The 72089-nt window shown below is 41.6% G+C and overlaps 1 protein-coding gene across 1 annotated transcript; it reads right to left on the reverse strand.

Annotated features, from left to right (window-relative positions):
• Positions 1–4920: 4920 nt before the first annotated feature.
• Positions 4921–24994, reverse strand: ADRA1A (adrenoceptor alpha 1A). Its single transcript, XM_075043615.1, has 3 exons — positions 23535–24994; positions 7850–8587; positions 4921–4982 (listed from the first exon to the last, which is right to left on the reverse strand). The coding sequence occupies exons 1-2, from the start codon at positions 24415–24417 to the stop codon at positions 8076–8078; spliced, it is 1395 nt and encodes a 464-aa protein (XP_074899716.1). The 5' UTR covers positions 24418–24994; the 3' UTR covers positions 4921–4982; positions 7850–8075.
• Positions 24995–72089: the final 47095 nt, after the last annotated feature.

The following is a 72089-nucleotide window of genomic DNA, read 5'->3' on the forward strand; positions in this document are numbered from 1 at the left end:
TGGCATCTGTAACACTGTATCTTGTAATGGTAAGAAAACCCAGAGCAACTCTGGGATTTGTTGGTGGATCACATATAAAACAAAGAATTGTTTTACATTATTTGTTTCAACCTTATTTGTAGTGCAGAACACAGACATTATTGTTGAAATTTATGTGTGGAACAGAGCTGGGGAAAGTGGAAATGTTGCTTTTCCTCTGGATTATGTAGTTTTGGAGGAAATCGAGGACCTTCTGAAGCCTCCTGCATGTGTTATTTCACCCTGATGGCTCAAGACAGAGAAATAATCCGCAGTAGCCTCAGAATTAGCCTCTTGGCAGTGAAGTGTTTAGCTATGCTGGCCCATGGTCAGTGCAGGAGTGAAAGTTGCACCTTTTTGCCGTCACATTTACGACAGGCAGAGGTAGCAACCTGGTGGCTCTTCTTTACTGTGCCATTAGCAGAGCAGCAAGAACTCTGTCCTACCTTGGCCATTAAAAAAACGGATGCAACGGAGACTGTTTATTGATGAGACTGAGTGGACAGAAGCGGCTGAGAAACTAGCAAAGACATCTGAGGAACCGGAAAGCGGTAGTAAGTTTATCCCCCAAAAAGCACAAGCAGAATTTGCCGAATTCATGTGCTTGCAATGAAATGAAACAAATGCACCGACAGGTTTTAATTTTTTCCTGTCATATGCAAGCTTTTCAAAATTATTGGTGGTATTTTTTGAGGCTTAACATTCCTGGGACAGTTGGGATATATCACATCCGTTGTGCAGAGGGGAGTTTAGACACAGTGTAAATGCATTGACTTGCCTAAGGTCAGAAAATCCTGATCCGGTTAGGAAAATACAATTTTCATCCAATGTAACTCCTTCCTCTCCTCACCTGCCATGTTCACAGCAAGGGAGTGTGTCCTGTAACAGAGGAAGGACCTAGAGCCCCATTACTAAGACAGTCTGACGTAGTCCTACATAACCTTAACTGAACTGGATTTATAACATAAAGCCAAGCAAAAATGGAGATTTCCTACCATTGATTAAAAATAACTCTACTTCTTTTATCTGATAGTAAATCTAGTGATCACAAAGGCATTCTGACAGTCTAAGTTATTACTTAGCGTTGCAACATTTTTCATGTCCATCTATAAGTTTAGAAGGGTATTCTTTACAGCAAGGTGTGTATCAGTTAAGGACCAGATCTCAGTCCTTAGCTGAAGCTCCCAGGCTCTACTGCAATACAAAGTAAGACAGGGTAAATGCATGTTGTAAGCCGGAGGACGAACAGACCTGTAAAACAAGCAGGAGGGCAACTGGTTTTCTTCACTTACAGTTTTTCTCCAGTTTCCCTGAGACCTAGGACGAAATCTTCAAGGGTTTCACCAGTGACAGCTACAGCCAGGGCTTTCTAGGTTCCTAGTGTATCAGCTGTTTTGGAAATCTGTCTTTCCTTCTCTGTGTCTCAGTTCTCCCTTTGTAAATAATGGAAAATAATCATTCAGCACTGTCTTTCCCAAAGAGGATTTACATTCTTGGGTTGATAGGGATTGTTCTCTTAGTGTTTGTTTATAAGGAATACAGCAAAATGGGCTGGATCTCCTCTGGGACAAGATGTTTTACTGTAAGCAGACTGAATAAGCATGGTAAGGATCTGGGGCCCAAATGAACTTTTCAATCTCCCTTCAAAAATTTTTAAGAACTTAACTTTTGACAGTATAAATACAAGTTTGATTCCTTTATTCCCCTTGTACCTTACTCCCACTAAAACCCAATGAGACCAGTCCTGTTGGTAGTAATCTCTACCTGATCCTGAAATGTTTGTTGAAAGGGAGAAGTCACGTTCGTGTAAATACTTTTGGGGAAAAAAAACAAACAAGCAAACAGACCTGTAGCTCACATTTCACAAAGTGCACATTTCCCTCAATAATTTATTTGTTCACCTAGCAATATTTCATATACATTCAGTTTTGTTCAAGAAAATGACCAGCATGACTGTTCAAATATGTCGCATGACAAACAATGGGCCTTTTAAAACAGCACGTAGAAAATTCAATGACATCGGAATACCATGTTCAGAAAATGCAGTGCCTGTTTCAAGAAACATCTTTAAAAACCACTGGCAGCCAAACTTGTACAACATGCAGGCAAAATGCTGCAGCAGACAGAAGAAAAAGAAAACATTTTTGCAACCAAAGGCTGGCAAAGCAAAAAAAGCCCAAACCAGCTTGCGTACAATTCCCACAGTCGTAACGTCAGTAAGTAGAACTGAGTATTCAGCGATATTCAGCAAAGGTTTTGTATCACATAACAATGATGCTGTGATCATTAGCTGAGTGGAATTGCTTTTTAAGTAGAAAACTGCTGAAATGCTGGCTAGAGTTGTGTATTCTTACTTCAGAAAAAGGTTTACAAGGACCGAGTTTTTGCAGATCACAGAAGAAATACAGGTCGATGCAAGGAGGTCTTGTCATTCAGTCCGAGACAATGAGTAGTGGAAAATCATTTTTGCTTTTCAGTATTAACTCTTGGGCGTTTTTGACTCTGAAAAAGATCTTAATGTTATTGTGATGGTAAAGGAGAGGATATTTCTCAGCCTGGGTTTGAGCTCAGTATAACAGACAGTAATCTGCATTAACTAGATCTTTGAGTGTGTTGTGGAACTAAAAGATGCATTATTTCTTACGTGATAGTTGCTTGCAATACATAGCTCTCCTCTTAGCAATTCATTTCCCCTTAGCTCATGCTTGCTATTTTTCTCCTTCTCTGTCAGTATGAGAAATATGCAGCACGCTCTGTGTAGAAGGCATGACATTTTACTTGAATCCCTAATACAAATGCTTAATCTCCTCCTGGGAAATAAGTGATTCAATTACATTTATCAAGCTGGGTGGAAGATCTTTATTTTAATGCACCACAAGCTATCTCTGTAGCGCCTTGGATTTTCATAATACTGTCATATATTAAACAATCTGCTTGGGAATACCTTCAAAAAGTAGTTGATTATGGATTAGCTCCCTTTTACAGATGGAGAAGGTTTAGTTTACTTGTGTGCACTGACAGGAAAAGACCGGATTAGTCTGTCCAGACAGTCTAACCTTCTCCCTGTGAGTCTCATTATAATTAGACAAGAAACAGAATAAATATTGGATAAATTCATTCATAGAAAGTGCTACTTGACTCTTGGGCTTCTTGGGAAACAACTGAAAGGCTGATACACTAGCGAGACTTAAAGGCTCTGCGCAGAAGGGGCGTACGAGGACTGCAGGGACACGAAGCTGCCTCGTTACAACAGTTCTCTCATGAGCTATTAGATACCTTTTCCTTTCGGCAAATGATGACACTGCGTGGGGCAGGTCCCAAATATGCCTCGAGCTTAGTGCAATGTCTCAAAGACCAACTGGCTTATTCTCCTTGGCGCTGTTGCCCGAAGCAATCATCCAGAAATAATTGGTGTCAACAGCGTGTCCCATTGAGTTGGTTTTCAGCATTGTCTTGCTTATCCAAACAATATTCAGAGAGGAAAGAGGATAAAGGTATCTCTGAGTAGGACACAGAGTTAATTACCAAGCATGGATTCAACATGGGACAGCTGAAATCTTCCTTGAGCAAATCACTGAGTCACTCTGTGCCTCAGTAGCTTTATCTTAAAATGGAGTTCCTAATAAAAACCCAATCAAACATGAACGTTACTTAACACGTGGCCAACAGTCATACCTAGAACTGAGCAACTTCCACTTCAGTAAAGCAGTAAGATCTTTTTAAACTGACTTCAATCGGTATACGATGCTCCAGTCTGTAACTGTTACCTTTCAGAAAATTGAAGAAGTCAGGCAGGGAAATTTTGCAACTAAGACTGAAGAAGCTTTGTGAAACCCATTTGCTCACTCTGATAAGTAGAAAAGCAAGAAATATTCCCAGCTTAATCTTTCCTCTTTTCAATGCCATGGATTTTCAAGACATTAAAGCCTGGCAAAGGAAAATGTTCTTTTACACAGTACATAATTTATCCTTGGACTTGGCGGAGGAAAATTAAAAAAAAAAAAAAGACGACACATTTATTCAAATAGTGGGCAGATCTTAAGTATCTGGGATTTGAATAATCTTGCAGAGTACGTGAAGCCCCCAAACCATAAGACGATAAATCTGAATGAACATTAACTGTGGAAACTGGAATATTGAACTTTCCCTGCCCTGTGAGGAAGAGAGATTGGTTATCTGCCTAGCCTCAACCTGTGTAAATTAAAAGCCATCTATATGATGCTCCAGCTCTCAGTTCTTTGCAGCAGAGACTATATGCTCCACTAAAGATGGAAGTCTTGGCTGTCATTTTCAACAGAAAATACTGAACAGAGAGGACGGTGGGTTGTCATATGCGTCCCTCAAAGATTTCAGTCAGGACATATCAATTGACAGGTCAGTGTGGTCCATTGGATGTGGCTTTGAGGAGAAAAACCATGGCACTCCACTGCATCCTTACTTCCCATCTGACCACATTCTGCTCTCTGCTCTGTGCTCTTACGGTATTTCACACAACAGAGTCCTGATCGTAGAAAGATTTTATATGTGATGATGATCGATGGCAAGCCACTGGGAAATCGCTTGTTCTGCTAGTGCTTTTTAGATAGACAGATACATTCAGCCTCTGTGGCTGCAGCTGTTGTACCACTGCCAAGTTCACTTTAAATAACAGAAAAATGTGGGCTGCTTAAATCTGCACTCCTTTTTTTTTTTTTTTTTAATTCTTTTTCCTAGAGCTCCTTCTATGGTTTTTGGGACTTGTCAGTCCAAATGTCCATCAAGATGCCAAGTGCCTATGACCCTGCTTGCAACAAGGGAACAGGGCATTTTTCATGCAGAAATTCTCCGAGTAAGCCAAACAAATTATATATTTGTTTTTGCTGGCAAACGTGACAGCAGCAGAGGTGTGGCTGGGACCAAGCTCGCCTGATGCTGAGGTCCAAGTGCTTTTCAGAGTCACTGGACAGAGAGAGGTCCTTTAGCATCTGTTTGATGACAGAAAAAAAGGGTGAAGATGAGACCACAAGACTTCATTATTCTAACTTTTCTCTCTCACAAGCAGGAGCACTGTGCCACAAAGGTGACTATCCGTGCTTGTCTATCCAGACGTTGCCACCAGCACGGTGACTTATTTATCCTCATTTTACAGATTCAGATTATATTGCTACTTCAGAACTGCTCTGGAATGAAACGACTAATTCATTTGTGTCAGCCTACGTGTAGCTCCACAACAACCCCTTGCCTGACACCATGAAACCTCAACAAATCTAAAATTACCAGAGAGACCCTGTGTAAATGTCCCAGCTCCAAAGGAGAGATGGCACAAATGCCCTTATTGGTTCAGGTTATAAAATAAGTATATAGATAGAGTTGGGCAGCAAGTCTGTGTAGTGAAGATTTCAAATCTTGCTAGTCTTGTTCAATTTAATGGGTGTTTTTCAAAATGGTTCAGACTTCTGGTTTTGTTCAAGTAAGCGTCCCACGTATTTGAACCCTGTGAGACTGAAAACCTCGGCCACAAGTCTCATGTGACTTTCTTATGAGATTTCCAGCTTTTCTGCTTCTGCTCTTGGCTTGAAGTACCATGAGAATATTTTTTTCATAGTATTTCAACAGGTCTAGTTTCAAATTCTAGACTTTATTAAAAAAAACCTAAGAAAAGCTTTAAGGGTGGGGTGGCTTTCCTATTTAAACTAAAAATGGGATAATGCTACAGATTTGCTGTCCATGAGTGCATGTTTTTGGAAAAAATAAGGGTTTGGGTCCAGCGATTTGATTTGAGCTCTTCTCTAATTTTAACCTGTTTGGAACGTTCTGTATCTTTCTTATGCAGCATTCATGTGGGAGAACAAATAACTGTTTCCTTCAGCTAATCAGCTAAGTTAGATATTTCACTTTCCAAATATAAGAAGAGGTAGACAGTGCCATTCACTGGCCCACCAAACACAATAAAACCTTAATGGTCTTGAAAAACACTGTACTTCCAAATTCACAGACTCATAGAATGGTTTGGGTTGGAAGGGACCTTAAAGGCCATCTAGTTCCAGCCCCCTGCCGTGGGCAGGGACCCCTTCCACCAGCCCAGGTTGCTCCAAGCCCCATCCAACCTGGCCTTGGACGCTGCCAGGGATGGGGCAGCCACAACCTCCCTGAGCAACCTGTTCTGGGGCCTCACCGCCCTCACCGGGAAGAACTTCTTCCTTACATCTAACCTAAATCTCCCCTCTTTCAGTTTAAAGCCATAATCTCATTGGTGCATAAATGAAAGACTCCAAAGACTGAAATTCTCTTGGCATTGGGGACTTAATACTGAATGAGAGATGAATAAACAAGATTCCTCATCAATAATATCAAGGTGTCCTTTCAAGGTCCTATCCTGTAAAAGCTAACCTTATCTTAAGCCCTTTCCCTTTTCAAGCCAGTAGATACTCAGCACGGGAGCTGACATTGAGCTATGAGTAAAGGCTTATGTGTTGTTTCAAGAAGCTGCATTCTTACTTGGCAGGCTCAGGAGGAGTTATGTCAAAAGCTGCTTATTTCTAATATTGTACAGAGAATTCCTCCCACTATTTCTTCCAGATGCTGAACAGCTCATTTATTTATTTATTTGGATTAGCTGTATTAAAATATAACATGCTTCCAAATGCTTTTCTCCCAAATTCCCAAAGGATGGCCCTTTCTCATGGGGATGTACGTCCTTAAGCCATTTAACATGCTAAACTCCCACTGCTCAGAACGAGGGTAAAGTTCCTGACTCCAGGGTACCCAGGATCTCATAGAAAGCTTAGAGCACTTGGTTTTGAAGGAGTTAGAAAAGGAATGTAGCATAACACCAGGCAGGGAGACAGCAAAATGTCTGCAGCGTTTCCAGTGACTGTGGCACTGATCTGACCAGCAAGCACCTGAGCAAGGAGTTACTGAGTCTTTAAGCAGATCCCTGCTGGACTCAGAACAAGGAAAACAAATGGATGGGTGAAAATGACCTCTCTGAGCCTTATTTGATGACTTACCTAGTTTTGAATTTTACTAGACCTGCATCAAAGCACAGAGACCTTCCAAACAAACCTAGGATGCATGCAAATTGTCATTCGGTTTTGTTTGGAGATTTGCGAGGTTGTTTGTACAAAAAAGAAGAGTTCTGGTTGGTCTCTGAAGCTAGGTGGAGTGCAGCCGCTTGGATCAAGTTTCCCTTGGCAATGGAGTTTACTGAAATCCACAGCACAAAGGGAAACTTAGAGCGACTCCAAGCAGGGCAAGAGCCAAGAGAGTGATTTTGCTGTGCCCTGTGAGCTGAAGTGACTGCTTTTCCAGACAGGTTGAGGACCAGAAGCTTTGTGGGTATTAGAGAAGACCAATTCCCCATCTGGTGCAGCCCAGGGATGAGGACCAATGAGGCTGCCCAGCTGGAGATGCAAATCCAAAGAGCTGCCTGGTCTCTTCAACAAGGCGTGCAGGACCTCACCAAGCCAGGACCTGGACATGAACAAAAGAGGCAAGACATGGTAGGAAAACATTCTTGTCCGCAGTCCCTTAATGAAAAGTAAGTAGAGATCTGTAAACACTGTCCCAAGACCTAAGCCTCCCAACCTCAGCTCTCCTGGTTGTTGAATTGAGGTTTAGCTTTTTTTTGGGGGGGGCAGAATCACAAAATGGCTCTAAATGTGGAGCTGTCTGAAAGTATCCATGCTGAAATCAGCACGGGGTCTTTGTAGTTTGCTCTTTCTCCCCCATTGCACCTAAATCAGAGCAGCAGGAAATTTGAAACAGGGGAATACAGTGAAAAAGAAAGCCTTTAAATGTCAGGCAAATGACTCGCAGAGGCCAGTTGCTCGGAAGACCGTAGGGTGCTCACCATCCACTGAAGCCGTTCACTGTCTTTAAGGGGCTTTGTTCAGGCTACCAGCACTCAAAGACATCACTCCTCAAAAGATTTGGCCCGGATTTACAGTATGCTGTTTGTTTCACCTGGATCCTTCCAACTGTTGGAGCATCTACTTCTACTTCCTGATAAAAAGAGCAACATCCCATTAGCAGAGCCACGAGTTTGCCAGCCTGTGCTGCCAGGCACATTCAGTCCTTTAGACGTCCTCCCCGTTTTCACTGAGGGAGATGGTGTGTATTTTGATGGTTGGCACTTTACAGTTTTCATGGGCGAGGTTCCCCGAAGTGCCTGCACAGCAGCATTCCTGGAGGAAACCTTTACTTTTCGCTTTGGCAGCAGTACAGTCTTTAGAAACTGCATTTTTTGCAGGCATGCTTTGCACAGCGGAGAATATCTTCCATTCACAGACCCCATCCGACTTGGAAATCTTATAAAAGGTTTCTCCCGAACCGACAGGGATACGGACCACACCTTTGCCGCTCTCCATGCTTTGGCTAGTGGGATGGTTGAGGTTGAAACTTGGGGACTGCTTCTTTGCTGCTTGCTTCCTTGGGAGGCACTGGACTCTCAGGACGTTTTGGAATGCTTTCTTAAACTCTTGACTTGAGCACGGATAGATTATGGGGTTGATGCAGCTGTTTAAATACCCAAGCCAAAACGTTATTTTAAAAAGTGTGTCCGGGGGTTTGATTGCAGGAAAGAAAGAGCCTAAAATAGAAAATACACAGAGTGTTAAGGCAGAGGCAGTGAGAAATTACAGGTAACCAAAGAAACTGAAACACTGGAAAAAATAAATAAGATTCTGTTCTGTCTTGGAAAATTTATGACTCGAAGCCCAATTCCTGCAGGAACAAGTCTTTCAGAATATATGGTGTCATACAATTACATGGATGTTCTATCAGAAATCAATTCAAGACATCTGCTTTATTATACAAGCGTTGTATTCCCATTTACAGCCAGAGAGGCAAGCAGGAGGATGGATATCAAATAATAGAGGAAAATTGCTTACTCTGGGACTTCTAATTCAAGATTAGCTAGCCAAATAGCAGTCATATCTAGGAGGTCATGAAAAGGGGTTTCAAATGGCAAGACAATCACACCATTTCAGAAGTCAGAGTAAGCGAAAAGTAGGATTACTGAGTTGACTGCCTTCCAGCTAAAAGTCTTCAAAACGACAAAGTATTGGGTACTCATTTTCCCTTGAAACCTTTAGAAAAACTAACTATCCACGTTTTTCTGTCTCATAGAATGCATCTAAAATTCAGAGAAGTTAAAGGAAAGTTTCCTTCCTACTTCAAGGAACACTGGAGAGTGTCTCATGGGCAGCCATGATATATTTATATATACGCACTGTATATACTTGCAAGATTACTTCTCAGAGATGATTCAAAGAGCAAGAACTTAGATGGCTCCTTAGTAAGGAAAGGACTGTGGGACTTTTTATCCTATAGAAGGCAGGATAACATTCAGAAAATTTGGAATCTTTTGACAAAGCTTATTCAGCGTATCAGTGACAGAATCATAAACTGTGCATTCATTAGTCCTCACTGTCTTGGCACAACAACAGCCAGCTGCAAGTGACCATGTGAATTGAAAATTAAATAGCATTGCTAATATCATTTTTAAAAAATAGATAATGATATACGATAACATAGGATTTAATTATGAGTTATCTGCTGATTTAAAATCTTGGCAACATTTTTCCTAATGCCAAAGCTTTGGTTTTTTGTTTAACTACAACTTGAGCTACTTACTGCTTGAACAAGCAAGTTTTTAACTTTAAATGATTTGAATAGGATGTCAGTAAATGCTTTAGAGATTTACTCATGGGGAGATGTTATTATAAAGCTATAGAGACATATTTAAAGATATCAAAGAGTCAACACTGCTGCTTATGGAGAATTGTTTAGAAACTTGTTGCTTTTCTTGAATGACACTGGAAAATGGCCATTTTAACAAGATCCTGTAATTCTCCTATTTGGTACTTCTCTTTGCTTAGGAGTAAAAACAATATTGTCTGAACGTGAGTGAAGCAGAAAACTCAACTCTGTGTGATGCGGGGGTGGGAATAAGTGATAACAGCACTTCTAAGACCAATTTTGTAAAATGAATGTAAAACCAGAGAAAGAGAAAAATATTTGCCATATGTTGTCAAGGCGAAAAGCTGTTTCTTGCCTCCTTTAAAAGAAAGGGGGGGAAAGTGGTTCTATCATACCAATGTCAGTAATTAGTTTGGGCACAGGAAGAAAAATAATTTCTCAGAAAACATAATTGGCTTCTTTTGGACTTTATAGTCAAGTTTATAATAAACAGAACTTTCAACACTGACAAATGCTTGTCTTCCTGCTTCCCCCCGGACACATTGTAAGCTTGTGCATGTTGAAAAAAAATACTGTGGAAGATTTAGGCGTCGATGTGTTTGTCAGCCTCTGCAGTTCAACTACGTCTCTAAGCAGCTCCTAAGCTTTACAGGGATCGATCTGTTTGTTGGACCTCCCCTGACTTAGGAAAAGCTAATAATGCAATCAGAGGGTGTTCTAATTTAATTCTGAGAGTTGCTGAACTTTGGTTTGAATCTTTTTTCTTCCCATCTTTGTCAAACAAAGCTACACCAAGTGCAGCAAATGCTTTCAAGCGGCAAAAGCCGGAGAGGAATTCTCAGGGTGGTTCTGCCGGTGTGAGAAGGTGTCAAAATACCGCCCGAACCAGAGACACAAACAGCGCCGTGTGATTAACGACCTGCTCGTTCTGCTGAACACCAGCTCTGCTGCGAAATGCGAAGCGATGCCTTCTCGCCGTGGCACCAGCTCCCACCCTCTGAGAGGAGCCGGCGGGCGCAGAGGACGCGCCGCTGCCGGGGGAGAGATGGGAGACGTGGCAGGGTGAGGAGCTTTCCAGTTCTCTCCGATTTGGGAGAGGTCTGGGCCGTCCGGTGTACGGCGGAGCAGCAGAGAGGTGAGGCTGAGTCAGGACACCCAAAGGCAGCGCAGAACGCGCCACAGGATCTTGATCTTTGTGTTGGAGCCGCCGAACCTTCGATTCCAACCCCGGTTACAACCTGGGCACCGAGCATGACTCTCGCTGCCTCCGTGCTTGCTTCGGCGCTGCTCCGAGCTAGCTAGGTAGAGCAGTTTTACTCTCAACCAGATTTAAGCCCAAAAATGTTGTGCTAAAGAAAGCAAATGCTGTTTTGCAGTTAAGCATGAGCGAGCAGGCATATCCGCGACCTAGAATTTTTCTCAGCAAATTAATGCTGCTTTCCTTTAGTGAAAAACAACTAAATAACATTCTGCAAGAACTTTCTGGCTGAAGTCATTGGCAGATGAAAAATAATGAAAGGCTTCTAAATGCCCAAATCATGCTCAATTTTTTCTTTTATCTCCTCATTTAATTGCACCATATCTACCGCTTTCCCATTTGGTGTTAAGACAAAAGGTGAAACGAATCTCGGTTTAGGGAATCAGCTGTGTGAGGCTGAGTGTAAAAATGGGTAAACAATAACAATTCCTGTTTGCTGCAACTTCTGGCTCACTCTAAATGGAATGCTAGTGCCTTGCCAAAGTCTGTTAAAAATAGAAAATAGCCAGTGTCAGAGTCTGTCTCTTGCTCTTTTTTTGGGGTGGGGATCTGCATGCTAATTTATTAATGTAACCTTTTTTGGTTCATCAGCGTAGAGACTTATTGCCTTGGAACAACACACAGGGAAAACAAAATGAAGTATCTTTAACAGCATACAAACATTGCTGTCTGTAGACCCCATCACACGCTGTCTTTAACACTTTCTTTCCAGTGGTGGATACAACTCGGGCTTTAGGACAGTAGCTTTGCTCTGCTGTGCGTTTGGTTGTGCCAGTCAGTGATGTTTCATAAGTTTAGACCAGCTAAAGCTCTGTCTCCAGGCTCCTATAACTGTGTGTTGTCCTGTGAATGAAACAGTACAAAAGTCAATAGGAAGAAATATTGTCAGCAGCATCTTGAAAGGGCTGAGGTTGGAACTGACCATTGAGTCAATGCACCCAATGTGTAACAGAGCTAGATGTAAAATCAAAGTAGAAATAATTTGGACCCTCTTCTTACTTATGCTGACAGCTTATTCAACTTCCAGAGCAATATAAATCAAGATCAGTATGTTTAAACTTTGAGGCACTGAATTATTGTGTAGGGTGCAAAAAAATATTTCACCTCCTGCATCTTCTGTGTCTAATGAGCAAAATCCTTCTGTGTGTTGCAGGACTGCTGTGAGGAACTATTGACGTGTCAGCATTTGCTTAGTGCCTCTATAGAAGTGTGATGTCCGATACAAGGGGCCGCAGAAAGCAATGCCCTTCTATTGCAGACACCTGGTTAGCTCTGTAGTTCAGAAACTTGCCCTAATCTTTTCTGTTGGCTACCTGAGTATCTGGCAAAAGGGGAAAAATAGCATATTCTGCAAGTCCGTGAGGAATCGTGTTCCTCCCCACAGAATACTAAGAATGTATTCTTTTATTCCAGGCCTCTAATATTCAGTGATGTTGCTGTCACGATTAATATCAGTGGTTGATATATCTGGTAGCAAGCAGGAGTCATTTTCAAACAGTGCTGCTAAGCCCGGGGATAAGTGTTTTGTTCAGTGCGCTGAAACATTGAAATGGGCAGCGGCTGGCAGCTCAAGTCAGATGAGTTCAAAGGAGAAATAAAACATAGGTTTTGTGGGGTTTTTTACACAAGGACCTTAATTAACCATGAGATTAAACAACGAAGCGGAGTGATGAATTCTCTCTTCTCTAAGGTACACATTATAAGACGGACTGTTTTCTACGTAGCAGCGAGGCAGGACAGAACCCAGGTGGGGCGAGCAGTTCAGAGCCCATGTCCAGTCAGTCCTTGACCACTCGGCAATTAGCTGCCAATTAGTGTCCACTCGGGTTTGCGCACTTGCCTACTAGCAGCCAGGACTGAGAAAAAAGAATTATTAGAGCACCTAATTCGCCAGAGCAAGCTTTTCCAATTCCCTCACTCTAGGCTAGGTGTAATCATAGATTAATAAAGTGCTGCCATCCAGGTATCCTCTAACAGAGCTGGACAGTGAGCAGCAGGTGAGAAGTGAGAAGTTTTCTTTCTTAAAACTAATTCTCTATCCTATTCACAGGCCTTAAATTCTTCCCCAGGACCCTGTCAGGAATAAAATGGTAAACAGTTGCAAAACTGATTACAGTTTAGAGGCTTCATCTTAGATGAACAGCAGTCTGTGCTGGAGGAACAGTAAAGAAAACTTAACTGATCTTTTAATGCCTTTGAATTGTAGATTGACTAAACAACATTTGAATTCCTGCTTTGTTTTCAAAAGGTTGAGGACTCTCAAGTGTCAGTAGCACAATTCAATTGCTTGTTATAAGAAAATTAAATAAAATAAAATGTACTATTAGCCTCCTGAGATCCTTCGCCATTAAGTATTTCATCACTCACCCCTGAAATGTCAGGACTGCATTCCCCTCCCTCATCATTTATTTCCCTGTTTGTCAACTCAAAGTTTCTTCAGATCTGAGAGACAAGTTTTCCGTGTACCTCCTGGTGAGTAAGTGCCAATTCAGTCACAAAGATGTAATTTGACTTTGTCATTTGTCAGAAGTTAGAGAGCTGCTTGATTATAGGTTGTTTAAAAACCAGTACTGATGTTGCGCATCGTTTCACTGATGGGCAGCAAAGAGGGATTTAGAAGCTGCCAGAGTACGGAAGCTTGTGTTATTTGTTTACCCTGTATTGTCTCTGTCAGCACCACGGGAATAAGATCTCATACATTTTTGTGACCTGTAGACCCACAGTGGTGTTAAAATCCATCTCCTGCTACTAAATCTTGCAGCTCTGTTTAGGCTGGCCACTGTTTTCCCCTTTTTATGCTGTATGGTACAAATCTGGTGATTGAGTCCGAGCACAGGAACAGGCAGGCGGGGCTGTATGGTGACACTGGTGCACGGGTGAGATCAGGGCTGTACCCATATGGGATGCGAGACCAGCAATAACCTGCAAAGCAGTGATTCCCGTGTATTCGGAGCTCGCCATGAGTAGCTGCCTGCAGTACTAGGAGGCAGCAGCTGCAGACTCTACTCTGGAGACGACAGCAGTGCCTGTGCACCTTGTGGGCAGCAAACCAAACTGTATTTGTTAGTGTTTTGTTCTCAGGGCTTGAAGCGTCCTAGGGAATCAGGAGAAGTACCCTTTTTAAACCTTGCCCAGAAGTCAAACAAAAATCCTAGCATCTCTTGCCTCTGGCGTATAGGAAATACGCCTCTGTACTCACAGCAAACTGGAAACAGGGAGAGTGGTCTGGTTTACAGGGAGGCAAAGATTAAAACTCAGGTCCTGGGATCTGCCCTAAGGGGTCAAGTTAGAGGTCAGCAGCTATTCCAGAGCAATTGCCCTAAAGACCCGGAGGATGAAGCGCAGAGGAGCCCTGATGTCCCCACACAGATTAACTCTGTACCAGGGGCACCTCAGACCTCTCATGAGGCAATCTGCTCTACAAACATTGATAAATGCGTTACATCTTGTGTTCCCAAGCTCAATGTTAGCACTGAACTTTATTCCATAAGACTGGCATTCCATACTGCATCTTGGGTCAAACCACCTTCTGGAAAGTGTATTTATATATATGTATATGTATTGCTGCAGACATGCAACAGCTGCACTCTGGACATATATGCTCTCCCAGCACGTCTCACCCTGCTGCTCCCTTATGGGAAGTATTTTCTGTGGGAACAAAAAATGGGATCGAAGAACCCTTGAACAGTAGAAAACGCTTCTGGGTTTTGTGCAATCAAATTAACGCAACAAATGCAGAACTGCGGTTCATAGACGTGAGGAAGGGTAAAAGCCTTCATCTGGCAAGTCTTGCACGTTTCCAGCTCTGCCTGTCCCAGGGCCTGGAATATTGTGGCCGATTCAGGGGGAAAATGAGAGTAACTTTGTGCCGAGGTATCCCTGACCCATAATAAACACACGTAGAAGGAGGAGCGAGAATTTGTTTCTCTTCACAAGGGCCTGAGTTCAGATTTCTGGGGCACCAGGAGGGTGTGGGTGTTTGGACACAGGTGAGAGTGGAAAGGACAGGCAATAGGAATGGGTCAGTCTGGGAACAGTGCTCTTATTATTTGGATTTTTTCAGGCCTAATTTATGCTCTGTTTCATATTGTACCCACTTACGATGGATGATATTTCTGGCAAAGAGCAAACATCCCAGCAAGCAACTATTTCCAGATTCGCTGTGGGCAGCTGCAGATTTAGAAAGCCGATAAAAAACCATGGGAAGGTAAACTGAGGTTTTGTAAGCCATGTAAACCCAAATAATCACATTGTTATACAAATCAATTTCATTGTCATTGAAATTCCAGCTCCTGTGCTGTTACTGCAGTGGAATGATTCTGGATCTTGTTGCTCACATTTTTAAGATATTTGATATTTGTCCCAAAGCCCTAGCTCCAGAGTCATGCACTTACAACAAAATCTTAGCTTTCCTTTAAAAATTAAACCCCCCCACCAAGCGGGTGGTTCAGAGAATAGTTTGAAAAGATGAGTCTATCTCAGCCTGTCTCACGAGTTTGTCACTACGCAGTTGTCAGTCGTGATTTTGGAATCCTTGGCGTTAGCAATACAGGAATTACCTTCTTCAGCAAAAGCTGAGTATCTCTCCCTTATGTATCCAAATTGAAGACAAATCCTGACATTTGCTGGGTGGGGTGGGAGAATCACTCATCTCCTTTCAATCACTAAGATCCTAAATTGCACCATGACATTTGAGAGTGAGTGAAAAATTACACTCTTGGTTCATTTACTCCAGGGACTTGAAAGTGGTGACTACACAAAGCGGGAACATTTTGAAGACAAGGACAAACCTCCTCTGACAGGTAGTGCATGCAGGATTGCCGTAGATGTGAATCACAAAACATAGCACAACTGACTCCGCTTTGTCTCCCTTGTTTTCAGTTTAAATGGCTATTAATATCGCTAATTCCTTCCGCTGCTTTGCTGTGTTATGAGTCAGTGGGACACAACGTTTTGGGACTCGGTAACGGTGGAGAAATGTTGGCCACAGGGATGGCAGTGGGATCTTTGCCATTGGCTTCAGTGTAGCCGAATTATCAACCTAGACCAAGAAAGCCTTCCCAGCCTGTGTTTATGAAAAACGCCCCTTGCGATTAGCAAAAAAACCCAACCTTGCCAAGGAAATATCTTGGCTGTTTATCTTTGTGGCTTATTTTCTCCCCATTCAATGGCTTCACACACACATGGACTTGTGCTCCGTGACTCAAGGAGTGTAAACACCCTTCTTCTCCCTGACCTGTGCTCCAGAGAATGAGCTGGGGCTTCTGTTTTTTGGGGTTTTTTTTCCCCTTTCTGTCACTGAGGGAACACACTGAAATACTAATGTGGGGAATCTAGCTCTGAATATTTCCTCCACGGCTGAAGTTCAGCATTTTCTGATATGAAAACTATGTTGAGGGTTAGGTTGTCACAGCTTTTATTCATTTTATTTTATTATGTTATTATCAGCTGAACAATGAAAAGAAAAAGCGTTCAGATCCTTGTTTCTCTGAATATTTGGACAACCCAGCCATGACGATGTCAAGGGAGTGCATGGGCTGCTTGCCTTGCTCTCTGCCCTCCAAGTAAAGGGATAGGAGGGACGGAGGATCCTGTGCTTATATTTACTACTCTGAGATCATCTATCCAATTCTAAAGAAGAAGAGGTAATTCATACAAAGGAGTTAAGCTATTTACCTTCTGTATGGGGAAATACCACCAGTATAGTGATTCCCTGGAAGGCTGGTGCAATTCTACACAGTTCTGCTTCCCAGGAAAACTTTTGCTTTCTCTTCCTTATTTTCCCCATCAGGAAACTTATTTACCCTCCCATCACGTCAACACCTTCTCTTTAACACTGCCTTCACAGGATAACACAATACTACGCATTGCTTCAGTATCATCAATGAAAATTGTCTCAATTCTGCAGGAAATTGGTGACTTTCTGTTCAGCGCCCACAGTTAACCTGTTACAGAGGGATCCCAGCTCACTGCCGAATCTCACACTGCGGCAGATCCTGTTGTACTGCTGCTTAAACTATGAGGGATGGATGAATCCCAAGCACTGCCTTTTTATGGCCCCCAAAGACCCTAAAAAACGTATTTAAACTGCTCTCAGAATCTCACAGCAGTTGGAGCCTGGGTGTTCCTCTGAAATGGTGTTCCCAGATTTTGCTCATTAGAACCCTGCTGTCTGAAGCAGTCAGTAGGTAGGGAACAGAGTGGATTGCAGGGTGTAAACTTCAAGACAGTAGCAGGTCTTTGAACTCCTGCTGTGACAAGGCATGGGTGAAGCAGAGACCCTGCCTTTACTTCCCTGATCCAACTCTGTCATATTCTGGCTCACTGAGAGAGAACTGTGAGAAAGGAACATGGTCCAAAGCCCAATTACTTTGACGGTAAGTGGGCAGGACCCAGGGTGGCTTATGCAGAAACCGTGGGAGTTGATCTGAACAGGTTCTGCCAGGAGAACACATTGAATCGAGACTCAGATGATCATGAAAAGAGCAAGAGGCCATAAAGCTATACCTGATATGTTTTTCACTGGTACCAGAGATCAGATGGGTCCCTGAAGCACAGCCTTTGGGAAATACTGTACCCTAATAGACAAAATGGAATCTTCGTGTCACCCCAGCATTGCAACCTAGAGGAGGACAGGTCAATTGTGCCTTAGCAGTGTGATTAAGGTAGATGAATTTCTGGATCTGATAACATACAAACAACTGCATCTTTTCTGTCATGTCTGGCCATCTTTCACTTCCAAAAATAAGTTTCCCATTTCCAGCTGAGCAGACTGAGTATGAACTCAGGCCTCTGGAGCCCAAGCAAGGTGTGATAGTTAAATCAGCCACCTCATTAAAACATATAATAAGTAAAGATATAGACAACAAATGCAAACCTCCCAGGAAAATACAGCGATAAATCCACCAACCTCCAGGCATCGGTGCACGTTCCTACTCCTCACCTTGTGACCTCCTGAGAAATTGCATCAATGGTAGAGGTAGAAAAATGCATTTTATTTTTCTGGTTTACCTCTAATGAAAGTAGAGAGTCATTCTCTTTGACTCCATTTAAAAAGACACCCAAACACAAAATAGTAATTAGAAACCAGCTGCAGACAGGCACGTAGACAGGATTAGAGGATTCCCTTGACAGTGTTTGTGTCAGCTCACAAGACTAATTTAGTACTCTACTACAAATATAAATACCCTCCAGCGTATCCTCTTTTCTGCTCTCTTCATCATGAGAATGATTGACAAATGCTAAAAGCCTTCCTCTCCTTGCCCAGTTTAGTAGTCTGGATTGTTTTTTCCCCTGTGACATCCTGGCTCAGACTTTCCCTTTCTCCTTCTTTCTGCTTCTGAACACAACATCTACAACTAGATAGATTTAAGCTCGCTTGTCACAGAAAGTGGACAACAAACAAAGCTCTGTGAGTTTATTTGCTTCTGCGAGTTTAAGATGAACCATCAATCCCAGCTTAGGACCATTTTTGTAATATCCAAGCACTTTTCCTTTTTTCTATCGGTTCTGTGCATGTTTCACCTCAAAACAACCTCCAAATGCTGTCACCTATGTTGTTGAAAATAAATCTTCTGAAAAATTCCCAGAGCAACCCATTAAGTGTCTTCCAGCTACAGGAAAAGGTCTGCTCTGTCAGTTGGCACCACTTTCCAAGGTGATGTTGAGGATGAACTTACATGACTACAGGTGCGCATTGAATTTCTGGACTCTTCTTGCTCCGTATATTTCTTTCTAGCAATTGCAACAAAAACCAGAAAGGGAAGAAACCTGCTGCATGGCAGGCTGTTATTGCAGAGTGCCAGGGCCCAACAAGCCCTAATTGCCTAGATAAGTCTCATCTGTGGCCTCTACCCACAAATTCTCTGCCCACTGGCCTAGGAGCTGCATATAAGGTCAGGTTCTTCCCCTTAACCCTCTTTGAGTAATGCAGACAGGCTCAGGCTTGTTCTTTTTTTGCTCTGTTTTCTTGTTTTGTGTTTGTTGGGCCATTACCAGAGTGTGAGCTGAACCCATCGTAGATGCCACTGCTGCCTGCTTCTGCTCAGGTACAGTGAGGGTACACTTTTGGGGAGGGCATGGCTCCTGCCTGCGTGGTTGTTGCCCTCTGTTCCTGGGTTGTTCTCCCTCCTGGAGCAGCCCTGCTCTTTCTTGCTGCTCCTTGACATTCAAGTTCCTCTAGGAACCTCTTCTCAGGTTTCTTGTTCAGCTTCAAGTAGTCCCTGTTTGCTGGTGCCGAAGAGAATATGGTTGCTCCAATTTGGAAAAACCATATTGCTTACTTTAGGGCATTCCCCCCCGCTCCAAGATCTTAAAGAACTTTGGCAACATGCCAAAGAAGATCCTGAAGACCTCTGAGAAGAGAAGCAGCGCTTCACTTTATCGTGCACTTGAAAAAAACAAACTTGGTGATAAGAAGGTTTTGACTAATGTAGAAAACAAAAATTCAGCTCCATCACCTGCTAGTTCTCCTAGCTAGATCATAGGTCTTAATTCCCTTCAGTAAAGCTGTGTATTCTTGTTTGTGTAAAGGAGTGCATGGGATGTAATCTCTTGTTCGTGACACCTGGCTTGCACTCCTCCTACCTATTTGAATGGAGTGCTTTAGAGCAGTTATATTTTGAGAAAGGAGCCAAGCACAGAGTAACCAAAATGTGAAGGCCAGCACTAAAAAGCATTTAAAGCTATTCTTGCGGTGTAAATTAACATGAGGGGATGTTAAATGGAGAAGCTCAAGCCGCTTGTAAGTGGTTAGCAGTCTGGAATATGGTGATTAAGTGTTGCAGAAGAGAAATAAAAGATTAAGAAAATGATGCAACAGGTGTAGAAGATAAGTGAGAGCAATAGCCCTGAACTGGACAGGGGAACATCCTTTCCAACTACCTTCTCTGAAGGGCTGAATAACAGCCTGAATAACATGGACGAGGTAGGATGCTCTTGTAGTCCACTTGGAGCAAACACCAGCCTGTACTACACAAGTGGCAACCAGTGAAAGTATTCAGAGCTCCTGAACAGCCAAGTAATCTATTCAGAAGATTAACGTTTTCTTCTCTTGCATATATCCCTCGTATACTTGTCCTTATAGAAAGGTGGATGCCTAGTGTAGAATTAGGAGAGTTTGGTGGACATATCTGAAAAATCTTCTGCTTGGGAAGCGATTGCAGACAGCTGTAGATGTACATGGAGATCATTCTTTCTTTGCAACCTAATGCTGGGGCTAAAGTGTTGGACATGATTGCTCTTAGGCAATGACATTTACAGGAAGAGTCTGTGCAGAATTCCCCCGATAAAGTTAATTCAGCAATGGGTTTACAACTTTTTTTTGGGTAATAACAATTCAAGGGAAGGTTTGCAGAATAAAAAGCATTTTATGCTGTCCGACTTCCACTACTGTGAAGCAGAGACAGAATTTGAGCTCACTAAGAACAGGTGTCTTGTATAGAGGCTAATGGACATAGACAAAAGACCTCACAGTTCTTGCTGGCTCTTAGGTGCTGATTGCTACCTCTTATCCCGCATTTTGGTCAGTCTAAACCTTCCCTAAACTATCCTAGGAAAGGACCTCTCATTGCACTAGGAAAGCTACTTGTCTAGAAAGGAACTGAGATTTAATTAGGTGAATAAAAAGACTGTAGATCCAGTTGGGACACACTTGAGCTTTGACTTGGAAGGTTTTGTTACATAATTTGTGAAGACATGTTGACTTTAAAGAAATTTTTACAGGAAACCTTTGAGACTAGGAGCAGATCCACCGGTCACCTCTAAAGAGGGAGAGGAAGCGCGAGCAGAAATGAAAACCTGACCTCTTCCAGGGGAAATTGGCTATTTTGACATTCTTATTTTACAGAAGTTTTGTGAAGGGTGGGTTTGCACTCCAGCACGCAGAGAAAAAGACAAATCTTAACCTCAGGTCTTTTCATGCGACAGGAGTATCATTCCCTGGCTTACTCCACAAACACCAAAGCCAAGTGAGAAGAAGGTGTATTGCACTATTAGACTGAAAGCCTTTGCACAGACCCTTTGCTTGGAATGAAACTCCATCCGTCTAAGAAGGTAAGGCAGACATTACTTAAACAAATTGCAAATGGCAACTTTATACACCAATTTCAATTAAGATATTGTCTTATGGCAGGGATACTCAAATTGTTCAGTTATTTTCAGCAGCATCTACTGATACGGTTGTCATGCCTTTATCTCCCTCCTGATATCCTATTGCTCTTGCTCTTCCCATACCTACACCCCAAAAGCTTCTACCCCCATTTATCGTATGTTTTAACAAGCCTGGTGTTTCTTGTTTTAAAGTGGTTCTTGGCTGGTAGAGTTGATGTTAACAGATGTGGGATCTTGAAGATGCTGTAGATGACAGTAAAATAAACTTATGTTTTGGGAACTTCTGCTGAATAGGGTGGTCAGCACCTGCCAGTTGTCTGAGGTGGTTTGTGAAGAGTTTGAGAATGTCTCTCTCATGGGCAACCTTCACTGAGGGCAGCCTGGCTGATGGGAGCTGGTATAGGTCCGTCCCACGGCCACAAAGCTGCAGAGCTGGTCTTTTGCACAATGAAGTTCTTGTGGCCCCACTGGCTGTGTTGTGAACTGCACAGTTGCGAACGGTTTCAGCGACAGAGTATTCTGCACATCTGAAAAGGCTGACTTCTGCCTTGAATCTGCTGCGTGATCATGGCTGGGTCACTTTGCCTCCCTATGCCTACCTTCACCTGTCTGCAGAATAGATCTGAAAGTGGTTACTGTCTTTTGGAAAGTGTTCGGCATAGAATAGATGTATAGTGCCATATGCAATGATCTCCGGGTGGGACAGCCTGCCTCAAGATGTGTTGCCTTGGGGTTTTTTTGAAGATGTGTTTTTTGTGCAACTTGTCTGTTTAATAGGTTTTTTGTCTTGAAACAAAAGTAGCAAACAGGTTCTGAAAGACTTACTATATGCTTTAAAAGTAATGTAGTAACTCCGTGAAGATAAGGAAACTAACCTCAAGAAAGCTTCCTTATAAGGGATCAAAGAAAGATGCAAAGCCCCTCTTGAGTCCAGAAAATTTCTTAAATCCAAAGCAAATTAATTAACAGCAGCTCTGTGTGGGCAGCCACATTTGCAGATAAAAAGAAGTGTTTAATGTGTTCTCGCAAACCCTTTTTGGGTATGTTTCAGACGTCTTGCAACCAACATTCCAACATGCTGACATCCTGGACAGCACGAGCCAGAGGCCTTTCAGGGCTCCTCATTATGAAACATCTACATCTCTTACTCTAGCACTTCCCAGTATTGACCAACAGAAAAGATTCTGTATTTTGGGGTTCTTCACATGGCAACATTAGTGACAGGTTTTTGTGAAGCAGCCTGGTAATCTTGGTAAATGCAGTAGAGTTTAATTGAAAAAGAACAGCTTTTTATAAGGTTAAAAAAAAAATTAAAAGAAAATCCCCAAATCTTTCTTTTCATGTTTAGGTAAGGCTGGTTTTTCTTTTTCTTAATTGTACACATTGTTCTGTTAATAGCTCAAACTTGAAAACAATCTTAGTTTATTTTTCCTGTACAGCATAAACCCTTTCCATTTCATTTCTGCCTTTTTGGGAAGATTCAATATTTAAGAAAAGCTACTGAAATTGAGCAAATCACAGATTTAAGGTTCCATGTTTCAAAACCTAACATTTGGTACAGCTGCTGCGGAGTAACATACATCACACTCAGATACAGGTATGAAATTAGTATTCTGCTTCTAAATCCTGAAATTGCATCAAAGGTGACTGAGCAAGGTTTAATTAAAATTCTAATTACTACTTTATATTTCAGTGATATCAAAGCAGAACAAATCCCTGACTTTCCTCCCCTTTAGAATTACAGCTGGTGAATAAATATTCATATTCAGCATGATGGTTGAAACCAGTGTTTGGTCAGTGGGCTCAGTGGGTTTCCACAATAGATGCAAGCCAGAGAAGTATAAAATTAGTTTGTAGGATCCTCACTGTTGTCTTCTGACTGGTCATACGATAAATTAAAAAATACATTCATTTAATTTGGAGTATGGTATCTCATAGTGTGAATTTCCTGATAGGAAGCTGATTTTTTTTTTTTTCTTTAAAGTGGAAGTATTAGGTGCTGAGCACTGCAGGAGATCTGGCCCCAAGTCTGTGAACAGCTACTTTGACCCTGAACACATTTATATCTTGACCTTTTACCTATTTATATCACCTGAAGAACTGGCTGCAAACTTAGGTATAAAGACACACATCTAAAGACATTGTTCCTATAGCAGAGCTGGTCAGAAATAACAGTCCTAGTTCTGAAAGACTGAAAGTATTTTCTGTATGGAAAAAGGAGTACTAAATCCTTTCCATTATTTTCAGAATTTTATGCTTCTCATCACCAGAGACGTTTTGTTTCATTTGAGGCTTTCATTTTTTACATTCACTGCTTTGTGACGGTGAATGTTTTGATTTTGACAGCTTTGCAATAGAAAATTATTCCCTCGGAGCTTTTTTGATCAGCATTATTGTACACAGGTGCAAACATGGCCCTCTCTCCAGGGAAGGTGCTGTAAAACGTAGGGGGTTTTGCTTTACTTACCAAGAGGCATTACTACAAAAAAAGGAAGCCAGCAGAGAACGAAGCATCCCACAACTATTCCCAGGGTCTTGGCAGCTTTCTTTTCCCTGGAGAACTTGAGGAGACGCACCGAGAAATGATGCTTGCTCTTGGGGTTGGATGCTGAGCCGCTCGCTTCAGGAGCGTTTTTACGATGGATCCGTAGGGTCACTTCTTCGGAACGAGACCTCTCTGTCTTCAGACCAGAAGTCAGACCTTTGTTTTCCCTTTTGGCCACTACGTACACCCGGCAATACATCACCAAGATAATCGTCAGGGGGAGGTAGAAGGAGCCCAGAGCAGAGAACAAGACGTAGCCGGGCTCCTCGGTGATTTGACAGATGGTCTCATCTTCTGGCGCTGGTTCCTTCCAGCCAAAAAGCGGTCCGATCGATATCACCAGAGACAGCGCCCAAACGCACAGTAACGCCAGGAGCCCTCTCTTCTCTGTCACTATGCTTGGGTACCTCAGCGGGTAGCTCACCCCGATGTATCTGTCTATCGAGATGATGCAGAGGCTCATGATGGAAGCAGTGCAGCAGAGGACATCGACGGCTGCCCAGATGTTGCAGAAGATTCTCCCAAAGGCCCAGTAGCCCAAAATCTCCATAGTAGCTGAGAAGGGCAGGACAGTGGAAGTCAAGAGGAGGTCAGCTACAGCCAGGTTAATTATATAATAGTGGGTAACACTCTGAAGATGTCTGTGGCAGGCTACGGAGAGGATAACCAGAATATTACCCAAAACCCCAAAAACTATCAGCCCCCCTAGAATAACACCTAGTAAAATGGCCTTTGAAATGTTCACAGGCCCCACCGAGTGGGTGCAGTTGGAGCAGTCGGAGGAGTTTCCAGGGAGGAAAGCCATGGTGAGTGGCTGATAATGTTCATGCGAGGCTCTTGTACTTCACTCCCTTTTCAGGTAGAAAAAGTGATGAGATCAGTTCTCAGAAGGTCCTACAGGCAACATGTGCCTGGCTTTGCTGAGGAAAAGGGTTTTTAAGAACATTTTAGACGTGCAGCACCAGGAACAATGAGAAGGATCCAGAAACATATTAGAAAATCTACCTTTCTCCCTAAGTTTTTACCATTATTGCACTGTTCATAGCCAGCATTTCCAAGTCAAATTTAACTCCTTTTGCATTTTTCTTGGGGTGCAAAACAGAGGCTACACAAAACAGAGGCTACTTATCTTACTTTCCAGGATTAAATGATGAGAAAGGTTGGAATCGCAGGTTAAAATAATTTCTGCCTTTTGGGGAAGATTCAATATTTAAGTAACAAATATTCCAAAGGGTCTCAATTTTAAGTTTCTCCCAAGAGGAAATCACTGATGCTTTTAATTACTTTGTGGTAGTCCTGATTCTTTCTGCCTTACAACTGGCTTAGAAACCTGGCAAGGTGGAGGCTCCTGCTGTGTCTGCTCAACAACGTCATTGGAGTTACCTGCCACTACCCATCTTCGGGGTCTGAAGTGTCAATCAAAGCTTCTCCATGCTGTGGAGCAGTTGTCACTTGAGCTCCTGGACTGCGAATTAAAGTTCTTTTACATCAGCTTCTGGCTTGCGCTGAAGGGGAGAGTGAAGTTTGCCATGTCAATGATGCACGCTGTTGTACTCTTTGCAGATCATCACCCCCCTGAAGGAGACAAAGACACAAACAATATGATTCCCAGAAGCAACGTTCACTTACTGCTATGGTTCCCATATAAGAATAGAGCAGGAGGCTATTTTAGGGAGCCGTCCTCAGGCTGCCTCCAGCCAGTGGAACCAACCTTTTTCAGCCCAGTATTGTTTAACAACAACAAAGAGACCAACGCAGATTTTGTTGCTTGAATTTTCTGACCATGTTCTCAGCAGCAGTCCATTGTCCTTTAGGGATAGCAATCAATCTTAATTATCAGTTCACCTGCAGAGACCAGTGCTAGGTGAGATGGAAACCTGCAGGACACAATTCAGGACTACAAACTGTGAGGCAGATTTATAAGTCCAGACTTTAGTCTAAGATGTCTTTATTAAGTGACTCCTTCACCCACTGATCTGCTTGTTAGTCCAGCTAAACTGCCCATTTTAGAAATCTATAGGGAAAAGCAATTCCTGCCAAGCAGAAGATGTTGCAAGGAACCAGTTTCTTACTGAGTGACACAACATTTCAGAGTATCTGGAAGCCAAGCTCAGGCTTAGCTGACTAAATATGGAGAAAAGGTACATCAGATGGAAAAGTGAGGATAAGCCTGGGAACTGAGACACCGGGGGCACGAAGGGGAAAGCTACAAGTGTGGGCTGAAAAGCCTTTCACAGCACCTAGATGTGGATATAGTGTTCCCATCCAAAATATTGATTGGACCTGTGAAAAACCACCACTAAGACTACTCCTGTTAAATCTGAGATGAGGCAAGACTCTAAGTGTCCTAATATTAGCTCTTTCAGATGAGTCCCTCAGATTGCACTTTACACAAACACTAAGCAGCACCAACTGTCACATAGCTGAATCTCAAAACTGCAATTTCCTACAGCAAAGGCATTTAAAACTCTGAACCCCCAAAATTCCCAGTTCACAAGCAGGGAGGATGGGGGAGGGGAGATGAAAAGGTATCGCACTGTGGGAATTGGCCTTCTGTGCAGTGAAATGGAATTGGATCTTATATTTTCTTTCCCGTGAGAGGGAACAAGTTGAAGAATAATTCCAAGAAAGAAAAGGACAGATTTTACTAAGCACATCAATGAAAAGTGACTGTAGCATTGAGCATCTCTAACCATTATAACTGTGGTCATTATAGGGTTGATGGTGGACTAGAAAATTAAGAATTTATCCAACTTGGTTTTTAAGCGCATGCAGCAAAACTTCCCAGTAAGTCAGGGAGATGCAGCAGAAAGGACTGACAGATATTCATGCTCAAAACCGACCAGATAATACTCAACTTGTGGAGAGAGATCGTCTGGGGAAGAGCATACCCTAGACCCTTGTGCCTGCCCCAATCCACACTCACCTCTTCAGTCTCTAGAAGGCAGCACAGCTCCTCTGAGCATCTGGAAAGGAGATTCACAGCACAACACAGCAGGCTCCTCTCTTCATGCAGAGATGGGACTCTGTGCCTGGAAATCCATTGCTTTTCTCCCTTTATTCGCCCACTAGTATTTTGGCAGCTCCCGGTTGCACCGATTCCCTGTATCCCAATGCTCGTGAGGGGCTCGACTCCAGCATCCCTCAAGGGATCCCTCCCCAGTTGCAGTGCTCAGCTCCACACTGTCAAGGAGCAGCAGTAACTTTACTGCTCTGCTGATGTAGCAGGCAGTATCCTTGCCATTACCGTAATCCCCTGCCATTCCCGTATTGCTCAGAAAGAAAGAGCACTTAATCTGATGACAACTGGCGTTTTAAACTTTTTTTTCCTTTCCCCCCCATATGAATCTACCAGTTCCTGCAGAAATCATCAGAAAGTGGAAGGCAGCTAACAACCTCCTGTTTCTAGGCTAACAAGTAATTCTTGTGCTATACCAAGAGAATTGCCTGCCAAACAAACCGAGCATGAAGAAAATAACAAGGAGAGACAGCCACCCTGCCCGTGCAGTCTGCGTGCTGGGACAAAGTACTGGGGTAGGCAGCACAGCTAACCTGGAGATGGGGGTTTAAGTATGAAATGCCTTGAGCAGAATGTGCTGTTGAGGCGAGATTGATTTTTCGCATGGCTCTTTTAACTGCATTTTTTTTTTTCTTTAAAGTGCCCCAAGTCACTGACGATGAACAGATGAATATAAAAATGGTGTCCTGAAGTGAAAGGAGGGAAGCAGAAAACTGACTGGGATTTTTACGGCCAAAGGAAAGCAATTCCTATAGCTACAGGGAAGCAGATGAACGATGTGCCTGTTCTGGCATGACAGACTCTCCACCTCCTCCTCCTGGGCAGTAACTCTGAGGGAAAGTTTGTTCGTTGGACTCATGTGTTGCCTGAACAGAGGCAAATTTAAAAGTGATGCTCAGATTACCCCAGGAGAGCACCAAATGCAGAGCTCGGCTTGTCAGCAGCCTTAATCGCTGTTCCAACGGCTTTACAAGGGGAGGGGGGGGGGAAATTCAAACTAATTTTGAGAACCTTGCAAACACGAGAGGTGATTTGTAGATGCTCAGCTTCCATTTCTCCGCAGTTTTCTTGGCACCTGTGCTGCTTGCTCTGTAGATGTAACACTGGTTTTTGAGGGCTGCTGAGGGGTCTCGAGCTAACACTGAGCTCCTGCACAGACCGGAGTGTCAGGCTGTACCGTCATCCTTCCCTGAGTAACAAAGGACGTTGGGAGAGAGCGAAGTCTAAATGAATAAAGGAAATCTTGAGTTACTAAAGACCCTTAAAGACCGTGATTCAGCAGACTTATTTTAGATGCCTGTCTTTGGATGAGGCAACTTTATTTCACTCGATCAATTGGAAAATGAGTCTAAATGACTCAGGGGAGGAAGGAGAGATGAACCCCACTCAGGGTTTTGTTTCTACTGATACCTAGGACCTCTTCATACTGGTGGCTTGTTCCAAGCTCTTAAATGCGTAAGGGAAATAAATTTATATTCATAGTTTCAGTCATTACCACTGTACTCAAAGTATCAGCTCACTTATGAGTAATACCCTTGTTAGAGGACATTTTTCTGGGGCGGGGGGGTGATGGTGTGTATGAAGCAGAAGGAAGTGCCAGACAGTAGGTTTTTTTCCTAAAATCCTCAGAGAAAAAATTAATGCATCACAACGAAGAACTCCTGTACCCAGAGCCCACTAACAGTCCAAGGTCAGAAGGGTCACTGAACAAAGTACAGTATGTTATCAGGTAAGGAGGGACAGGGCTGGATTACTGTCACATCCAAGTTTTATGAAGCAATCTTGGTACTTAGCTCTTGCAAGATATGCTGGAGTTGCGCATGTCCCATTTAAAAGTTTTGGACTAATCGGAACCTTCAGGAGGAAGCAGTGAGAATGGTACAAGTCTAGAAAACATGACCTGTGACGCTGGGAAAGGGGGAGCCCTTGAATCTCAAACTCTGCACCTCTGAAGCCAGGTGAAAGACTGCCTGTAGAGGTTATGAATATCCACCGCTGGAAGGTTTTAAGAACAGATTAGGCAAAGATCATCCACAGTGTTTAACTTGGGTTTCATTTTCTATTGAGAGAGGACTAAATCCCCGTAGGGTCCCACCCAACATGGTTTTCTACAGTTAAGATGGGTCCCACCCAACACGGTTTTCTACTGTTAAGATCCGTAGAGAAAGGCAGGTCTCTGAGTTCAGGCAGTGGAAGGAACAAGAGTCCTGGACGTGGTTGTTGTTTCTATTGCAACCTTCTTTGGTGATATTTGGCAAGTCCATTTCTAAGTGTATCTTCCCTATCTGCGAAGTAGAGGAAAGGATGCTTTTCTTTCCCTTCTCTTATTCACTTGGACTGTAATCCTTCTGGTATAGGGTTGTATCTACTCTGTCTAGATAGCACCCAAGATGAAATAGATCCTCTGCTTTCTGCATTGTAAATTATACTTATTAAGGTGACAGGGTCCTGAAGGGAGGGCTCTGGGCAATGCCCAGCTGCTCAGCTGTTTCTAAGCCTCCGGCCCTTTCTTATTTGCTAGCTTTGTTAAAATCAGAGCCTTAAACCCTAGCTTTTGGCCAGCGCCGTCATTTCAAGTATGTCATACAAAGGCCCAGCATCCCATTTCTTGTGTGTCTGATGCCATTTAAAAAAGTGCTGTTGTTAATCTGCTTAGCTCAGTGCCAGACCACGTAGGCAACCTGTGTCTGGGACCAGGAGTGGAATAACTTCTTTGAGGTGCTATAGGCTATGACATGATTAGTTATTCACCTCTTCAGAAAGTAGTGAAAAGTGTTGTTTTGAGAAGTCGTCCCTCAGGGTTTAGTAAGTGCTTAAGTTCTGCTTGGGTAAGAAAGAAAACCCACCCAAAGGCAAGTGATATTAAATGTTGTCTATTAAACTTGAAGCTGGAAGTAGACTCATTCCTCTGTCTTTTAAGATTTGGACAGCCCAAAGTTTATAGCACAGCTGAGTTGAAAATAAATTGTAAACTTCTGAGTATTTAAAAAGAAAAAAAGAAAAAAAAAATCAAGCCAGCATAGTTGCTCTTGGGTTGCAGCTGCTCATACATTGAAGACAATCAGTTTGCACCGAGAATAGGGACCTTGGAGGATAGTGCTACATGTGATCTGAGACTTGGAAGAGAGCAGTGTGTATTCAGTACTGATGATTTACTTTTCCTGAACAGCCTCATTTGTGAGTACAATGATGTTTAAGTCTAGGGGTGACATATTGATGGAAAGATCTATATGTATTAGATAAATGAAGTAAAGATGAAAATTATCCAAGCCATTTGGAGAACTCAAAGTGAGCATTCAAACCGTGGGTTAAAAAAAGTTTTGGGCAAAAAGGGCTGAAATTATCAAAGAAGATAGATCTGCCTGTTGATTTCATACTCACTTTAATAGTGAGGTGTCTAAGTATTAGAAGTGTCTAAAATTTTCCATCTTGGGATTCATAGGGAATTTTTCCACCATGTTCCTAAATCACTTAAGCATGGGCTAATGCTAGGTAAACAAGATCCATGCTTTTGCATAAATCAAGACATCTTCATTAGAGCTAACAGTACTTTCTTAATTCACAACAGAGGAAGACTTGGGACACTGGATTTTGTGTAGAGCTGTGGGTCTGAAGGCTGCCTATTTACAGAGAGATGTTGTTAAATGCTCATTTCTATGTAACTCACGAAGAATTTCCTGGTTTGATTTATTACCTGGGTGATCTGATAAAGTCTAACCACATACAGAGGACAGTGCTGTTTTGTAGCTTCAGGAAGATTGATTTTCACCTACTGCTGAAACAAATCTATCCAGAGATGAGTGCCTACTTGAGTTTTCATCCCTCCTGCTTCTTTCCTGTTTACCTCCAGTGCCTAGCTGGGTTCTTTCCTGTGATGTTCCTGCTGCTTCCCTCTAGTAAGAGTTTATGCCACTTTTCTCTGCTTTAGCTTGATGTTAGTCTTTAATACCTAAAACAGTTTGGGGGAATTGGAGGTGTGTCTAAATCATACCTATCTTGGACTGTCTTGTTTAAATACTTCACTCAGTTTTTTATCTGCTGCCTGCCCACATGTGAGGAGCAATGAGCTCCAATGCACTGAAACACCTGCCTTTGCTGCTGACTTGATTTTCTCCCTTTCTCCTTCCAACTTTTGTCTGGCAAGGCAGAACTCTCCTTGGGGCCAGAGCTCTGACTGCGTCCAGTGTGGCCCATCCAGCTCTTTGTACAACAGTCCTGATTGCAATCCGTATAACATCACCGTGACAGAAATAAAACCAACGTGCTGCTTTATCTTTCCCAGATCTGAGCTAGATTTAGGTCTGGTCTTGTGCCTCAGCATTCACTACAGGCCTACAGGCTTTCTTTTCCATCCAAAGCACCCAGTACAGCAAATTCCTTGACTACTTTAGAGAAGCGTCGCTCTGAAAAATCCTGCGGAAGAAATTCTGTCTTTATTCAGGAATGTTCTCTTATTCCAGGGGGGCTGGAAGTCCCTGTGAGCTTTATTTGTCCCCTTGTGTTGGCTGGTTGTCCAAGCTTAGGGCATCTCGCATGGCCGTGCTAGATTTCTCTTGCCATGTGACTTCGGACATAATTCTGTCATCTCTGCAAAGCCTCCACCTCCCTACGGTGCTCGAACAGCAGCTTTTGTCCAAGTAATCTGCCAAGCAGCTCAGAGCATAATGATAAGTTACATTTGATATCTGGAGCCTCTCATCTACATGGAGCCTGTGGTACTTTGGAACTGTAAATGCAAAGCTTGTGTCACCCCCTGCCATCTCCAGGCAGCAACTGTTTGCTAGAAATGTTAGAGAATATCGTTTAGGGAAAGGATGTACCATGTTAGTGATGTATTGGCCTTTTCCTAGGCGTATATTTACCCGTTATTTGCTATCGCTGCATCTTGTCTGAGATCCCTTTGAAATGGAAGGGGTCCAAGCTGTAGACAGCAGAAGTCAGCAGCTTTAAAACAAATGTGGCAACACCGAGAGCTTTTGGCAGCGTGTTACAGGGAGCAGCTTTCTGATGGCAGCACCGGCATGGGCAGGGAGGAGTTCTGAAGCCCCCTGAAGTCAAAGCCAGTAGCTGGAGCTGCAGAAACTTGTCTGCTGAGGTCACTGGGCCCTTTCTCTTAGGGATAGAAACTACCATGCCAGAATAGATCAGTGCTCCATCTCATTTAGAAGCCTGTCATATAGTGGCCAGCACAGGATGTTCCAGAGGAAGAGACATTTGTGGCGTAAGTCCACAAATCTACAGATGATCAGACGATCGACGTCATACCTATGCAAGATCACTGTAGCCACTACTTTAACCTTTTCCAAGCCAGCCTACCTCCTCAGCTGATGATTTTGGCCAGACGGGTGGTGAGCCATGTTGTCTTTTGCCCAGGCTAATCTCACTCCCTTCTCCTGATGCACCCGGTTGCTCCTTTACCCAACTGCTGTTTTATGACTTCAGCAACATGGGGCTGGAGCTGCCTTTTAGTTCAGAGCAGACTAGACCAGACCAGAGCGTGCTGTGTTCCTAATTAAGATATCAAGGTATTGCTGGAACACCAACAGCAAAGAACTGTGCTTTTTTTTCTCTCCTGATGGGTCTTTCTCTTAAGAACCTCAAATCACAAAAGGACTTAACAGCTTCCATGTGCCTAGTACTCAAACAAAAATCACTGCCCATTTCTTCTTTCGTTTCCTTTAATTGCCTCAAATTAATGCTGTCTGTAGAAATGTATACAGTTTGTATCTTGATGGCATGCCAGTAGACATAGGTGTCTGAGAGATACTAGACAGTTTTTTATTCCCTTAAAGCAACAAGCTGTAGCTTTATTACTAAGTACGTGAGCATTTTAGTAGTATGTTCTTTCTCCTGTCTTGTTTATTTCTGGCTTCTTAATCGTTATTACTAAAATACACACACCAATAATTCCCTTCCATCGAGCCAGGCTCTTATGACTGCACAACACAATTACCACGAATTAGCATCTCATGAAAAACAAAGAAACAACACAAAGCCAAAAAACCCAAACAAACCCTCCCAACTGCCTGACATTTTAAAACTCTACTTAAAACACCAACAGGCAAGAATGGTAATTAGATTTGCAAAGCAAAATGCTTTTACATGTTCAGGACTTTAATTCAACAGTACTGTACGTTTTATTCATGCCCAGAGTCTGTCCCTGGAAGACTTGTATGTGAAGTAGAAGTGTCTTTCCTATTACATGGCCAAAACCTGTAGGGGAAGGAAAGATGCATTGTGCTATTATTTATTGCTCTCTAGCCCCCTGGAGATGAGTCAGGTGAGGAATCAGGCCTTGGAGTAACTTTGAGGGCAGCCACAGACAGCTGTGATGGTGGAACATTGGCTGGTAGATGACTGCCCCTGCTCACTGGAAGATCGGAAGAATCCTGAATCCCCTTCCATGAAGCTGCAACCCTTCCGACGGCAAAGCACGGAGGCTGCTTCTGTGCCTTGGGTGCTTTCAAAGGGGAAACTCTCAAAATAGTTATATTAAAAAGGAGCATTCTAGTGTCCAGAAGGAAAGAAACTATTTCCTATTAGCCTTCCTCCACTTTTCTAAAAGTGAGTTCAATTCAAACATCTTGTGCCCAGATATAAAGCTGCAGGCACAAATTCTCCATCCTAATGTTGGAGAGAGCAAAAACCCCAGCTGCAGCTAGGGCTGAACTTTTGATCAAACCCACATTTGCTTACTGTTTGCTAAAATACTCATGGCTCAACAGTGGGGGGGGACACACGACACCAAGTTAAAAACCATAAATGAAAATATTTATATTCTTAAGATGCTTTTTTCCACGACTTAATGTTCATTTTTAATGTAGGAGGATAATAGTAAAATTGCCTAGGCTCATTTAGCACAAATTTGGGCTTTTAGTGAGAATTTCTAGATGATACTTGATCGGCAATCATGTAACAAAACAGGAATCCAAATACATGATTTGCAGAGTTCTCTAGGTCTGTTTTTAACATCATCTAGATCAGAAAGTGAGTTAGAAATAGGACAAATTACTGAATTAGTCTCAGAAGCTCTTCAATGTTCATGCAGGGAATAGTCTTACATGAAGAAGGTGGTGGAGCAAGAATTAAAGAACTTGCTCCTAATTCGTTACACATTGTTTTAGCCTCCTGGAATACCTGTTTGTAAAGCTGGCTGTGGCAGAAGTTCCCCTACCATTTTTTCCGTGCTGATGAAATAAAGTTCAAAAGAGCAGAGATGTATTTCTGGAATCTCTCACTGTAGTGGAAACTACTAAATAACTAAAATGAGAAATGATCAAGTATTTGGGGGAAAGCAGAATAAAAAGAAATGGTTTGTTTATTACACTGTAAAGCCATTTTACAGAGAAGAAATTGTGTGTTGTGCTGTTCATTGTTCTCCAGACCCAAGTATAACTGCAAGCAGTAGGTTTTCCAAGAAACTAAGAGTGCAACTACAAGAAAATAGGTGTTTTTCTCACTGATGCTTTCCAGGGAATAATCTGGCTACAGATTAGATACCAATTAAGAATGTGAAAGGAGTCAGAGACTATTCGACTTGTGCGGATAGGTTATTATCTAGAGGTATGGAATGTTTTGTGGTTGGGGCGGTAGAACAGGATTCTGATTTGCTTTGTGCACTTGTGCCTACGTGTGTTGTGTAAAAGAGATGAAAGGAGCGGTGATGCTCCCGCGGTGATGCTGTGTAATCTCATCCAGATGCCTGGCAGTGGAGAGTCAGCGTTAGAAACGGTCATCTGGGTTCTGTTCTCAGTTCTCCAGCTGACGCTCATGTTGCCTGTGTTTTGAGATAGTCAAAATTTATTGTTACTGAAAACACTGTTTCTTAGCGTTAAATGGTGGTTGTCGCCTAATAAATGCCATCTTATTTCAGAGACATAAAACACTAGCAATTCCCTTGATAACTTTTACCCTTTCCCCATGGCATGTTGTATTTATCATAGTCCTTAGATTTTATTTTTTTTTAATAAAGTGGTCTCTGAGGTTTAGTGCAGAGTGTGAAACTGGTTTTGTCTTGTGGCAAAGTGATTTGTAGACATGTTCTGCAGTCTCTTCTGAGCTGACACATGGTTGTTAGTGTTCACACAGGACTGGACTTTGACTTAGGGAACTGCTCTTGATTGCTCTTGGAATGATGACCAAAATATCAAGTGTCTTCATACCTGTTCAAGTTGAATTGGTTCTCTCTAGTGACCAATGTAAATCAGGAAAACTGCTATAAAGGCAGATGTGTTCCGAATCATATCCATGTGTTAGAAAACCCTTGCTCCCTAGAGCTTCAAAACTCAAGCACGTGAAGGTGTGAATTTCTTGGGCTGCTCTCTTACCTTGAAACTGGGCCACAGTGAACATGCACAGATTTTCCCAGGCTGGCTGGCGTCAGAGTGCCAGTGCCTGCTGCTTTTTGGCAGAAAGATGGGGCACGATGTTCTTTATATACTGAAGAATGGACCCAAACCAAAATGATTTTCCCCTCCGATGTTTTCCATGCAGAAACAACACACAGAATTCCTGTGACTCAACATCAGAGGAACAAGTCTGGAGCGCTGGATTTCGCAATGAAACTTTGTCCTAAACTTAACATGGCATGGGGAGGCGGAGGAAGTAGTCGCATCACTTATTTTTAGGTGCCTAACTCTGCAGGCAATAGAGACAAGTACTTCACAGTCCTAAGTACCTAGAGTACGAGACTAACTGCTGACTAATTTAAGTTCTTGTCTCATAGACTGGAAAATCCTAGGCAAAGAACAATGATCCAGGAGAGATTTGAGTTTAGAAAGTACACGTGCAGTTTTGTAAGTGTGTATAGGGGGTGTTGCTCCTTTTGCTGCTTATTTGACTGTTGGTCTAGCAGACACTGAGGGGAAAAAATGTCCTTCTGGCCTAATACTTGAGCCTGGATTGCTCAGGAGAATAATCTTAATAATAATAATAGAGTTCCCAGTACTGAGGGCACGCTGGCTGCTGCTGAACCGTATCTTCACAGTGTTCCAGTGTGCTGGGGCTCAAACAGTGACTCATTTTAGAAAAGAGATGAAGGTGAGAAAGGAGGAGCAGTTAAATGAAAAAAAGAAAAAAATCTGTTCATTAATTCAGTTATATCAGTAATATCTCACCATATGCTTTGCTGCAGATGAACTTCCTTACAAAACCAATACTCAGGGTAATAAAAAAAGACCATGTGGATTTCCCAGTGTTAACACTAACCAAGTAGTATTACCTTGGAATACATAAAAAAATCATGTTAAATAATCCACCTCTCAGCGGCCGGAACGGTGTTCTTTTTTTCATATCGCCTGAGGTTGATTGCTTCCTGCAGGAGGTTCTTATTCTACCATAGTAAAAACGTACCCTAAAAATTAGTTGTGAAAGCTACATTTTCTTTTAAATGAGAAGAGCTATATAACTGGATTTTTCCTCCTTTTTGTTTAGCATGATGTGGGACACTGTCATAGTGAACTGAACTATTAACATTTTGGTGATGGAGAAACCAGAAATGAATTGTTGCTCTTTGCAGTTTTTTTCCTCCTACTCTCTACAGAACATCAGAACACAAAATTCTCAAGTCATCAGAATTGGCCAGAACTGCAGTAGTTCTCTCAAAAATTGAGTGTCTGGAGTGATGCATGATCTTTAAAAAAAAAAAGAAAAAAAGAATACTAGGCAGAAAATACAGGGTTTTCTGCATGATGCCAGCTCCTGTGAAGACAGGCTGAGAGAGTTGGGCTTGTTCAGCCCGGAGAAGAGAAGGCTCCGGGGAGACCTTCGAGCAGCCTGCCAGTACCTAAAGGGGGCTACAAGGGAGCCGGAGGGGGACTTTTTACAAGGGCGTGTAGTGATACGACAAGGGGTAATGGCTTTAAACCGAAAGAGGGGAGATTTAGGTTAGATGTAAGGAAGAAGTTCTTCCCGGTGAGGGTGGTGAGGCCCCAGAACAGGTTGCCCAGGGAGGTTGTGGCTGCCCCATCCCTGGCAGCGTCCAAGGCCAGGTTGGATGGGGCTTGGAGCAACCTGGGCTGGTGGAAGGCGTCCCTGCCCACGGCAGGGGGCTGGAACTAGATGGTCTTTAAGGTCCCTTCCAACCCAAACCATTCTATGAATCAGTCAATGAAACTGGAAAGATGTGCAGCATCCATATGTTACATGAAGGGAAATTCAACCAGAAAGACTCTTGCTAGAGTGAGTTCACACTTCAGTGAGTCAGTATCAGAGAAACCTCACCAACTTCACAGCCATTTGTGCAGTGACCTCTCTCACAGGAGGAAAGCTATCGACTACCTGTGCTAAATTTCAACAGCTGCTTTTGCCCAAAAAGTACGTTCTGAGGGCTTTGTGTTGGGACATAGCAGTTGCTAATGGATAGCAGAAGAAGCAGGAATTGTCTCTTTAAAGACTTCAAATGGACCCGTGCACATATGCAATCCCCTTCCTGACCTCTGTCCAAAAATATCCTTATTAGAGGCAAGTGGGAGTGGATAAATCCATTTTGTTATAATGGCTGAACTTCCATATTTCATTTTCATCCCATGTTAGAAAAGAAGCAAAATTTTTCTCCAAAAAAGCATAACATCAGCCCATATACTTCGGGATTACATGAGTGTTTTCATGCAGGTCTATCCTTGGTCTTCTTTAATGTAGGTCCACCAGCTTGCTCAGAAAAACGAAACAACTAAAAAGCTCTGGATAAAAGCTTCTGCTTGACAAAACCTGTTAAAACTAGCACATCACAGCAAGAGAATTCTCTTTCAAAATTTCATTGAGCTGAAAATGTTCTGATCAGCTGTAATTCACACTCCTCTGGTTTCATTCTCCTTTTGTGCGTTACTGCTGCACAGTGGATTGCGTAAACTCAGAAGCTAATTCTAAGCAGATGGACCTGATTTCAGTTGCTTTTTTTTGCCAGCCCCTCCATTTCTGTGCCAGCAAGGAATCCAGCCACATTGGGAAACATCCTCCTTTTACTTCTATACAAGGCAAACCAAAGCACTTGTGCTGTAACATTTATTTTTTGGCCCCCGCAAGCTAAATGGATGCTTTCAACCAACAGCCGTGGTTTTCACTTTAGGTCAGTGTTCAAATGGTTCCCAAGCTTTTATGCCTTCTCTCATTGAGCAAACAGTGAATTTGTATTTTCATGCTGCAAAACTTTTTGTGCTTACTGGCACTCAATATGCCTGTAGGATTGAGCTCTTAAGGGCAGACCAGTCTGTACTGGTCATCTGCAAAGTGCGTAATACACTGAGCTGTGAGGTTAAAGTACAGACGGCAGCACAGATCCAAACATTTGTGTTGGAAAGGACGTTTTCTATGGAAATTGTCAGGTTTGACATATGAAAATAACAATAATGCTAGCAAAATCAATAGAATGTAATTTTTAAATGGAGGAAAAACTGGTTATTTCAAACCATGCGGCTGCAGAATTTATTTAAAATAGCAGAGAAATTAATGTGGTTAAAATAAAAATGAAACTTTCTAGTATAATGGAAGGAAATATTTCAGCTTATACCATGTGGCTATTTTCTTCCATGATTGATTCTCCAAAGGTCTTGAAATTTGGGCTTTTTGGCCACCTGGCTCTGGGATTTGAGCACATTTCTATGGCCTATGAGATGTGCAGGTTTCACACACTGAGGCGAGAACAAATACCTCCTACTGTTCCCTCCATCCAAGCTAGAAGGAGGTACCTACACTTGCTTCAAAGCGTCGCATCCTCGATACCACCCCTTTTCTCTTTACTCCTTGAGATTTCTGTAACACAATGTACTGAGGGCAGGTCTGCAGTGTCACTGTTTTAATTATTTTAATTTTCTGACTGTGGTATGAACATAGAAATCATCTCCTTTAGCCCAGCAAAGTACGTCCTGTTCTTTCACCCGTGACCTTCCATTTGTGCTCTAGCACCAGGACAGGAGTTAACTTCATCTCACACTTACCGGCCATTCACTGCTCACATATTTATACTCAGATATTCTTGATGATTCATTGTTCTCCTTTGCAGCAGTGGCAGAGTATCTGGAATAAAATCTTAGAAGCCACTGGTTTATAAGCAGGGCTCCAACTTAAGGGGTTAGAAGATACAGGGAACTGATGCTGCAATACATAGCCACCACAGCTGCCTTAATTCTAGCTCACATTTCGAAAGAGTAAAAGTCATACTCATCATTCAGCTATCCTGTGCCTTACAGGAAAGTAACATATGTCATCAAAACTCTGGAGGCAGCTCCAACTTTGCAGTATTAGAGACCCTCCTGAATATTAAGCAAAACAGCCCCTGCAAAATAGGGAAGTGTTGTTATTTTACTGGGGGGGAACCTGAGACATGGAGATTAAATAATGTCTTCTGGGAGCATAGAAGTGATCCCAGACATCCCAAATAACCTTCGGCTCTATCCTCGTGGCTTTTTCTTTCTTGCTGGTGCCACATGTCTGCAGTCATCTATAAAACTGCTGCTGCTTCGGGTTCTCAGCAAGACTTACAGCAGCTGGTCTGTGCAGACTAATGACCCTGTCACAGTCAAATGTAGTGCCTTTAAATTCAGTGCTGAGGAACACTGGCAAGGTATAAGGGACACTTGCTGCTAGACTTACTCTTTGGATATGTACTTGTATTTATTTCTCCCCATATGCTATAACGTATTTCACAAACATGACATTTATTAGAGATCAAGATAAAAAATAATATAGCAGTGTGGGAAGGAAAAGATTTATGGTTTAGATATGGGGATGGGGAGAGCAAAGCTCTCTATTTTGAGTAAGGTCTCTACTTCGGTTGTAAAATGGAGATAAAATTATCCTTCTTTAGGGCTATTCCTAAACTAGACTAAGTATCTATGTGGCATTATTATCATAACAAAGCCAACACTATAATACTCGGAACTACTTTGTTATTTTTATTTATATCATCCATCTTGTTATTGGCCTCTTCATCTCCACATCCCAGCGTTGCTTTTATATCACTCCTGCCACAAAGGAGCAGTCGCTGCCTGGGTCTGAAGGTCCGTGCTCAGGAGGTGAGACAGGCTGTTTCTGCGAGCATTTGCTTGCTCAGGCTGAGGATTTGAAATTGCTCACAGCGCAGAGAGCGGGAGCAAGGAACAAAGTAATTGTAATTCTGAAACGTCTGTATTTTTAGCAAGCTGACTTGTTATATGTAAGGTGGTATATCGGCAATCTCTTTGCTTTAAACAAAGTTACTCTCTTGCATTTCGCTGGCAGGCCATTCCAAGGCTTTAACGTTAAAAAAGCTGGTCACTAGTGGTTAGCTAAAATGTCACTGTAACTCCATTAAGAAAAGAACAAAATGGAGAAGGAGAAACAATTAAAACACTTCCAATGTGTTAATGGAGGCGGGGAGTGGAAGACCAGTGCAAGCTCTTCCAGGTTTCAGATTCATTTTAATTTTTATTATTTTATACAAATGACAAGCCTGTCTTTAAAAACATTTATTAGAGCTCCTGGTGGTTTCAGAATTCTCTTGTACGGTGCTTGTGGCCAGACGACTGTAGTGCCTGGCTGCAGGCAGCAGGGAGATGTCTGACTCCACAGGCGTTCCCGACTGCCTGCAAACCATCAAACACCCGCTGCAAACCGCAGCCTGAAATTGCTACCTAAGGAAAATCGGTCCTTTTGCCCAAAGAGCAATCCCGATGGCTACCTCATCAAAGAGATTACAGCTGCTGGTTTGTTCACAAAAAGCACAGATGGAGAACACCAACACCATCTCCCATCTCTGCTTGCAGCATTATTCCCTCTGGCTTATTCTCTATTTTGCTGAGCATCTCAAGAGGCAGGGGTTCGTCGACTCCCAGTGGGAGCCAATCTCGCCATCTAAAATAGGACATTTCTCTTTATTCTCAACTAGGACATTAGCCACACTGGGCATGTAGCCTGCCACAACAAGGTAGCGCGTCTGACTACAAATCCCTTTCTTAGGAAGTCTGCCTCCTTTCCTGGGGATCTAGAAGATTGCATTTCGTATGTAGGAATGCTCCTTGCCTGCTTCGAAGCAGTGTTTGGATATTACAGTAAATATCTCTTTAGGTGAAAAACAACCTAAGCAGGGAGCTAAGCAAAATTATTAACGCTCTGCAGTCAAGCAGAGGCTGGATCCATTCATTTGCTTTGAATTTCTCTGGTTTTGTAATGCAGGTTGCACTGTAGGAAATGGATTAAACGATGTCCATGAGGCATATAAGAGAGAAAAGTAATGTATCCACTTTCCATTTTCATGAATTTATCGCTACTTTAAAGATGCTCTGAGGGCACTGGTATATTTGGGAATTATGGTTTTGCTGGTTAGCAGCCAGGCACAGCAGTAAACTTGGATCAGCCTGGCTTACCAGAAAAGCGGTATTTTATGATTGTCCCAATTTTTTGTTCTGCATTCAAATGTATTTCCTGACATTGACTCATCTGACTCGGAATCTGCTCGTGACATAAAACATCAAGGTCAGGAAAGCACGCAATCAAGATGCTTATCGAGACCTCCTGCCTGGGCTGAATTTGGCCAGAAACCCCATAAAGCAAGCAGTGAGATCACTCATGAAACAAGGGTAATTTCTACTAGCTCAGGACTGACTCCCCATTCTGTGACTGATGCCTTGAAGTCAAAACGGGGTTCTGCTGACAGGCATTCGGAGAGTGGATAGCCAAAGCAAAATGCAGTCAACTGTAGTTATCTATTTTTAGACCTAAGGGAAAATAACCGGTTCCAGAGTTCAGCTGACACATACATAACTGGCCTGACTTTCATGTACCCTGAGGACTTCCACTCTGGATGGAGCAGGGAGTGGTTCGGTTTTTATTAATGCGAGACAGTGAGAAAGGATAACAGGACAGAGGGTCAGCAAGGACTGTTTAGTTGGCAACTAGGGGAGTTTTGAAAAGCCTGTGGTTTAACCCTGGGTGAATTCAATTTTTCTGAGCATTCTTCAAAAGCAAACCTCATTGCCATGCAGCAGCAATGCTCACAAATCCCGTGCTTACACAAGCAGACTCGTATTGGTGACTGCTGTCCCGCTAGCTCTGCCTCCAGCCTACCTTGAGGCAAGGAGAAGAGCCTTTGTTTTGTGAGCAAACCTAAAAATCCAGACAGTCTTGAAAATCCTGGGGGGGGGAGAGGATCAGGCTTGATTGCAAAGAAAGGAGCAATTTACAAAAAATAACTATGGATTTCTAAAGCAATGCTAATCATCACTTGCTTGTTTCTCTGGTTCAAATTCATCTTTTTAGAAGTTGCTGTTAAGCGGAACAGAGTTGTGAAAACCTGAAGTTTTTCTGCCCACAGTGTCATTTGTAGAAATTTGTATAGTAGGTACATTTTATCTAAGGATTCTTCCTTTAGTTAATTCGTTGGCAAAGTACACAAATGCAGCTTCAGCAATATTGGACTTCTGTTCTCTGCAGAATAACTTGGCTAGTCTATCAACCCGCTCCTCAGTGAAAGTGTTCCTGCCATCCCCCAAAATATTAGAAATAAAAGGATAGTGGATTGTGCTGCTAGAATGGGGTCCAACAAAAAGCTTAAAACCTGAGTAATATTTATCTGAGCTCTCAAGGGAAGGTCTGGCTTGATCATGTCTTGGACCTTTAAATCTTCCTGGGACTGATTTGATTTTTCCCTTGCCTTCTTGGTGCTCTGATGTGCTACATGTGAATGCTGTCTAGGGGAGGCTTTACCGTAAGGCCGACAAAACCCTTTTACACAGTTAATTTTCCCAGGGGAAGGAAAACTTTCCTATCTGAGCCCCAGGTTTGGGAAATGGCCATTCAAAAACACAGACAAAACCTGAGCTCTCAAAATAACTAAACCATGCTGCATTAGCATGAATTGTCAAGGTTTTTAAGAGGAGGATAAGAAAGATATGCTGAATTATTTATGTTGATAGAGAATGCATAAAAATACCTTGAGAAAGGGGGAAAGTGTTTAATTGTATGTGCAATGTATGTAAACGTGCATACGACATCAGAAATCTGATGAAGGAGAAACCGTACATACTTGAAATTTGTATGGATCTTGCTACTATATCTCCCCTGATCCACTTAAAAATAGACGGGACAGGGTACTTGGAGAGGCACAGAGGGGACCACCACCCACTAAATTGCTCCATTACTGGTTTCCTACGTGCTCTGAAATGCATTACCTGACCAACTAGGCCTTGATTTGGAAAAGGACTTGAGCTGATATTGGTGGAAAACAAAACCAGTCATTTTTGTATTTTCCTCAATAATAGGATTTCTGGTATGGGCATCCTTGAAGGGGGGAGGGGTTGGAAACCTGCTGCCATGGAATGAAGTTGCAAAACATCACTTTTTTCAGGACAGAAGGGACATTCCTTTCGAAGCATCTTGTGGTAAACTGCAGTAAGATCCTCTATAGCCCATTCCTGCTCTCAGCATCCCTCCCTTTCCTGTTCTGTTGTGATCCGATTCCAGATCCCTGTCTTTGCATCCTAATTGTTACGCTGCCAAACAAGCATATTAATTAGTGCTCTTCACCGTTCTACCCCTGTGCGCCTGGCAGATTTCCACAGATACTTTTAGCCCCGTCTCTCTCTTTAGCCCATTGCACAGCTAAGTAAAAAATGCGGCTTTGAGACAGAGAACAAGTTCTGTGGTGCACATAATTATAATTACAGTAGCTTTTTCTTTCCCGAGGTGTCAGATATCAGCAGTCTGTTCGTATTCAGGTTCTAATTAACAGTACAGCTTAGAAGAGGTCTTAAAATGGCTGCATGGTGATTTCAGCCCATCTATCTATTTAAGGTTGGATCCAGACTCCTAGGAGGTGCCGGAGGGGCAAATTGGCCCACGTTTCTAACAACATCTAATAACTTCTTCCTTTGCGAAAGCAAAGAGAACTATTTTTCTTCTAGGCTCTTTCCATCAATAGATATTGATCACTTAACAAAGCCAGTCTTTCAGCTACGAAAGGCCTTTGATTAAAATTTCACTTAGCAGCCTCTTGGATTGGATTTTTTATCATCATCATGAACACTAGAGCCCCATAATATGAAAAAGTAAATGAAATGAGGAGGCAGTAACCCAAAGTAAGAAGTGGAAAATTATGTATTAAATGCCAGACACATACTCTTAGATACTACTGTGCCACTTTACATGTTGTACAGTCAATTAGATTTCATAGGGATGGGTGTAATCACTGCAGAAAGAAATCTCAGGGGCTACAAAGATACTATTTAGTCTAAGTGTTCTGAATAGTACCTGTAAAACTTACTGGTTTTGTTAAGAGGCTGTAGATTTTCTGCTATGTTCTTGTGGTAATTGGAATTCTCTCTGCCTTAGAAAACTGAGTTTGTTTTGAATAAGAAACAAACTGTCCACTACAAAATCCGCTCTGAGATAGCTGAAGTTTCAACTTTCTCTTTGTTTTTACCAGAAAACTCCATACCACATAGGGAGAGAGCTGATATTATGAATAAATGCTATTGCAGATGAGTCAGCTGCAGAGGAGGAGAGAACTGTTCAAATAACTTTCTGTAGAACAAAAAAAAATGTCTTTTGAGATTCAACAAAAAGGAAGAATTCACCACTTTAGCTGTAAGGCAGCAGTGATATTCAGAGATGACAAAGGAAGATTTGTTGTTGTTGTTGTTTTGATACAAGAACCAGGAAAAAAAGAAGAATCTATTGCAAGTGATCCATTCTGGCACTTAGAGGCTACTGATAATGTCTAGGTGGGCGGTTTAACCCTTTCTTATGTGGTTCTTCAAGTTGTTGCAGCAAGGAACTCTTTAGGGGACAGTACAGCTAATGCCACCTTGAGCTGAATAATGAATTTGGTGAAGTGTGTTTCTCCAAAACAACATCCATTCTTAGATTCATGATAAATAGTTGCAACCACAGCCATTCAGAGAGAAAGAAGTAGTAAAACCAGATGAGAGAAGACTTAGAAACTTCTGCCATTTGGGGACCGTTGATATCAAAGCTCTAGCGGCTTGAAAATTATTCAGGAGAAATATGATCTTCTCTCACAAAAGAATCAAGCTGGTGTTGAGGAGGACATGAAAGAAAGCAGACACGTGACAGAATGTACCTAAAGTTATTAACGAACTGTAAATTATTTGGTTTCCTGTGCTGCTTCCCAGTGCTAAGAAATTAAGTCAGCAAATCCCCAGGAAAAGGTTTGGTTCAACAAAAGGTAATAAGTGCCACTTTTTAGTTATTCTGGCCCAGGCAAGTAAGTTAGTATATTCAGCTAAGTCATTGCACCTATCTCTGCAATGCACGTGCTCATATCTGACCTAGTTTAGTGTGCATGGTGGTGTTAGATTGACAGTTGGACTCGATGATCTTAAAGGTCTTTTCCAACCTAAACGATTCTATGATTCTAGTTACTTTGGTAGCCTTTATAATCAATAGACAAATACACACATACAGACAAAAAGCAAAGAATTCTAGTTTTTATTGACGAATAGAAGGTCCTACAGCTTATATTCTCTCTCCCATTCTGTGAGAAGATAATTAAGCAAAACCAACAGTTTCCTGACTGGAAGGATCTCTTATGACCTCAATTAGAGCATAGGAAGAATGGAAACATTTTTGTTCTATTTTAACTAATTCTCTCACCAGGCCTCTTCTTCAAAAGCTGCAGATAATCTTTTTTTTTTTTTTTAATGGTTATTAGATCTTTATCCGTGAGTAAGGAAAGCAGCACAACATGTGCAAAGGTTAATGCTGACTTGACCAGTCCCTCTTTTAAAAGGAACGCTCTATTTCTGTGACCTGGAGCTGCCAGTACTGCAGATACTGTGCAGGTCCAGGGCACAGAAACCCCCACATGGAGATGGGATTCTGGGGAGACAACCACCAGGACAGGACAGCAAAGAATATTAAGGGGAGGAGAAGCTCTCACAAGTCCCAGTTCTCACATTGGAGGTTTTGTGGCTGTTGAAACTGAATTTAAATTGTTCTTTAAAACCTGCATGCCCGCCCTTACACTGCACCCACTACATAGCAGAACTAGATAAAACAGAAGTTCATTTGCTGATCCCTTGAGATGTATAAGTAGTTCAAAGTTCTCATAATCCAGGCAAGAAAGTGCCAAGTGGTGTACCACCTTCTTCCTCTTCTTTGTCTGGTAAGGTTATAAGGTCCAGATGTCACCATGACCAGAAAAATGCGGCTTCAAAGGTCACCGTTACTGAATGTGCTGCAATGTAGGTTTTCTATTTGAATAAAAGGCTTTCGTGGCACAGTACTGACGATCTGATCTCAGTCTTTCTGCCTGCTTGGTTGTGGTGGGCTGGAATATTTTCTCCCTGAATTTTCTTATCCAGTTACCATTTGCAGTCAGTTACTGTAAATGATAATTTTGCTTGCTCAGCAGTACTAGAAGCTAATAAATTCAAGGAAAACTATTTGATAAAAACAAATCAACACTCATTGATTTTAGTTTTTCACCTTGAGTCTTTTGTCTGTCATTTCACTATATTAATGACCTCATTAATAGTTCTGAGAAGACTAAAAGTTATGGCCACTAAACTCAATCCATCAGTCACACACCTGCTGCTGACAACATGAAATGGTAATATACCACCAGAATAGGTTATTAAACTATTGTTGTAATGGAGGGAGCAGTGTGGGTCAGCCTTCTACTATTCATACTAAAATATATTTAGATCTTAATAACTCTACTCTGCAGTGACTCATGGGTCCGTGATATACATATTAATGAGTTACATTCCACTAACAACAAAAGTATGACGTCGTTTTTCAGGCAATTGCGTCTTTGTAAGTATTTGTGGTTGATGTGTCACTGTTACATGTCATCAGCCTAAGAAATCATGACACATCAGCCTTATCTTGGCAGACTACTGTGCACGTTTACCTTAACGCAGTATGTTAGCTATTGTGTTTTAAAAGAAATAGGTTGAATTGCCTTGATGCTGTAGTGACAACAGAAATCCTCCTTTGCTGCTCTTTGGTATTGCTGGACGTGGGCCAGTAAAGGTTGTATACCCTGAACGTACGTACGGGCGTGAAGGACTTGAGCATCTTGGGCTGACCTCCGTAACCGTCACCCCAGAGTCCCTCTGCGGGCAGCGGGGACACCCAGCCATCGCCAGAGCGGGTGGCCGGTCTCTGTCTGGAAGCAGCCAACTCTCGGTTGCCTGTGGAGGAATGACCGCTTCCAGCCTGAGTGACCTCAGGAGGTGACATGAAGCTGGGATCTTGGAATTAGATCATAAGCCTCAGACTCCTCTGTTCTCTACGTTGATGCTACTAATCAAGGGGAATGGTTGTATGGCTAGAAGGCAGATTACATTACATATGTAACTAAATCTCAGTTCACATGAAATAGCTAATATTTGTAAGACAGACAGGCTTAAGGCCTTCTGTATCATTAAGGCCTTTTTTTTCGATCAGATAAGGATGAAATTAGTTTCATTTATCAGCATAAAACCCAAGGCTCTGGTAGACAGCTACAGTGACTGAGTTTGGACTAATGGCTGAAACGCCACCATCCCAGCCCTCTACACTCTTTCACTGCGGTTGTCACAGCCACTGTATTTTATAGCCTTGTTTCCAGTCTCTTCCAGCCACGGCATGGTCCCAACCATCCAATTATCCCAAATGCCAATCTCTGTGATAGCCTATGCTAATAACCTTCAGCATTAACAGAGCTAGTGGCCCTCAAGTATGAGAGGGCGGGTATTTCTCTTCATAAAATGATCTTGATAAACTCAAGATTATCAACATTTAATAATCAAAGGGTTGATGTTGGACAACCTCAAAGTATTTATTAATAATATATATTAAACTAGGCCACCTATTTTGGCAGAACAGAACGTAGGTGGGTTGTATTTAATTGACAAAGGCCAGAAGACAATATTAACTAAGTGTACCCCACAATCTTATGAGCTCTAAATTACCTTGTATCAGGCATACCCCTTTTGTGTTTTAGCACTCCAGAATAAATCATCCCATTTTTGTTGCTACTCCCAAACTCCAGCCTAAAGTAAACCTGAGTGAAGAACCTCAAGCAGCCAAGCAAGAAGGGAAGTATTAGATAAGGCAAAAAAGTGTGGAGACACCAAGGCTAGCAGGGAGACAAGTAATAAATAACAATTCAGATTCTTATACCTGGATCCCAAAGCTGATTGTTTGCGTTCAGCCCCAAAACGTAAGAGAATGAAATGACTTTAGTCTATGGTATTTTTCCCTTTGTTGCCTTATTAGTTTGGAAACAAAGATATTAATGTTGGATGGCTATTTGGAATCCTGAACAGTTCTCCCTCTGGGCTTTAATAATTAAACCCATTCAGTGAAATGAATTCATTGCAGTGCTAAGACAAGGTGGTTTCAAAACCACCAGATTTAATGTCGATTAAAATATTTCCCTAGGCAGTGATAAGCAGCCAACAGCTGACTCAGAGTTTCTTGTTAAGTAGGATTTGAGTGTCTAATTCTCATATCTGTGGAAAAAACCATTGTTATAAAGGAAGAGGTCAAAGGATGCACAAGCCAGAATCCACTATTTAATTCTACCTTAAGGCGAGCTTTAAGTATAGTTGTGTCTGCAAAATGGTTGTAGTTAGGGGCAGGATATTTTTGAAACCCACAGTGCCCACTCTTAGCAAAAACACTCTCACCAAGACAGGTGGGTGAAGGGATAGGCTGACAGAATTATACCGCCGAAAGGTTAAGTCTGTCAGAAACCAACCTGAAACACACTGCATTAACTTTGCCCTTTACTGAGGTAAATATTTATTGGCCACTGAAACAGAAACCTGCGCATTCGTTGCAGGGTGCTCCCAAAGTCATGCAAAAGACTGTGGAAGAAACAACAAATACAGCAGCACAAGCTGCCCAGACTTTCATTTGTTTCTCTCCCCATTTCGATTCACAGCTTACAATGTCTTTATGATAGCACAGCTACAAATAAGCTGGCTGTTCATCCACCGTGAAATGATTTTTTAAATTTGTATCCATTATCCGAGTAGGAAGAGGTACTGCTCTTCTTGTTTATTGTGCTAGCAAAAGAGCTTCCAGTAACACAAAGATTATTGAAAAGGATAGCTGGATGTCATCTTGTTTTGCTAACTCTGTTGAGCTAGTTTGCAACTCCGATGCCAACTTCTTAAGAGTGTTTGTTGGCCTCATCTTGTTTCAACTAATTAGTTGGATATAATGGCCTTGCCTGAAGCATCAGATAAAAGAGCATAGATTTTGTTAACGACTGGCATTCAATTTGATTCTGATCCCCTAGCAAGGAAACTTGAGATACTACTGGAACTCAACTAGTATTTTCTTCTGTGCTTTCCAAGCTTTTGCTTCAGTATTTTATGAGACAGCAGATGATACAATTCCTCCAGTCAGGCTCAAACTTAAGTCAAAACTGATAGATACTTGGATGTTTTACCAAGTTTATGCCTAAAGTGTATCTACAGTGTGTCACAGGACAAAGCCTGTAATGATGTTATGCCAGTGGTGTTCACCTAGCAAAAAAAGGAGCTATTTTTTAGCTTGCCCTACTCACATGAGTAATTCTAATCTACACTTGTAATAAAGACAGCTCTTCTATTACAGACTACTGCTCATGGGAAGGATTTTAAAAGTTTTTAGCTCTGTCGTAGCATCTTTTCAATACCCACGTGTGAATTTCCAGTCCTAACTATAAATCTGGCATATTTGAATGTGTTACAAACTTAGTTTTCAGTAAGAAGATGCTTTACCAAATAATATAGTTAGTTAAATAAAAATATGCTTTGAAATGCCAACAATACTGTTTGGTATCATACAGTGCTGCACTATTTCTTAGTAACTGGAAAGTAAGTATATCTGAAAGCAGATGTAAATTGTTCAGCCTAGTACAATTATTTGCACTCAGTGAAAGGTTGAAAGTAAAGATCATAAAGTGAACATTTCAATTCCTCAGATTTAATCATAAAAGAAGTCTTTAGCAAATGATTTGACCTTTAACAAAAGTTTTTCAATATTTCTGAAAGATGTAATGATATTCTCTTCCATTTAATTGCTACTTGCATGCAGATGAGCTTTTGTTTTATTCTTAGTACTTACGATTGCATTTGAATAATTGTCCTCTATTGGTGTGTGTATGTACGCTTCTCCTTTGAAATGAAAGCAAATCAGTGAGGCAACTATAACTAATTCTACATTAGTGGTCATCTTAAATTGTAAGTGTAAAAACCCTCTTCTTTATTGGTAATCTACTTAATGGTAAGCTATATATATGCTCATTTGTATACAATGTAATTAAAAATAACAAAAGTTTGATTTAATTTAATGAAAAACATTCATCTAAACATCGCATTTTAATGTCATTTAAAAGTATCTATGCCTTGATCCTGCAATGAGTTCCTCTTACAAACTTGAGAACAATATGTCAGTGTTGACTTGTTATAGGCTAGTAAACACTGCACAGTGCAAGATGTTTATGAAGCTGCAAGCATAAGAAGGGATTATCAGCCATTAATAACAGAAATGATAGAGGCCGGTGGTTAGTTGTGAAACAACTAGCTTTCTGAAGATGGGGATATCGCTCAGAAGCTTGTGTACAACCACAGGCCGCCTGCAGCAAAGCAGAAAGGAAATTTAACTTCACCCCCAGTGCCACATTTTAATTTCCACAGTATGTTGTTCCTCAGGATCCTCTGGAGTACTTTGGGACCTCTCAGCTCTTCTGATTATATGAGAAGATGCTAAAACCCAGATGGAGCTGTTCATTTATTTTGCCGCTGCTAACAATGAGATGTAACAATGCTTGTCTATATTATTTATAGAAAGAGCTTTCACAATGGTTCATATGGGACCAGCAGGCGCTTCCAACCACAGTGTAAAGAACTGAATGCCCACAGCTCTCCTGGGTCACTCAATATTGATCAGCTAATACCACGCTGTGAACAGCTGGTTGTGCTAGATTAGAAGTGTGACCTGCGAGGCTTAGATTCTAATGAACTAGCGGAGCCACAAGCTGTAGAGACCAAATGATTCATATCCTCTGAGCTTTCACAGAACAAATACTGTCACCCTAAGAGCACGCAAAGCCAACAAAGAGGTTTTCTTTGGAGGCAGAGAGACATCTGTTGTAATTAGAGTGGGACACAGATGGGACACATTGTATCCAGGTTAACTGTCCCTTATTACAATATACGTTGTTCTCTTTAAATCCAGGTAAGCTGTCTTTTGGTGCTAAATATTCAAAGCCTCACACAAAGCTTGCCACCTTATTTTGCTCTCTTCGTAGGGGTTGTATGGTCCCACAAGCATGCAGTTCTAAAATAAGCAGTACTCGCCCTTGCACTGTGTGGCCAGAGAGGCTATGGTCATCTTGCCGAGTGAGATGAAGTACAGAAAGACATCTTGCAGAGAGCGAGCCAGTCTTGACGGGACAGTGACTGGCAGAGATTCGCAATATACCGTTATTTGAGATCTACTGTCTCTGCGTTGGGTGTTTTAACAACAAATGATAAGGACTCCTTGCTCTGGTGAGATTGAAACCTAAAATAGAGAAGACAGAAGAGAGAAGTTAATGCAGATTCCCATTATATTGCCCAGTCTTCTGCATGGTCTGCAGTAGTAGAAGTTGCACCCTCTTTTCTTCTGTATTTTGTTAGCAATATCTGTGAAAATGGGAAAAACCATTGATGTAACTCACTTAACCACTTTCATCTGTATCTCTGTACAGTTCTTTAAGAATATGCAATTTAACTGCTCCATCCCTCCCAGGGTATATGCAACATTTCTTTCCTTCTACAAATTATTTGGCAAGTCTAAATGTAAACATATGAAGATGCTTTAATCATCTTCTCTGAGACATCCTACAGCTTGTCCCATTCTAGACAGATGTAGGAAGCCCACGTCAAGAACAATAACAGAATTAATTAATTTGCAGTTTTTTCCTGTTGATCTTTGGAAACTGCAGTGTCTGGAAAATGCACTGCCTCATACAGAAAACTGGCAGGGAAATTTTTCTTGTTATTTAGAAGAAATTGTCAACTAGATGAATATGAAGGCTCGAGAAATCCGTTAGAAGGCTCAAAACTAGTTGGTTGTCTCTCTTCATTCTTCTACCTCTGCACTTTGGCATGAGTCTAAGAGATTTCTGTCATCATTTAAGAGTCATGGCTTAAATGGAGGAAGACTGAACTTGAAAATGGAATCATTTATCTACAGACTTAAATTAAACAATGTTGATAAATCCTTCTAGTTGCAAAGGAAAAAAATGGAAACTTTTCTCTCTGCAAAAAATGCAAACTTTACAGACAATAAGAGAGCGCCAGCAGTAATCTATTCCAATAGTATTTGAGGAGGCATATGTTTATGGCAAAGTAACTTCAAGGCATCACAAAAGATAATAATAGCAGCTATTTTAGTCTCTAATGTTTCACAATCTACATCACAGCATGACCCATTAATATATCTAAGTTGTAAACGGTTCTCAGTTCCTCGCACTCTATTTCTCTCGAGCTCCTGAGCAGAATAGCTTTGAAAGAAATATGAGTTAAGATTCTACTGTCGGGGATTGTATGAGATGAAAGAATGTAATAGACCTTTACTTGAAAGGGCAGAAGAAAGAGCTATTGAAAAGGTATTTGTGTTACACCAAAGCCTTTTTAGTAGGAAGAGGTTTAAGTAAACATAAATGCACTTTATGGTTCTTTAATGCTGCCAGCATTAGAACCAGACCCTCTTCATTGCACAGTGTCTTAAAAGGTTTAATATAAGAAGTGGAAGAGCTGCATGGAGAGACAGAGTACATTCGAACAGGTAGAAAATAAGTCAACTCTTTTTTTCCCTACTCCTTCAAAGGTCGCTCATCCATTCTGATCTAATTTCCCATTTTGTTCTGCCTTAGACTGCAGCGTGTTGCTTCTCTAGCCACCTCCAACCCCTTCTAGGCAGGCCGAATTTGCTTTTTTCGAGTCTGACCTGAAACATGCCAAAGCTAACATCTTTTCCCGTTGACTTCAGCAACTGCAATGTGAGGTCCTTAAAATACGGTTCTGATCTCAGTTCTACTGGTGTTGCATTGATGTAAATTCATTGACTGCAGTGGAGTTTAGATAATTATGTTGTTGTAGAATAAGAACTAAATCAAGGCATCAGTGACAAATGATGAAACTGAAAAAAAAACTTTGGTGTCAAAGTCCACTTCAGCTGGGGATTGTGCAAATAGTCTCACAAAAAGCAAAGCGTAAAGGGAACAAGGAAAATAAACTATCTAGCAGCTGTCCCAGTGCTTTCAGGCACTGGTTCCTGTGATTCTATGAACAACAGAGAACTGAAAATATTTACGAATCCCTTTTTGAAATACTTAACCATATTCAGCTGTGATTCTTAAAGAGAACACCCACTGGCATGTAATTTCTCATGTGGAGGAAATCTACTCTTTATATCACCAACAGGTATTTTATTTTACTTTCATGAACTCTGTGTCAGCAGCATGAAGGCATTTCTTATCTGCAGAAATTCCCAGGAGAAGTTAGTGACACAAACAGCGGGAGTTTGAGCAGCAGCAAGAGCAGGGGAGCAGCGTGCTCTTCCCATGTTCTGTTGGTGGTTCTGATGACAAGTCTTTGGCATCACAGGACACTCACTGGAGCCAAGAGACCACGGGCAAACTTCACTGTTTCTATTTTTGTGATTTGTAGGGGTTTTTAACAATTTCATGCTCCCTTTTCTGCTAGAGCAAAGCTGCAGTGCCTTTGTAGTCATACCTTTCCTTGTTGGCTTTCCAGAATATTGCGTTACTCAGCCAGATCTGTCAAAGTGCTTATGAGGATGTGAGCTATGTTATTTACCATAAAACAGGAGGAAAAGTATACCTAACACCCCTATTCCCTTGGCTGTTTTGGCATGAGGGGAACTGTAGATTAATTATGAGTCCTGCTGGCTGCTTGACAGTAAAATCCTCAAGAATTAACTTCTTCAATAAATTACTGAAATGCAAAAATAATTTGGTACAATCTAGGAATGCCTTGGCATTGCAATATAAGATTTAATAGTAATTCCTTGCACTTTCTGTTCTCTGGATGAGAGGTGCTTTATAAATATAACGGTATGTTTATTTCAGAAGAGCTCAACTTGATGGGTGCAAAGCCCCTTGTAAGACTGTAGGACTCTGGTTGCACGTTTCTTTTCCTTCTGTGGCAAACACATTTTCAGAGATTCCCTTGCTCCCGGTTTCACAGTTATTGCCATTTCCATAACGCTCTTTTGGTAGTGTTGATTCATCTGATTGCATAGCCACGCTTTAAACCTGATTTTGCGAACAGCTCTGTTTTAAATATTCGGATCTATTTCATGGTGGAGGCACCAAACAGCTGGAGTGAGACTGCTGTGGGAAGAGCACTTTCCCTCCCAGGGGAGGGGATGACAGGCAGGAGACACAGAGGGGAACCAGATCTCCTTCCCAAGGAAGAGCAGCATGCAAAAACCAGGTGCACCGTGTGCTTAAAGTCTGTTTTATGTTTAGACGCTTAATCAGCAACAGGGAGATGGAGGCTTTTAAAGATATGGGTCAGCATCTCAGGGGTTTTGGAGAGCACCTTGGCATACAAGATGCCAAATTCCTGTTCATCTCAAGGCATTAATCACCTCTGATGAGTCCTCTCCTTTGCAAGTACGCACCCCCAGGTTCCAAATGTATCCCCTACTGTCTTTGCCTTATTGGTTGTAGTGATTTTTTTCCCGCGTGTGCCTATGACTTCTGTCTCAATCTGTGGTACCTAGGTGTGTGCTGCTTTTGGGAGGCTAGTAGTGTGTGCAACACGAATGCTAAAGAAAATTATACTTTAGCAACCAGTGACAGAGAAAAATGCCAGTCTGCTGGATGGCACTGGTATTAGCTTTTATTTGCTTTCCAAACGTATTTGCACAGAAGTGTTTTGCCAAGAAAGACAGTAGAAAGGAAAAAGAGAGAGAGAGTGTTAAATATAGAATGTATTTCTACATTGTGCTAATATCATCATGAGGACGTGGGTCATCCAGGCAACAGAAACAATCCGTGAAGATCTCTGAGCTGAAGCACGTGATGGGAATAGCAAGGCCTTAAAGCAATGGCTGTGGCAAATGGTTTGTGACCAGCCAATTGCCAGGGCTGGTTTATTCAAGGAATGGGTTATGAATCTATAATTTCAAAGCAGCTACATTCCTAAAAATCAAAGCCTGTACACAGTCATTTGAAAAGAGATAAGGGAGCTACATAGACCTACTTGTTCCCCCAAAGCAGCTTGTTTAGTGCTCAAGGTGTGTAGCCTTTTCTGTGTTATACAGCTGGACAAAGGAAGAGCATGGAGATTAAATGATTTGTCCTTGTTATGTATGCAGAGGAGTGAGAAAAGCACACCAAGGACATGTTAAAGCAACATGTCCATCTACTAATGCAGAATTTTTTCCCTGTGATAGATTTCCCTGTTCAACTCCAGGTAATTTGAGCAATAGGACACTTGAATCCCTTGGGAATTGTGAATACAAGGCACCTGACAACCACATTATTTACTTATGCTGGAAGGGGTCTGCTATTCTTTTAATACATTTAACATTTTCTCTGTCTCTGTGCAGCAGGATTTTTTTTTTTTTTTTTTTTTTTTTTTTTTTTGTAGCAGGGATTTAACCTTGGATCTTTTAATTTAAAGAACAAGGCTTTATGTCTACATTAAAAGATTGAGCTGTTAGTTTATACCACCTCAAAGATTTCAGTCACTGGAGGGTGACAGAATCATGTAAGGGAAGCACAGACTACCCACTTAACAGCACTCCTGGTCCTAACTCACAGCTATTGAGTTAGCAGTAGGTTGTGAAAAATTTTCACATCATTACATTAACGAAACAATTCCATTGACAGTGATTGAGCCAATCTGTTCAGCCCTGACAGTGAGAAATCTCTTCTCTGCCTGCAAGGGCAATTTGTGTAATTATACACATGTCAATGAAATGAGATAAGGAATAAATCAGCGTCACCGTACTAAACCACAGCCCATTTTGTCCATCAACATGAAGTATCTTCTTGTATCAACATCCTTTACATTTATTGAGATCTTTTAGTTCTCAAATCTCCTGTGTTGTCCATAGAGGGTTAAAATTCTTGGTTTTCAAAAAAACCCCCTCGTTTTTCCATCTGCTACAGAAAAATAACCCTTCTGTCTCACCTGAGAATATTGCTGTCCCATGCAATGTTGCCAGGCTCTAGGACAGCAGCAGCATGGAGGGATGAGAACTGCTGCACTCTTAACCCACTTCTACCAAAGCATGCAATAGCTGTCAGATACTTGTAGCTCATATATCTTGTAAATCCTTATTTCTGCAGGCAAAGAGCCAGTGGACCCAAGGCAATTATTGTTCTTAAATGTAACCAGTCTGCAAGGTTTAAAGTATTTGAAATAAACAAATACTGTAAAACGCAGGCTGATTGAGACTGCATCTTAGAGAAAGCCTTGTAAATAGCCATCTTCTCCTACTCACAAATACTCATAGGTATTTGTGCTATACAGATAACGTGCATTGCCAAGACTGAAAAGACCTTTTAGTTACAAACTAGGCAGGATTCTTGTGTTTTTCTTATAAGACCTAGCAATGGACCCTGATTTAATTTGGTGTTTCTGGATTATACTATAATGAAAATAACTGCATAACCACCATAACTATTGCAATAGTAATGCTCCAATTACTGTAGAGCTCTAAACAAGCATGACTGCAGGGTTTTAGAAGCAGACCTGATACAGTCAATAATCAACTTTAAGACATAGTATTTGATTCTCAGCATATGGCAGTCAATGGAAAGCTTCCCAACTATTTTCATTAGGTCTGATCGAGTCTCTTTCCATCACCATTTGAGCACCACTTTTGAAAAACATACTGAACAAACACTGCAGTTTACACCTTGTGCTTAATTCCAGTCAAGTGCAGGGTTTCACATCTAATTTGTCTGCAATTAAAAGTGCCGGTGGGATCCTCCTATAAATCACCAAAAATTAGGTGCTTCTTTTAAACTGGCTTTGCACAGCAGAATATTTTATTTTTAGCAAGGTGAGAGTAAGTCCAAAGTGCAAATAAACCCAATTTCTCTAGCTCTGATAAATAAATGAAAGAGGTATCTTGCAAATACCAGTGCATCCTTTCTATGAACCAAGTGATGGTGGGTTAAGACGAGGTGCTCTCATCTGTCTCTGATTAAAAAAACATTAACTTGCAGGCTGCTTCCTAAGTTTTCTTTAGAGGCAGGATGCATCAACTCTCCTGCTGGCTGCTAAAGATGTTGGCTGCTCTTGGAAACTTCCTCACTGTTGTTTCTAGGAAAAGGTAAAAAGTTATTAGCAGATACAGGGGAAGTAAAAGAACATAAAAAGCTGAAAATGGATAGCCAGTATTAAAAACTAAAATAAAACTAGGTTGGACGGCTTAAACCATTTAACTGGGTGATTTAGCAGTAGGTCTAGAAGAGGACAGCAAACTTCTGTCTGTACAAAACTGTTGGGGAGTGAGTGCCATCCAAACACAGCTGAGAATTTCTGCCCTTCCCTTTCCTGTACTCTCACATAGGAGGAAAGCACACAAAAGGTAATGGCCCAATTTTGATGATGCTATAGCTCCAACAGATGAATAATCAAGTAGGCCATCTAAGAAGTGACATGTAAGAGAATTATAAGAATGCAGTAGCTCTTTCTAGCCTAGGACGGAGGAAAAAATATTTGTGACCCATTGGGGGATGTCAGAGGATAATTTTATGCCTCATTGCAAAAGATGACCAAGGCTGTTTAAGGGGACCGAGGGAAAAGAAGCAGGCATTTGGAGAAATAAACGTGCTGTGTTGCAATAATGAGGGTTTGTTGTTGGGGTTTTTTTTAATAAACAAAACAATCAACTGAAGTTCAAAACTGAAGAGCTTAGGAAAAGACTTGTTTTCCTCCAGTAACAGGATTTCCATAACTGACCACTGCTGCTCTTTACACCTCCCCCTGTGGTATACGTTCTAGCTGTTGCAGGTTTGGGCAGTGCACTGACTGACTTCTCATGGCAGTTTGTAAGGTCCTGCTTACTTGGTGTACATTAAATTCGCCACTGTACTAAAGACCAGCAGAAATGCTCTGTGCTTTACTCTTCAAAGTGAGTCCTTGGACTTGCCTTTATCGCTGCATGGTCTATCTGCATCGAGGGTGAGTTCTACCCTGAGAAGACAGCATACAAAGGGTGGGAAACGAATTCCTCTGGGTTTCAATTTTAACATATTTGTACCTAGAAACAGGATTTGCACAGCTCTTCTTGGGTCTGTTTCTGATCAGCTGCTGTGAGAGCTTGTGCATGGCCTGACCAGATGTCACTTGGTGCCAGAAAACAGCCCAGAAACACAAAACACAGTGTCCTCCTAGATTTTCTAATATCCTCTTAACAACTGTATCCTAAACTGAGGTGTTTAGTGTTTGTAATGAAAATAATTTCAAACAAATCTACGATTTCCTCATTTACCTCTCTTTCTGTTTGTACTGTTCTAGTACGTGTGAAGAAGAGCTGTTGGCAGAATTTTGAGATTGCAGATGCTCTGGCTGTCTGCAAACGAGGTACAGTGTGGCACTCGCAAGACTTAAATAAAATTCTTCAGTAGTGACACTGAGAGCATTTGACCAAAAGAGTCGGTAATAGCTCAAAGGCCTCCAAGGAGCAAAGCATTGGTATTTGTACCTCAAAGTTTACCCAAATTCAGTAACAGACCTAACTCTTTTACTGAGTGGTGCCCAAGCGTGTAGCATATTCTACTCTTTTTAATGTCTGCATCTCTCCTTAGCAAGTTCAAAATGGTTGAAACAAAACTCTGTTCTGGCTGGTACATTATGGAAACCCCTTAGATCTGATACACACAAGCAACCTGATCCAGCTTTACCGAGCTTAGCCTCAGACTTTTGCAGCTGCTCTGATTAAACTTGCTAAAATAAAGCAGAAATCTTAGGAATTGCTGGAAAGGCAACCTCGCGTGATGAAACAAAAGAAATGGAGAGCTTAGTAGTAAGGAAGGCCAAATTCTAAAGAACCTGAATTCATTGAAATGTATGCCATTGATTTCAGTGGGAGCAGAAGTTGGCTCAAAATAGACTTGATTAATTAACAATAATGATATTTTGGCAGAGTCCTCCTAAGCCACAGAGGAGCAGTCTATGCAATTACCATTGCAAAATCATCATAAATATTTGGCTGCATTTGCTGTATTAAATAAAAAGTCTATAGAAAGCTAATGGATTGAGTGAACTCTTTATGCAGAAGAGGGCCTGTGATTAAGCACCAGAGCACCATGGAGAAGAAACAGAACTTCACAGAAGTCCATGGCAAAATTCCCACAGACTTCAGTAGGATGAGATTTCACTTAGTATGACTATCCGTGAAGATGGGAACATTTGCCTGATGCTAGCTTTGTGCCAGCATGCTATCAGCTTTGTGAACAAACTGGCATCTGTTCCAGCTTGCCCAGACCTTTAGCTGAAAGCATCTGCTACCTCACGAACTGAATTCCCAAATCCCTCCTGTCCCGGGTCTGATTGAAATTCTGTGAGTGTGTGACTCAGAGCTGTAACTTGCAGACTGGGGAAACAACAAAATAAAAGGGAAAAACGAACCCGAGTATTGGATTTGAACTGACGGAAGAGGGCAAAACTTCCGTCTACTCTAACGGTGGTTTTGGTTTCCTGTGTTCAACAGCCTGCTAAGTGTTAGTCACTGGGACTATTAACCACAGCTCAAAAGAAAATTATTACTAGGCTTCTTAATTATATAAACCATTTCTAGGCTTAGAATCAAACACCTGTTTAGGACTAGCTGATTGGGTGTGTATCTTGTGGTCTACTGTGTCCCCTAGAATGAACGTCCTGATGTTTCATTGAACAGGCAGACACTGACACTTTTAACCTGGATAAAGCAGAACTTCTCACCTTACTGCCCTCAACCCAGCTAGTCCTGAGAGAACGAGAGCCAAAACATCCTAGACACATGTAGTAGTTACAGAGGAAAGGCCAGGAACCCTTCACCCTGCTGTTTCCCAGAATCCAGGTTAGCTCCCCTGCCAGTCTCCCACATCAGGCTGTGTACCATTCGGTGTCTGGCTCATCTTTTGCAGCAGTAATTTCAGTGGGATGATGATGCTGTTACTCTGCATTGCTAAGATAAAGTCTCATTTATTTCCTATCTCATTGGCACTGAGGGATAATTGAAACACAGTCTTACAGTTTGGGTCTTTATAAATATCAGTCAGTAAGAGTGGAGAATTTTGTCTTTTGAATTATAATTACGCTCATGTCTGAACTATATTTTATTAACCACGTTTTATTATCCTCCCAGTGTATTGTAACTGCACTAGCAGTGAACGGCCAACTATATTGTTCGCTGATTGACGTGTGATTTTCTACTGTGTGATTAAATCAGGAGAAAAGAGAGTCCAATATTCCCAAGACTAGCACCTTCAAAATCCCTCTGGAATTCCTTTTAGCTAGCCATAACCTGCTGATCACTGTGTTACTCGCTGATATTTTAACTGACTTTCAGGAACAATGAAATATTAATTAATATTTTGTTTAAAGCATTTGCACATTTAACGGTATGACTTGTTTACTGCTAGGTCATGGCAAAAGGTAAGAAAAAGAGTCCTGTGACAGGACAAAATTCCTCATCATACCACTCAGTGGGGAAAGCAAAGCACAAGGGATTAAGAAATCAAAGAAATTTAGAGGCTGCTGATGAAGAAAACAATGCAGCTTTTTTGGAGGCTGTAAAGGGCTTTAAGAGAAGGAAGGTTATCGGTGTGGTGGCCATTGATATTATTTTCAGACTGCATTTGGAGGCAGTAATGCCTTGATCATGGTTATTGCTGTGCTATGTAATAAAAGAACTCTCCAAATCATCCTTCAGCATAAGTTTACTGTCCAGTACAAATTATAACTAAATATGCTGAGGCAGGCAGCAGAAGAGAAGGAGGTAAAGAAGGAAAAGCAGACCAATATTGTAAAAAAGCTGTTTGTTAAAAGTAGTATTGATCCGCTCCCTCTGAATTTCCACATGTAACTTGCTCAAACTCCCACTGAAAACGTTTATCCCATTAATATATCTTCCTGTAATATATACCACCAGTTTATGACAGCTTGAGACAATGAAAAGCTATGAACAATGTAGTGTGGACCCAAACACTACAACAAGCTAATCACTCGTGACTGCAATGCAGGCAGCGCTGTTAACTATCTCCAGCATTATTTTTTGACCTCTGTCGTCTGAAAGATTGCGATAAACCCTGTTGTGACCTCGCTGTCTTTGACTGAGGAGGAAGGGCTTTTTGAGACTGAGTCTTCAGCTGCGGACAAAACTGTTGGAGTGCCTCATCCATCGGGATAACCTCACTGGTACGCACTGAACTAAAAGACATCTCACCCTATGTCCAGCTGGCCTCTGGCTGTTAGGAAAGAAAAGTGGGGTAGACCACATTTTCAGTGATGTCAGATACGTAGATTTGGGGGAATTTCCAGGATTGTAGAAGGAAGCACAGCTTCAAAGCCAGAAATGCTGCACTCTGGAATCTTCTAATAGGATTCACAGACATGAACACGTACAAGATGCATGGACCCAAGCTGCTCAGAAGCGTATGACAACTGTGCGGCTTTACTCACTGCCATTGACGGACCTTCTCCCTCACTGCCAGATGCCGCAAGAGGCCATGGAAGCAAGAGCAGACCTCAATGACGTTACAAAGCCAACACAAAGCCGGTCTGTAGTTTATAGACCACTCTTTTACTACTCCAATGGGCTCTGTGAATGTAAGCCCATACTTTAGAAGAAAGAATTGATTAAATCTTGCTAATAGCTCTCTGAGACTTCACGGCAATGCATATTGAGGAGGATAACATCATCAAGACAGTCTTGGTTACCGTGGTTATTCTGTTATATCTACCCATGAATGATGAAGTCTTCCTAGCAAATCCTGCTGGGACGGTAAGGATTTGATATCTGGCATTTATATAGCTAAGCCATTCTCCCACCATTTAGACCTATGTGTATGCTCTCGTCATAGTGATATTTCTTGCTTCTGGATTCTAAAATGAGTAAGAACCTATTAGCAGTGGGAACTGAGCGTGATTGGCTAGAGAGTTGGAGATGTTCCAGTTGTGCTAATAATATTTTTTGCTTGGAGACAATAACAATCTAGTTATGTTAATTTTTTGCCTGGCGCATACAGTGTGCGATGTACAATAATGTCCATAAGTGTTTTTATGAGTGCTTAACGCACACACTTAAATTTTGCAAAGCAGCTGTCAGAATTAAATGCGTAACAAATCAGATGGATAATCAGCATGTGAATACGTAAGGAACTGTGTCTGCGAATGAGGCGTGCTATTTTTAAAACCCTGGGGAGCTCTGCCACCAGATGGCCTTTTTTCAGCTATGAGTATTCCTCAAAACAGTTTGGTTTTGGCGATATACAATATCTAGTAACTTTTAAATACCTTTCTGAAATTGCTCATTCTGTCTCGTAGATATGCAGCTGATGTGGGCATCCTCACGAAACAAGGGGAGCCCTTGTTTCAGGCAATTTAAACCTTGTTGTCCTGTGATATTAATGGCTGCAGGTGATTACATGTGGATGTTTTTGCACATATAACCATGTTCTTTTCATTCCTATTCCACACGGCGTTTGTTGTAACCAAGTCACCTGGTATTTTAGGCAGGGATTAATCAAGACTAAAGGAGTTAAGCCCGAATCTGCAAGTATTTAAAGATACAAAGTCTACTGATTTTAGGAGTTAAACACCTAGATAGGAATTAAGTTCCTGCATACATTTGTAGCCCTGGGCATTAAACATCCAGTTAATTCATGAAAGCCAGTGTAAAAAAACCACTTGACATCCTTAGGCTATTTGGAAAATGCTAAGTAAGGTTTTGTCACATATAATTCAAACTCGATCAAACCATATGCAGACTTGAAAGCTAGGATTTTAGAAGAAAGTCAAAGCACTGTAGGTGATAGCACCTGTTATTCAGTAATTTTTCTTCCTGTGTCTCTGATGTGCTAATTCTTCTCCCTGCTCCTAAACAAGCAGGGGTGCCAACTTCCATTAAAAGGTGCATGAAGTGGATGAGCTAGAACACAGAGGGTTTTCTACTCTTAAATATAAGTTTCTTAGTCTCTGAAATTACCGACCAAGTGCTCAGTTGTACCATGTTCCACCTTCGTGACAACATTATCTGCTAAAACATGTCTGTAATAACTTTTCTATTAATGGCCGATGACTTGATAAGCCTCTAGAAAACTTCCCCAGGATTTCAGGCTCTAGTCTGAACAAGATAATAGTATTTACTTGCACTACAAAAATCTTGTCAAGAAATTTGAAGTTTCTTATGGCCATTAATTAAGCTTGAAAAATACATACCAGCACTACTATTACCACTTCATGCCTGGCTAAACCTTTGCAGAACAAAGTGAAGAGAGCAGCTTGATATGCTTGTGAAAAAAATGTGTGATGAGGAGAAGACGATACAGAAACATTAATATAACTAACAGAAAACTTGTTTTCCTGGTTTGATCAAGGACTAGAGGCTCATCTCATATCTGTTAAATACTCAAAATACACCACAGCATCCTATCAGTTATTTCTCTTTGCATTGAAATAACTACTGGAACAGGACTTCAGCATCTCATGTAAATATCATTAGCACTCATACTTCTAATTCTGGGATAGCGAAGAATTTTCCCCCTCCTTTCTTTGTTTTTCTTTGTTTCCCCTTTCTCCCACTGTGACCAGGAATACCATTTTTGTTGCATGTGGTACATACGTTCCCACGAAAAGTTTGGGTTTTGAGAAGCTGACATTTTCCAGCGGAAACCCATTTCATGAGAAAATCTCCAGCCAGCCCCTTCGCCAGCGACAGCCAGTGTGCCTTTCGTGGGCCCAGATCCAGCAGCAATCACACAAGTATTAACAAAACTCATTCCGTGGACTTCACAGGAGAGATCCTGACAGCAGAATCTGGCCCACTGGGGGGGATGTTATTGGGTTCTGCAAACATATTGCTACCAGCTGTTTTCAACGGGGCATCAGCTGTGTATATCACACACATCACTGTATTAAGTTCTGATTAAGCAAATACCTCCTGCAGAGGTACCCAAAATCCAGCTTAGGCTTTGGTGGTGGTCTTCACAAGCCGTCCCAGCTCAGCCTGCTCCTGTAGAGAATATTTATTACATAAATTTCTACCTTATTCTGGGGTGCTACAACGCTCTCCCTCTGCGGCCAGGGAAGACTGCCTGTTTTATTATACATCTCCCTTTTCCATACGGATACAGGCATAAAGAAACCACTCCAGAAACATAACATGGAAAAGGTGTTATTTTGTTTTTACTGACAATTCCTGCTAGCTTTCTTCCCCTGGGGAATGGATGGTCCCAGATTTGACTCTTGGCTCAGAGCAAAGCACAGCAGACTTCTTCGAAGTGCTCCTGAAGATAATTTGGCTTCCTATAGAATTAAATCAATTACCACATTAGTAAGGCTGGCAGGGCTTTGCCACAGAGAAGGACAATATTACTGCTGAATACAAACCGTATACACAAGTCACGCTTAGCCGACTATTACTCCCTCCATTTTTAAGCTAATTTGATGACTTTGAGGAAAGATAAGGGAATCAAGGACTGTAGGCGTCTTTGGCTCATTCTTAACAATTTCAAGCGGCCAAAAGGACAGAAGAAGGAGGAGAACGTGTAGCGATAAAAATGCTGCATGGCTTTAGGAAGACAATATTTAATCTGAATTAAATTGAGATGAATTTCAATTTGATATTTGTGGCCCAGCTACTGACTTTATTGAAGGCAGTCTGTTCTATAGATTGCATTGATTCTTCAGTCTCTCAGAACATGCTTTACTTTCTAATTGTGAGTGTGCACTGTAGCAAATACAGATTTCACTTTGCTTCTGCTCGGCAGACACACACATTACAGGAAGAAAATAGAAGAAAAGGCAGAAATTCCCACCAGTGCATAGCAAATGCTTTCCTCTGCATTTGTGGAACAAAAGTCATTGTCTAGAAATTTTCAGCAAAAGATTCTGAGAAAGAAAAATGATGTATTATATATACAAAAGTCTGCTAAAATGACAGGAGCTTTTGCTAAATTTCTTATTTCTAAATTTTGTCAGAAAATGAATCTACATTGCCTCACTATTTTATTATGAAACGAAAAACAAATATCAAAGTCGTGTTTCTTTTACAGTTGTAAGGTAAGTATAGTTAAATACATTTAAAAGGCAAACATGGTTTTATTGATCTGTATTATATTTCCCTAGTGTCATTCACATTTCATTTTCTTCTTCTGATTTTGACCATGATTCTTTTCTTAATGCCGAATATTCTTAAAGGGAAGAGATGCTCTCCTCCACATCTAGGAAGCTGTTCTCCACAAATCAAAAAGGAGTTCCCTCCCAATGAACCCTGATGATCATCTCAGACCTACTTATTCGGGCTACAGTTTTGGCAAATATTCAGATGTGAAGTAGACTTGAAGTATTTGGGAAGTCAAAGTCAAACACAAGTGTAAGTACTTTGCTGGACAGACAGCTTAAGTACATGCAGAAAGCAAAGTTTAACAAAGACTGGGGTGAGTCCATGCTACTGCATTAAAAATAGAAATACTTTTTTTCATTTATTTAGTTTTTCATAGTACAGAATTGGAACAGGAAAAGAACAGTATTACCTATCAGTCATACTCCTCTCAACCTTTTGGAACAGCATGTTGTGCACTATGTATATTTACCCATTAAAAAAGTCTGTAGATTCATTTTTTTCCTCTGACATGAAAAATGTTGATGGAAGCACTAAAGGATTAGAGTGTCTCTGTGATTTGCTTGCTAAAGTAAACATGAGCCAATACTGTAACCAGATCACATACTTGTGGTGGATTAAAGTGACTAATTTAATTTCCAGCCACACTGAGAAGAAGCAGAAAGTGCACCAGGAAATAGACTGAGCTTTCTTCAGTGTGGGAATGAAAACACGTGTGGGACAAATGGGCCTGCTGGGGATGTTTGGCCTCACTTTACCTGTCTTGGCCCTTGGGACACATCAAGAAGAATAGTTCAGAATGAGAGTATAGGGATTCTGCAGACAAGTAATACAATGGATTCCTGTTTCTTCCTCATAGAGCAGTAGAAGGAAAGCGAGGTCACCAGGTAACTGTAGGGGTGTTACACTGGGAGGTGGTTGGTTGGGTTGGTCTAGTTGGGCTCGGTTCAGTTTCCTCTAGTCACTGTGGTTGGTTGGGTTCTCTGCTGTCAGACATTGATTTCAACGAAGAAAAGGAACGATAACTGAACTGCGGTGCTATTGAGAGCCTGTCTCCTGGCTCCCCACAAGTAATCTAAACAGGGAATCAATTCTTTATCAGCCGTGACTTACCCATCTTCTCTTGTGTTTGCAGCAAAGCATATAGGATTTTCTGGGGTTGTTCTTATCGTCAGTTCAGTGTTCGGATCTAGCTTTGACTCAGCTGCTGGGCATGGGAGAAAGGTGATCAATCAGGAGACTTCCAAGTCATCCTCCAACATATTAGGCCAGAGCTCCAGTAACAGGACAAACTGGTGCCAGAACAGACTGGAGCAGTAGGTCCCACACCCTTTTCACAGAAGATGTGCCGTTTCAGAATACATTCCCGTTCCAATAAATGATGCACAGCATTTTAGCAAAATACATAGTACCTTTGATCCTGCTGACTGAGGAAGCGACAAGTAGTCTTGAAAGACATCACTTGCTTAGCATGATTAGAAGTCAGCAGTAAACACTAATGCTGTGCTTTAAGTCCTATTTTACAATGCAAATGACTTCTTCATGGATCTGTGAGCAGCAAATTGGATTTTGATGGGTGGTTTTTTTGCAAGATTGTGGTCAGATTTTACAAGCTAATCTCCAATAATTTCCATTTTAAATGACTGTTAGAATCTATTTTTCCTATGGTAGCATCTGGGCAACTAAAATAGCCCGCCACCCTCCATTCTGCGAAGTACTGAGCAAAACTCGCTGTATGTACCATAAGAGCACGACCTCCATTTAGTTTGGGAAAGGATGTTTTGATGCTAAAGCATTGTGCCGTGGTCACACAAAAAAATCCTTTCTGTCCTTGGATGCAATTGTGTCATCGTGGATCCATTTGTGGAATGGATAGCCTGTATCTGGGAAGACTCCTCAGTGGATATTGTAAAAGAATTTGAGAGGCTCTTTACTGATCTGAAACATTTGTGCTACTCACAGAGTTTATTGCAGCCTGGGGGTAGGTTTGGGGGGAATGCAACCTGTCTGTTTCTGACTCCTGAAATTTGGTCCATTGCCGTCAGGAGGATGCTTCAGACAGAAATTTTTTTGAAAAATATTTGCAGGTACTCAGCATAAAGACATTTGACAAAGAAGACCTCAGTTTTCATCTCCCTGCAACAAGCAGGAAAAGAGAAGCTGGTGCCTAAAGATAATACCATTTTCTGGGTGCGGTTAGATGCAACGCATAAGGGTAAGTTAGAGAAAAAGAGCGGCACACTCCTGCTCAAGCAATCTTTGCAACTCCTCTTCACTAAGCATGGGTATTGTGGCACTTCCAGGCAGGACTGGGGCCCCACTGCTGTGCAGACACATGGTAAGAGACCCTTCCACTCCAAAAAAACTTCAGTAGTTCAAGTGCGGGAAGGAAGAAGAACAGTGCTGTCAGTCCCATTGCACTGACTGAAGTGTGAAGAGCAGAAATGTCACATATCTTGGCTAAGGTCATCCAGGCAGCTTTCAGCAGGCACGTCCCTTGAGTCCCAGCATTTTTAGTTGGAAGTCACAGGAGGTCAAGTTATAAAACATGCTCTTTTCCTCACCAGTAGTCGATTCCTTCCTTCAAGCATGTTTCTGTGCATACACTAAAGAGGATTTAACTGTAGAAGGCAGAAAAGTTCAATAATCATGAGAAATGTAAGCTCCAAATGGCACTTAGCAATTTACTCTGCGTAAAGACAAGCATAACCACAAGTAAATGGTCTTAAAAACACAGACTAAGAGCACACAATGGATTTAAGGCAGATGGAAAGTAAGGTGTTCTTCTTTTTAAAATAATAATAACAATCATCATCATCATCCCTTCCTGCTCCCATAGCCCTCCCACTTGGATGTGCATTGCTGCTGCTTTGCTTTATTCTCCCTGCGTCACAGAGACGGCACAGAGAGGTCAGACATCTTCCCTAAACAGAATCAATAAGAGAATCCAAACTCAGTACAGCAACCTTTATTATATGACTCAGACCAGCAAAAAAATAGCTAGGAAGTTATGGGATTTAACAACATACACATAGTTCAAGTCTAATTTGCTGGCTAATACGTGAGACAGGACCTTCCACACTGGGAAAGTTCTGATTTGATCTTTTCTTTGGAAGGTCTGTGGAAACACTCAAACCATTTCATTGCGACTTCTCTTTTGCACAAGACTGCAATATATTATATTAACTGACGACAAAACCAATCAAAAGTTCCAAAATACTTCAGATCTAAAATATAAAAACAGGATGCTACTGCTTCATCAGAACTCCCCCAACCGCCAAGCATGTGCTTAAGAAACTGAAATTTATAATGGCAGTTTGAAGTAAAACCAGACCGTCTGTGATCTGAAACAAACCAGGACTAAGTTCAGATTTCTGGATAAATCTAAGTTAAGGCTTGTCCACCAAGTCTTCGAGTTTAACATGCCAATGTGTGGGAGGTTTTGTGTTCAGCCAGTTGGGTAAAGATGGGTTTGGACTTAAGCCGTATTTAAATGCAGGAGAGACATTCTCTGTAGTTACTTGCTGGCTGTAGTCCCCATCACTTTCAATTAAGTTTTAAGTGACCTTGGCTTTCATTCTTGAAATGCATCTGGGCACCTAATTCCTGCTGATTTTGAGTGTCTGAGCGTTAGCCCCTTTGGGAACCATCATAAATTCTGAGTGTATCTTGCATTAATACATAATAAAGCCCTTTATTGTACAGCATTTAAATGTCAGGTGTCAAAGTATGAGCCGCACAAGAAACTAGACAGTCTGCTCTAAGCACTAGGTGACAAATTCCTTCCAGTAATGGCATACTGGGCTCTGTATACTATATTCCTTGTTTGTTCTACAGTGAATGAAACAATCCAGAATCTCTGATGCCTGTTCTCACACAAGGAGACTGCTCTCTGTGCTCCTTTAATGCCTTCCCAGGGGTGGCATCAGCTGTTACATTCTGATCTCCTAAAGCATAGAGGCTTCCCTCTGAAAGAATTATCTAGTTTAATTGGCTTTAAATTAATGGAAGGAAAGCTTGCTTATTGCAGTCACATCAACTTAAGACTTACAAGAAATTAATTATGTAACTGGGAAACAAGACAAAAGAAAAACGAATATTCTTCCTGGGAAAACATCAGTTTGTATTTCCAAATGTAATCTGAATTTCCACATGGAAACATTTCTGTTCCAAGTGAAGCTGGATGGTGTAAAGCAAAACTTTCATCATGAGTGGCAAGCTGATGTACATCAAGGAAGAGCAAGACCTCTAATCTCAGGGACTTTAGACATAATCAGCATCTTAGGGCGTGAGATTCTGAGTTTTCTCAAAAAAAAAAGAAAAGAGTGCAAGTGCAGATTTTTTTTATTCGGGTGTGGTCCGAATTGTCTTTGTTTCATTTCTGCTGGCCTTTAAAATAAAAAGGTGTAAACAGGAGTATATGTTAGCAAAGAAGAATGATGTCTGGAAAAAAATGAGGTGCAAACTATGGGCCAGATCCCATGCAAACACAGCAACACTAACATGAGCTGTGAATGATTAGCATTTCTATAACTTAAATCACTTTTGTTTAGCTGTCTGACAGCATAAACAAAAGACATTCATGGATCTAAGTTGAATTCTGCAATGTCTATCCTCCCATAACCAGGGGGGAGCTGTCTGACACTATCCAGGATCCAACAAAATGCCTCAAGCCTCAGACACATGGAGATCACTTCACAGATTTTATGGAGTCCTCCCTTTGGTAGCTTATAGAGCTCTCTTCACTGATGGATTTTATGGAGTCCTCCCCTGATTACCCACCACAGCAAATTTATCCTCGCTGCGAGGCAGCACAGAATCAATGTCTTCCTTACGCAGGCAGGGCATTGTGCGCTGGGAGGTGAAGAGGCACGTGCAAGTTCCCTTCATCACAAAACTAGGCATTTTGGGACGGGTTAGAAAAGGTGAATCAGCTCCCATAGTCACTGAGAAGTACCAATTTATAGACCGAGTCATCCAGACTGCATATTCAAGATGCGACAGAAAATTATTTTAGAGGCACACAGGTGCAAATCACTGTAATAAAAAGGGTTATGTCTTGTTGAACTCCAAAGAGAAGGACAGCACTTGGCAGGACACACAGATTCAGAAGCGTAATGTCCAAATTCACACGGTGCCTATCTGCTTGGGAGGTGAAACTATTTTTTCACAGCTTGACTTTTAAATGCAGTCTGGACAAGAGTCAGAAACTTCCATGGTACAGTATGTGAATTTTGAAAAATTAGTGCTTGAGTTTTAGGTATCTCCTCTCAGCTCGGTTATTCTTTGATAAAGGTGATGAATTACACAGAGGACATTGCTGTCAGCTAGAAGGTTTTGTGACAATACAGAGAAGTGACTCACAAGCCTGTGAGTCAAAAGGGCAAAAAATACTAGTTCTGTGGCTGCTTACTTCCCCAGTATCTCCAAATTGTTTTCCCAGGTGGCTTGCCTGAGACTTAATTCTGTCTTTCTCCTTCCAGAGCCCTCCTTGCTAAATTATTGTCAGCCTTTCATGATTTATAACAAATGACAGGAATTGCTCTGCCAAGTCACAGTAAAATGACTTGGTGAGTAAGGAGCCTGTTTCCGACATTGCTGATAGCAGATGTTTTAGAAGATGGAACGTAAAATTCAGAGTGTGGGTAATCGAAAAGAGCCTAGGAAGAGGATTTTTTTCCCTTTACCTCCTACACTAACAAGGTAAAAATAACTGGGAGGGTTTAATCACATATGGGGATATGAAATTGCCTGCAGGTCAAAACTTCTGAGCTGCTGAGTGTTCAGCTCATTCTGGGTGCCACCATGGGCCCGTCTTGGGAAGTCTGCCCCTGACGTTGGAAGGGCCGGGATTCTGCCTTCTCAGGGAAAAGCGATAGTCCCGTGATAGTGCCAGAAATTTCCCTCGTGGACTGGAATTCCACTGTCGTAGGGCTCTACAAACACTGAACCAAAATGATCATGCCTAAAACATTCAGATGTAAAGGGTGCAGGGAATCTTGGGTTTCAGTCAAATGCTTAAAAAAAAAAAAGTACCGTATTTTTATCTGTGGAGCCAGCAAGATATTGCAGGTAGTATTTGACTGAACGTTAATTTGGCTGGTTCTAATGCTGTGTTAATGAATCCATGCAGTTGAGGATGGGAACTCTTTCATGCCTGGCCAGCTCAGAGCTTGGGTTTCTCCTTAGCCATCCACGATGCAAATTCTCTCTCTTTCTCTGTGTGCCTCTGTCTCTCTCATGTCCAGCTCACAAGATAGTAAGGAGGGATTCTAGAGAGATCTAACTGTCAACTTTAGAGATTCTTGGGTTCAAAAATTTGATTTCTCCTGCTAAAGCTGCAAAGATGCTGACTATGAAGCGTTAATGGAGAACAAATTTGCTCAGTCATTAGGCCAGGAGTTTCCATTTCTACTCTTAACTGCATAAAGTGCTATTTGTTACAAGTTTGAAGTAATGCCGAGCAGCTTCACATCTGATTTGACTTGAAAATGCTATTAGGTATTCTGAAAGCAAAATCCACTGCTCTCCTGAGAGCTGTATGAAGATAAATCAAAGCCTGTGGATGCTGGTGCTGCAACAGTGACAGAAACAAAATAGACATCTGGTGTGTTTCACTGTAATAACTTCTAAATTCAGGAGAACTTTGAAGTGCTTCAGGAATTCCTACCCATAGTTACCTCACAACACCTAAGAATTAGTTTTTTAGAAATAATGTTTTTCCACCTGGCATAAATTTGAAAAGCACAGCTGAAGTTCTAGAAGGGTTGTATTTTTGTTTTTATTTTTATTTGGCTGTTTCTGCTGTTAAATCCCAACAAGTTGCAGAAAATTAGATTAAATTAAAAGGAAAATGACATCAACATAATCAGAAAATTAGCATCAATCAGATTCTTATGCATGCAAATGTGAGAGTCAGGAATAACACCAGTGAAATTAATGGTATTTTGGAGGTAGTAATTTTTTTTTCCTATCAAAACCTTAAAAAACCAAAACCAAAGCCCAAACCAACCCTAAAAGGAAATCTTAGTGACGAAAACATTCAGATGGTCCTAGGATAACTGATAATTTAGAAAGTGAACAAAGAAAACCTGGTGTCAAACTGACAAAAAAAGCACCATCTACCTTTACGCCCCGACATGCATGCAAAACCAAGGCCCTGAGAAAAATGTTGACAA

This window comes from Buteo buteo, chromosome 12 (assembly GCF_964188355.1).
Source record: "Buteo buteo chromosome 12, bButBut1.hap1.1, whole genome shotgun sequence".
Classification (NCBI taxonomy): Eukaryota; Metazoa; Chordata; class Aves; order Accipitriformes; family Accipitridae; genus Buteo; species Buteo buteo.

What these genes read in the sequence shown, in the direction of transcription:
- ADRA1A (XM_075043615.1), bottom strand. Translation starts at nt 24,417, where the DNA reads ATGGCTTTCCTCCCTGGAAACTCCTCCGACTGCTCCAACTGCACCCAC. An exon ending in TTTTGTAGTAATGCCTCTTG is followed by an intron (nt 8,588 to 23,534) that starts GTAAGTAAAGCA and finishes TTTCTATTTTAG; the next exon opens with GCTCTTTCTTTCCTGCAATC.